The 72,089-nt window shown below is 39.3% G+C and overlaps 4 protein-coding genes across 4 annotated transcripts in view; 2 read left to right on the top strand and 2 right to left on the bottom strand.

The window, feature by feature from the left end:
- Nucleotides 1–259, top strand: part of LOC139713902 (GPI inositol-deacylase-like) — a 45,108-nt gene extending 44,849 nt beyond the window's left edge. The window contains exon 21 of the mRNA XM_071625624.1: nucleotides 1–259. This exon is cut by the window's left edge and continues 109 nt beyond it. Within this exon, the coding sequence (XP_071481725.1) occupies nucleotides 1–36 (36 nt within the window). The 3' untranslated portion in view covers nucleotides 37–259.
- A 10,691-nt stretch (nucleotides 260–10,950) lies between these two features.
- Nucleotides 10,951–13,219, bottom strand: LOC139713899 (pantetheinase-like). The gene is made up of 2 exons (XM_071625621.1): nucleotides 13,015–13,219; nucleotides 10,951–12,516 (listed from the first exon to the last, which is right to left on the bottom strand). The coding sequence occupies exons 1-2, from the start codon at nucleotides 13,210–13,212 to the stop codon at nucleotides 11,128–11,130; spliced, it is 1,587 nt and encodes a 528-aa protein (XP_071481722.1). The 5' UTR covers nucleotides 13,213–13,219; the 3' UTR covers nucleotides 10,951–11,127.
- A 5,471-nt stretch (nucleotides 13,220–18,690) lies between these two features.
- On the top strand, nucleotides 18,691–49,309 carry LOC139713900 (uncharacterized). Its single transcript, XM_071625622.1, has 19 exons — nucleotides 18,691–19,247; nucleotides 21,127–21,244; nucleotides 21,839–21,884; nucleotides 22,991–23,084; nucleotides 23,786–23,926; nucleotides 25,295–25,416; nucleotides 27,529–27,631; nucleotides 28,181–28,363; nucleotides 29,698–29,812; nucleotides 31,096–31,208; nucleotides 32,175–32,358; nucleotides 33,261–33,359; nucleotides 33,650–33,717; nucleotides 34,128–34,314; nucleotides 35,078–35,115; nucleotides 37,410–37,490; nucleotides 38,233–39,558; nucleotides 48,894–49,193; nucleotides 49,265–49,309. The coding sequence occupies exons 1-19, from the start codon at nucleotides 19,158–19,160 to the stop codon at nucleotides 49,307–49,309; spliced, it is 3,453 nt and encodes a 1,150-aa protein (XP_071481723.1). The 5' UTR covers nucleotides 18,691–19,157.
- A 14,505-nt stretch (nucleotides 49,310–63,814) lies between these two features.
- Nucleotides 63,815–72,089, bottom strand: part of LOC139713904 (E3 ubiquitin-protein ligase MGRN1-like) — a 16,126-nt gene continuing 7,851 nt past the window's right edge. Inside the window, exons 9-15 of the mRNA XM_071625626.1 lie at nucleotides 71,168–71,215; nucleotides 70,673–70,752; nucleotides 68,967–69,060; nucleotides 68,051–68,114; nucleotides 67,044–67,281; nucleotides 65,640–65,820; nucleotides 63,815–65,033 (exon numbers count right to left, since the gene is read on the bottom strand). Coding sequence (XP_071481727.1) covers nucleotides 64,768–65,033; nucleotides 65,640–65,820; nucleotides 67,044–67,281; nucleotides 68,051–68,114; nucleotides 68,967–69,060; nucleotides 70,673–70,752; nucleotides 71,168–71,215 — 971 coding nt within the window. The 3' untranslated portion in view covers nucleotides 63,815–64,767. The remainder of the gene's footprint in view (nucleotides 65,034–65,639; nucleotides 65,821–67,043; nucleotides 67,282–68,050; nucleotides 68,115–68,966; nucleotides 69,061–70,672; nucleotides 70,753–71,167; nucleotides 71,216–72,089) is intronic.

Below are 72,089 nucleotides of genomic sequence, written 5' to 3'. Positions count from 1 at the left end.
CTCCTGGTAGCCGTGAATCAGGTCTTCTCGTCTTGATGATGCCTTCTACGTACTACCTGCAAATAATTGGTGCCCCACCCATATTATGCATAAAAAAGGGATCTTGTGCCAGCTCAACTTCTGTCCAACCGTGGAGGCAGACTTGATTAATCATCTCGTGACCAGACAGCCAATTTTCCTTGTATGCTCCATATGCTTTCACTATGTGTCATTTCATACAAGGCAAAGAATACTATCTAGATCAAAGAAGGCAAATATAAAGCAGTCATCCCTTATATACTCAATCAAGTGTACATTGTAGTTCTCTTAGCAATTGAACCAACTGTGCTGAACTCACTATGGTAGCCTACAAACTAAAAAAAAAAAATGTTACATTATCCTAAAATAAATGGTCTACATACAACTATAAGTGCTGGTTTGTGATTGGTCATGATGCAATCACGTAACTAATGCAGCGAGGATTGAAATCATTATATTGCCTGCAGTGATGTCACATCAGGTAATGTAATTCCAGAATTTGACTGGCTGCTATTTGGCAGGTCTAAAACAAAATGATGCATATTTATATAGACCATATAATATGATAAATATTGCCTTGTCTAGCATTGTAATATAACGCTTGATAGTCCTATGGGAGATATATTTCCCTCAAGACAATATTTTCCCTCAGTGCTGAGCACTTTGGGGAAATTGTATTCTCTTGGGGAAATATAACTCCCAAAGGACAGCAAGTGTCAAATAAAACCTCAAAAAGGGCAATATTTGTATGATAGTCCTCACTGCCATGGCTAATCCAGTGTATAATTCTTGTACGTCTGGCATATCCCACAAGATATAGCTTCCAGTGTATGCTGTATACAACATATCAAATCTAATTCTTACAAAATACTTCAATGTCCCACTCTGATTATTTATATGTGCTTGAGTTGGCATATAGTTCTTATTTTCCAGAATCACATCAGTAGGGTTCTTTATCCACCGCCTATCATTTTCCTCTTAAATTTCCAGCTTTATAATAGATTGTCAAATTTCTGCCCTATGACTTTCTTTACTGACTGTCTGTGGTGACAGATTTTCTTTTTCTTATTAAAGTGATCAGTTCTTCATCACTATCATTGCTTTTTAGTAGTACCAGCACTTCTACTGCTTACAAGTGTGAATTAAGTGATATATACACATATTTGCCCAAACCTTTGCTTTCAGAACCAGTGCATGAGTTGAGTTATGCCAGATATTTGGTGAATATGGAATGATGTAGCCAAGGCAAAACACTTCTTGATTAGATTTCCCAGCTAATACTGGTTGTAATAGCTGCCATTTTTGCATAACAAACTGTCATTTTAGTTTTGTTCAACATTATTTGGTGATGTAGTCAATGACATATAATTGCTCTCAGTTTCCAACCTAATGGCTTCCATTTGTGTGTGGTTGTGTATTTGGTTTGCTGCCCTCTACTGTTCAATGATCAGCAAGGTTCAATGTCCCAAGGGTATCATAATGTATGAACAGTTCTGACATGTACCAGTTTACATGTTTGTCATTGTTCATCAAGCTGACTTGGCCAACTGTGCAAACGTTTGCCTTCATATAAATGTGTTTGTAGCATGGTTGGAAATTGACCATAACTTAAGCTGTTTGTTGCAACAGCCAACTAGTTTGTAGGTTTTAAGTGCTACTGCTGCAGTAGTTTGAAGTTGCTGTTTATATGTGGATATATTGTAGTGGTGTAGTGCAGGTACTAGTGGTTGAAAGCCAGAATTTCCTCCAAGTCTTCAGGTATCTTGATATGACATGAATCGTTAAGAATAACTTGTGTCAAATATGCCACTGTACACTCAGTTTATACTATTTGTCTGTGAGAAATGTAAAAGATATTCAATTTCCATCCATCATCCATATGATGGATGATTTCATGTAACTGTCATTATAAGGGTATAAGCCCCCCCCCCCCCCCCCCCCCTTTATATGCCAAACGTCATGCGGGGGGTCTCAATTTGACAGATTCTTTTTGTCGAGAGTTTGGCACCTTCTTTATATATTTATCTCCAAATATCACCCACAGAAAGAAATTTGGTGAAAATTTAGAAGGCGACTAGCTTCTTATTGTTTGAAGCTTTTTTGATTATCACTAATTTGCAAGTAATTTTGAATTTGTAACCTTGTTTCAAAAGCGTACACTTATTTTCAAAGGGAATCATTGTTGTGAATGTTAGTGATACATATATTTAGTCTGTTACCCTTCAAAATCGAATTGCCTTGATTCAAAATTTCCACCATATCGTGCATCATAGAGCGCATTCTTGCATTTTTTCCAGTGACTACCAGTATTCAGAAATGTAGCATTAGTATTTAAATTGTCCTTTTTTTTTAAATTAAGAAATTGATTCTGCCTTTTTCTTGACAGTTAGCATGAGAGCAATATATATTAAATGATGTATATCAATTTTTCGTAATTTCTTAGTGTAGATTAGATTCAAACCATGGGAGGTGGAATACTTATTATACATCGTGGAACATTGTGTATCAAGTCTAGCTATTTAGAATAATGCTACAAATATCCAATGTTTGTGTGTGTGTGCGTAGGTGTGTGAAATTGTAAGAATGTATATTTTGAAAATGATATTCAATATGTGTCATACATTTCCTATCAGCATTGATGGTTGGTTGATTTATTATTACTATTATTATTTCACAGTTTCTAACTGACTCATTTGTGGACATCATCATTTTTTGGTATGAAAATCTGAAACAAAAAGAAAAAAAAATCCAACTATGCATTTTTTGAAAGGTTTGCCGCCAAGAATTGAATTATGCTGGGGGTGGTGACGATGTTAAGAGTGCACTGAATTATAACCCTGTTATAAGCTTTCAATTTCAATTTCAATTTATTTTCATAACATTTCTCGATGAAAAAAAAATACATCAAATATAGCAAAATTAAATGAAATACATGATATCCAGCTAGGAGACATACATAGAATATTGCAAATATATAAAACATATAGTGGTCGATCTATGAAAGTTGGAATCTGAGAATGAATGCTAAAGAAATGTGATGTGATGCCGATGGAGTTGGACAGAAAGTGTGGCCAATATTACTATACTCTTCACTTTTTTTGTTGTGGCACAGATAGTACTGTAGCAGTTAAGTGTGCACAAGCAAAAAAACAAACAAATAAACAAACAAAAATAAAACAAATATGTTGTACTTCTGAAGTAAAGTATAAGTTACAATGATGTATAGTGTTTTATTCTCAGACCAAAGTATGAAACGTGAGTGTGCTATTACCACATAGTGCAAGTTTAATTTTGTCCTAGTCAAGACTTACTCTCCTGTTTGAGAGGATTTGACTCATAAATGATTAAAGATATGACCGAGTTGCAGTAGGAGATGAATTTCTGCATTCTAGAAAACAATGCAGTCAGCCATGTACTGTGTACCAAAGTATTTTGACAGTAGCATGTATGGCATTATGTGTTTGTTACTGTTAGATGAAGACATAATTTTGTTTTTACCATATTAAGTTTTGAAAATTTTTCTCAGGTATCTTAGAGAGTGAATTGATCTTTAATTTGTGATATGAACTTGACATAGCAGACAGTATGAAGAGCCAGGCTCTAAAGGTATACCGGTACATGAATTCAATATACAATGTATGTGTTCAGAGATTACCATTTCAAGCTCAAGGGTGGAGGCATTTCCGTTTGAACAGGGCTGCTACGGTTACAGTGCATATATCATAATATCAATGAAGTTAATGTTGATTCTGTCATCATAGACAAAGAAATATAAAGTAACCATCAAGCAGTGCTGTCTGCAAGACATAGTATGTGTACATAATCTGAGTTATTTGATTGATTGAATTTCAAGGTTTATGTAATATTAGACAATGTTTTCTGCCACGTTGCTGTCAATGGTGTATTCACAACTCGTCAGGTGAGAATGAGAAGGGCGTTAATTTGCCACTTACTTTACAAGCTGTTATTTTCGCGAGGGTTTAATTTTCACAAATTTTGTGAAGCACAGTTGGATCGCGAATTTAACAACACGCGAAATTGTCTTCATGCGCTGTGTTGATAGAGCATTATTGTAAGCGTCGGCGTCGATTCGCGAAAACAACATCTCGCGAAAATGTCTATGATCTCGTCATTCGCGAAAATAACAGCGTATACAGTAACCCAGTGTTCCAGACATATTAACACCCTTCTCATTCCCAGCCGACGGACTATTCTCTTCAGTGTAAAGGACAGATGTCAAGCTTTTCGTCATTCAATTAATAAGTAATTATAGATTCACCAAACTCACTCCTATGTCATCATTATGTCCAGTGTTATAGTTTGCATCAAAAGGAAAGTGTTCCATTTTCAGTGGAGTTTTCCCAATTTTTTTTAATGATTATATTAAATGCATTCCAATTTCTTGTAAGTAGTTTGGCAGATATACAGTACTGCTCTGGAGTCAAAGAATGCCATATTTGGACAGAAACTAGAAATAGTGTGTGTATTGTTGCTATTTTGATTATGATTGACAATGCCACTTTGATTGGTGCAATAAACTGATATGCATATTCTTAAAATATCTGCTGCTGATATGATGTGGCTTATTTCTATCTCGTATGAATGTTTTTTTTTTTTTTTCATGAATTCTGCTTGCAATGTGCTGACCCAATTACGGAAGAACGTGATAAATTAGCGGAAAGCGAGAAGTACTTGATTTTCTTTCCAGCGCCTAGAAACAGTATGATGGATGTTGTTTAAACAGAAAGTATGAAAGTCATTGTGAATGGAAATTATTATTGCCATCATTACGAATCAGTAGGTAGAGATAATTGTATATTCGTGTTTGCAACTTCACTGTATAACTATAAAGTTTAGGTGCAAAATTGAGTTAAAGTCGAATGATTATGCAAAAACTTAGCCCTTTCATGCTATATGCTTTGCCCTATGTCAATATTTGCATAACATGTATTCAGAGACTCCAACTCTCCCGTTTTCGACGGGAGATCTCCCGCCGAAAACCCATTTTTGCAAAATCTCCCGTTCTCCCGTTTGAGATTTAATTTCTCCCGCCCTGGCTCTTTGTCTCCCGTTGGAAAGGATTTCTTACATATTTCTATCGTATGTTGAAAAAATAAGCCTGAGATAGCACCAGAGAGCATCTAGAACCCTGGGAATTTCGCGCTTCGCACACATCAACTTTGAGTCTCCCGTTTGCTAGGGGTTTCAGGCGGGAGAATCTCCAGATCAGAAGGTGCTTGGGGTTGGAGTCTCTGTGTATTGAAATACTCAACATGGCTTTGAATTTAGGTTTTCATGTTAATCAATGTAGATAATCCTTTACTTCACAGCAGTAGACATGCTTTCATCATTGTGTGTCACATCTTAACTATATCATTTTTGTGTGAGGATGAGTAAAATGATGATTTTGGAAGTGCCTCGGAAGGGATGCATTACTCATTAACCCATAAATTTCCCCAAGACGATGTTTTGTGGTTTCATGTCTTGTTTTGTTTTTATTAGAGGTATTTTCTCTTCATCGTAAGCATTTTTAAAAAAGTAGAGTAAAACAGTGATCCTTCATTGGAGTCCTTTGTTATTCATATATTCCAGTAATTGTTTTTGTTACAGAAGTTTCAAAAGCCTATTTATTCCTAGATTTATTTTTTTTTTCATAATTCTCAAATTGGCAATGCATTTGAGAAGATCAATTTTCTCTTTCTTTCTAAGGCTGGCATGTCTTGGTAAATTTCTTTCTGATTCCATGGAGATCTGATGATTTTTATATTCAGTTTCATATGAAGTTTTTCAGTAAAGCTATACAGTAAAATTCAGAGCTGCCAATTTGATGATAACAAGAGGATCATTTCTGCAGAGAAATTTCCCCAGCCTATGACGGACTGAGAGTAGATGAAATTCGTTAGTAATGAGCTTGTGGAAGTGATCTGTTTGAAATATTTTGTATGCTCTTGATATTAATTATACCTGCAATATCATATTAATGTCAATTCAGTTATGGACTTCCTTGTAAAAATACATTAATATTTGTACATACCTCGCCTCAAATTTGTATAATTTTTGATACATTGTGTAAAGTGCAGGGATAACTTATTCTCTCCTGATTGACTGGTAGGCCTATATTGGACTATGGTGATGGTGGTGATGATTAAAAAAACAACAACAAAAAAAAACAACAACAAGAAGCAAACAAACATGGAAAGAGATGTTATACAAAATGCTTCTGATGACCAGTGACAAGCATATTTATAGTAGAATGGAGAAAAGCACTGCTCTAATTCTGGAGTGTTATCATTATGACATAATGTAGATCCAATCCATTATCCAGAGGTAGCCAGAATGGCTAGATGGCAGATTGGTAAGGAAATGAGTGTGTGAAGCCTGCTTGGGTTCCCCATAACTGAGGATATTCATATTGATGCAATGATTTTGCGTATGTTGAGGTAATGAGCAAAGGGTCAACCTTTGAATTAATACCAAAAACTCAAATTTTTTGCTGTACTTGAAAAGAAGAATCTGTGAGTAATCAAAGATACAGTCTAACAGGAAATAATGTATATCAATATTTAATGGCTGGGTCTGTATGGAGTAATGGTATGTATACAACCTATTAATAGTGATGTAAGGCTTTCTTAAGAATAGACCACCACATGTAATGATGCATCAGTAAAAAAGGACTGTGTGAAGAGACAATATGGCTTATAATTCAAGCTGCTGTATATAACCACTCAAACAGTTCTTACATGTCTAGTGGGAGAAATAAGTGAACAAGGCTTGATTGCAATGGTGGAGAGGTTCTTAAAGTCAAAGAAACCCTGTGTGCGACAAGGATGCATTTTTGTCAGCAAGACACTACGACTTTCTTAAAGGAATTGACATACCCTTTGTTTCTTGCTGCAATAAATGTGATTTTTTTTAAAGATCAATTACAGTCAAATTTGTGTTCTAGTTGTCTTGAATGTGAGAATACTTCAGTTTGCTCAAGGAGGTTTTATACATTGGAGTTCCAACTGGCTGTAATTATTCAAACAGTTGTCAGATTTCTATTGATGTACAAAAGAATTCCACAGGTGCACTTGTGCCTTTGATGATCGATGTTCCAAGCCGCCGTTTTGCTGAGCAATCTGAAGATTCATTTTGAACGTTATCAAATTGTTGGCCATATTTTGCTTATTTATTTATCAAATGAAATGAAACTTCACTTAATAATAAAACACGTAAAACAAAAGTCAATTCCGTTCAGAAATTTGCGCAAAAGTGTAAATCAGAGCTGTATTATGTGAAAATGTTTAAAACTGTACCATCCTGGAAAGCTGATTTTATCATTTTTCCACTTAATTTCCCCAAATGAAACTAATATGTAAGAATCTACAAGTATAATTCTTTATTGATAGATATATCAGATTAGTGCCCTGGTATGCCCAGTCGAGTAATTTTCATCTCCATTTCAGCATTTTTTCCTCAATTTCTGTTCGCGCATCCTCGTGTCTGTACCACCTACCTTTTATAAGAAGGGATAGCGAAAAGTAATTACCATCAAAAAGACATATCTTTCTTTGAAAGTGGCTGGTAATTATGCAATGAGACACGAGTCAATTGTCTTCGTATCGGCGCGGCAGATCCTGTTTGGCACATGCTTCAAATAGTTTTCAGCGGCGGCTTCGAACATCTAGTAAAGGAAATATGACAGTTGTGACTCCATTCTCTTGAACCTCCTTGGTTTGCTGAACTTCACAATTTTTAGTGTGAATAATATTTGTGTGTGTGTGTGTTTGTGTGTGTGTGTGTTTGTGTGTGTGTGTGTGTGTGTGTGTGTGTGTGTGTGTGTGTGTGTGTGTGTGTGTGTGTGTGTGTGTGTGTGTGTGTGTGTGTGTGTGAGTGAATGTAGCATTGAAAAAGGAAGAGTTGACCGCATGTATTATGAGGTGGTTTGGACTGCTTCATAATGTCATCACTATAAGAAAGCAAATCCTCAGGACGTATGCAATGAACTCTCAGTGGGAACATAGGAGGTATTTATCATACTCCCTTGATGTGAGTAAATCTACAGACCACAATGGTACTTTCGTATACAGTGTGGGTACATACATATCATTGATCTGCACACACACACACACACACACACACACACACACACACACACACATATACAAGCAAAGCAAGGGAGAGAAGGCTAGGCATCAACAAGAAACAGGTGTGCATACCAAGTAGTTTGCTAACATCTGTGACTATCACATAGCCATGTGTACTTTTTTTTTGCCATGTCGGTATTGTCAAAAAACAATTATGGGATGAAAAGTACATGACAACAATCCTGGGTATGTACATGAAAACAAATACCCTGTGAGGAGAGGTCAACAGATCAATATCACATGTTACTCTGATCAAAGTAAGGCTGGGAGTTTGTTGACTTGGCTTTTGTAAGAGAGGCTCTGTTACTTCCAGCCTGGTAAACAAGCTTCATGAAACATGTACACGTACGGGAGCTTAGACCTTTTTTTTAAATTTTATTTTCTTTATTTTTCTTTTAGTAGACACCCCCACTCCACTCATCTGTGAAATGTTATCAACACGCAATATTTGGTTTCTGAACTTCTAAATACAGAGGTGTTCCACCAAGTTTAACATCGTCTGACAAACATTAAATGAAAAAACATGGCAGTCTACCATACTTTCTGAGTTTAATTTTTACAAACTAGTGTAAAGAAGGAATGTAGAGGGAAACAAATTGAAGAAACTCACACCTGAACCTTCACCCCTCTGTTGTAGATTTGTGGATGCCATGGATGCAATTTGTTGCATCAATGACAGAGCCACCTGCATAGAAGCGAAGTGCTGTGAACACTTGAAGGCTAGGTGGAATTGCCTGGTTCCTTCGTGTTCGATGTTCTAGTCTCTCCGTTATACGGTCGATTATAGACAGGCATCCATGCCTGCTGAACCTGTACACCTTGAGCATTTGCTCGTCGGTGTACAGGTCCAGAGGATGCCTCCTATCTCGGAAAATCCACTCTCTTCTCATAGCACGGCGGTGCTCCAAGGCATACAATATGGCTGCCATGATGGAATGACATGGATACTGCAATTTTTGCTGACTTACCACACCCCTGAGAACTATGGTAAAGTTACCGCTGTTTTTGATAGTCTTACGGTCAAAAAATCAGCGGTAACTTTTTATGCAACGGAAAGTTACCGCTGATTTGTGACTTACCGCTGATTTGTGACTTACCTTTGAAATTTTAGACTTACCGCAGCGGTAACTTTTTTATGAAACGGGGCAAAGATCTTTCTTTCATTTAGTGTAAAGAAGATTGTAACATGGGGGTTATGCACATACATGTAGTAGACAGTACACATTCTGATGTAGGATATCAGGAATAAAGATAACTGTAATGGAGACAAGATATACAGTAAAAATATCAATCTAATCAAGATTTCTCAGAGTAATTCATAATCTCATTGGTACCAAGTAAAGTTTGGTTCCATTTCCCCCTCAAATGGTCTCAGACTGTGTGGCAAACAAATCAATTTGATACGACATGTAGAATTTACACTGTAATCCTATGTTGTCATTAAAACCTTTCTTGTTCACTTAAATCACGCACTGAGTGCATTCATTTGCTTACGAAACGGCTAAGAAAATATTGTGCATTGCACAGATGGACATACAGTCCACAACCAAAAACGCGTAGGACAAATTACTGAAACAATAGCGCAATATCAGCACAGCTTCCCCGTGCCCAAGCCCTCAGCTTTCTTCAACCCACCCATTGAACATGAGAAACAAAAACAGTTGATGTCAGGAATATGAAAAAAATATATATATATCACTGTATGAGTGTTTGTTATAAAGGGGGTTCACCAGTACAACTTCTTCTTCTACTTCTTCTTTTTAAATCACTAGTTTATACATGTACACGTATGAAGAAATGTGGTTCTCTGAACAGCCAAAAGACAATTTGCCAATGGTCTCTAAAACAAATTTCAACTGTGCCTAAAGCATACCACTTTCTATGAATGAACTTAGTCCTAACCATGTAGTACTGATTGTCAAAGGCGAAAAAGAGTGTTCTAATATATTTCAGTATCACTGCATATACATATATCCACATATCCTTAAATTGCATATTCACATGTATATCTATCAACTGCATCATACAGGATTTTCAAAAGCAATGCATTTATCATTGCCATTCAAAGTCCATTCTTCCCACTCTATGGGATTGGAGGGGTTAATTTCCTTCATAGCCTTTCTCCAAGATATTGCTCACTCTTAACCAGTTGAGGATGGGCAGATTTTGCTAAAACACGCATGTCCCATACACACCTGCCCAAGTACTGTATACGCCGAATATTTCGTGAGGTTTTATTTTCGCAAATTTTGCGAGTCAGGTTCTATTCGCGAAATTAAAGACACGCGAAAATATGGACTCTGATCCCAATGTGAATGTGACGTATGCCTGTACACTTCTCCGTTCAGTACAGGGCTCCACGATCGCGAATTTAACCACTCGTGAAATTGTCGGGAATTCCTGATTCACACAAATTTAGACATGCAAAATATATGGCGTATACAGTATACTGTGGGACTCGTCTTCAACAGGTTAAATGCAGAACATCAGACATTGTAGGTTTAATAAAATGCAGAGCTACAAACATATTGAAAGACAATGTAAACAAAATTAGTCAATTATGAGCTATTTCACAATATATTTAAAAAAAATCCACATTGCACTAATAGAATATCTTCAGGCCATGAATACACAGCAATTTTCTCATACAATTATTATACTATGCCATTGCAAAAATAAAACCAAGAATTTGGTTATGCTCGTTTGATGTTGTAAGAAGTTAATACTATGTATGACTTATCTTTGACAGCTGACATAAAACTACAAAAGGCACATCGTGCACGGTACATTCAGGTTATTTCTACTGCAATACACAATATGGGTCCTTGTATGTCATCATTTCATGAAAACTCATACATTATCATTACCTTTTACCTGAAACAAAAACATGACATGACTAGGTCTTCATTAAAACTTTTTTTTTTCTTCTAAATTCCCTTGAAGATCACTGGACAGGAACTGAACCTCTTACCAATACCCCTTAATCTCTTTCATACCACCTCCCAAATATATTCACTGCAATGATGGGATCTTTCACACCCTCCCCCATGCTCCAAACATGATCCCTCTCTTCGGAGAACGTCCATGCCTCCTTCACTGGAGGAAGCTGAACTTTAGTGGCCACCACCTCCGGGAAGAGCCTGGTCTTGGCCGACTGCCCCTCGATCCTGAGATCGAAATGGCCGAAGACTGTCGCAGCATCACTCACCTCCGCGCCACAGCGATATGGGTCACTGTCAGACCCGCACCGCACCAACGAGCAGCACTGGATGTAGTACTCGCCGTTCATGGTGTGCAGGCCATCGAAGACGCCCAGGGCGTAGAGCTCTGAGTCGGACTGTCGGCTAAAGTCAAGGGTGCAAGACACATTGTTGTTGCTGATGGACACCCTCCCTTGCTTACCAGTCAGGAGGGTCAAGTTATAAGGGTCATCGTTCAGCTTGGCGATGAAATATTTTGGGATGCCTTGGTCAGGCTCTGAACGGTCAAAGATGGTGGTTTTACTAGAGTTCCCTATGCCTCCATTGATGCCCTCAAGAAGACTAGATTTGATGCCACTTGTGATGCTGGACAAATCTTTGTCGTAAGTCAGGTGGATACCACTTGAAGATTTCATCTCATTAAGGATCTTTGATGGAGCACCAGTTTTCACTTCTCCCATGAGCATCTTCCCCAGTATGGACTCCATGTCATAGGTGTAGGTCACTGCACCACCATGTGGAGAGAAGATGCCACTACCGGTCATCTGTGCTATGGGGTAGTGCTGGTTGGCGGCTAGGAGGTTCACCCCATAGCTCAAACTCCAAGCCTGCTGGTACTCGGCGGCGCTCAGCAGCGGCAGCTCATTCATCCAGGCTGTTGGGAACACCATTGTGTCTACACCCAGTTTGTTGACCAGGGTCTCCGCAGGCTGCGCAAAGAGGATATCAAAACAAGTGAAGAGTCCAAAGTAGCCAAAGCTAGTCTGAAACGCTGCCACCTCGCCCTGTCCACGCCCTGGATTGAAGACTTTAGCTTCACCGGTGTACAGGTTCTCCTTGTGGTACCGCGCCACAAGTCGCCCGTTCTCTGCAAATGCCACATCCGTGTTATACTGGTAGCGTCCATCAGGAGGGCAGTCCGGATCAGTTTTTGGTGCGCACGGTTGTATGGTCATCAAGTTTGCAACAATTGTGATGTTGTGCTTCAGTGCCAGACAGCTGAGTCGGTGTTGGATTGTAATGTTGACAATGAATTTCTCGTGGCAGGGAATGTAAGCCTTTGATTTGGACGGAGTAGGAACTTCCTCGAGGTATGGGATGATATGATCACGCTCTTCATTGACGAAACCAGTAATACCGTACTCTGGAAACACAATGATGTCCGTTCCCTGAAGGATGAAAATAGCAATGACAAACTTTAGTGCCATGCCTCTTTCCTTGGCTGCATTTAACAAGCTACACATGGAAAGACTAATGCTGCATTCAGTCAACAATATAATTAGTCATTGTCCTTGTGTGAAAATTTGCCTTTAACAATTAGTTTCAAAACAATTCATACCCTAAACTTGTTCTTTTATTGGTTAAAAATTTAAGTAAATTGTGTACATTTGTATACAATGTATTGATTCCACTGTACTCGAAAATAAGTACTCGAAAATCTGGTCTCTTTTTTGCTTATTCAATTTGCTCAACATGTTGTAATAACATATGGACATGACACAAAGTGATGAATGTTGAATATTTCATTGTTTCTAGATGGTTGGTTGATAATTAATTCGTTTCTTGAAGCATTTCTAGAGATCAAATCATTAATCATTGACTAATAATCTGATTATTTGTTGTGATTGACTCATTATCTGCATGATTCTATGGGATTACATCAGTACCTTTGAGGCAGCAGCCAAAGCATAGTAATCATAAATGTCAAGGTTCAGGTTGATTATGGCCGTTGCTTGATCCCTGTTAACAAATGGCAGGAGCCAGGATATGGCCTTGTGCTCCACCACGGCAGCAGTGTAGTCTGCTGAGGTCTGCCTCATCAGTGTGATGAGAAAAACTGCTGCAGCTAGAAGGACGATTTGCATTGACTTGTGTGATGCCATTTTCTCTCTTTCAGGAATGTCCAGACAATTTCCTGCAGGTAGAAAAGAAGCACGGCAAAAATGTTGTTGTTGTTGTTGTTATTTTAAAGATCGAAAGAAGAGAGAGAAATGGGGCCCTATACAAATAATTTGCCCCAGACAGCACTTATAACATAAAACAAACATTATAGAGTTACAAAGAGATATACCGGTAAACAAGAATATTAAATGCATACCAAGTCTCCTCGAGGGAGCTCATATCGGCAAAAATGCAAACAAATGATTTTATCAAACACTGACAATTTAAAGTGACTCACATTAGGAATTTTCCTTGAATCAATATCCTTGCAAAATACCACCACCACCACCACCAAAAAAAAAACAAAAACAAACTTCTAAGCACACTTTTTGTTTAGAAGGTGCACACAATGTGTAATGTAATACCCCTCAAACTTTCCACAATTTTTCACACATGCAGAATCCAAACTGATTTTTTTCAAAGGTATTTGCCCTTGAGACTGAAGGAAAGATTTTTTTTTTAATGTTAATTCTCAAAAGAGAAAACGTGTGAGGGCTTTTGAGTTTGTCTGAATACCGATGCATACAAACATTAAACATTACATCCTCATGAAATGTACCTCTACATCCGTGACCCACAGTGGCGTATCTAGGGAAAACGGCGCCCGGGGCAAGCGCGAAAATTGCGCCCCTAATTTCTGAAAAACACTAGTGTTCAACTCCAACCCCATCCCGGTAGGGACTTTAAGCAAAGTCCACATGATATGCTTTTCAAGCCCTTAAAAGGGGTCTTTTGAGGGTGATTTAAATGTAATGAATTTTGATAAATTTTGGCGAGCGAGCGCAGCGAGCGAGCCGAAAATTTTTGTATTTCAGCTGACAAAGCATGGAATTCTTGTCATTTTTTGCTTATCAAATCTTACAATAAAATTAAGATAGTGACGGCCTTATAGATAACGATTTATCTATACCAACAAATTGAGTACTTTAAAAAATATTCTAAATCAGCAAGCATTTTGTCCGACAACTTGTCGGACAAAATTTGCTTTCAGCCAATCAGAAGCAAGGATTTCAGTAGCTTTTAACAGTTTGTCACACGAAATATCTGACAAATTGCTTCATGAAATGCCCACCATGGACGCGCGAGTGAGCCGAAATTTGTATATTTCCGCGTCATCATCACGTTTTGTTCTTATCTCCTTTTTGTTTTGACAAATTTTGGTGAGCGAGCGCAGCGAGCGAGCCGAAAATTTTTGTATTTCAGCTTGCAAAACATGGAACTCTTGTCATTTTTTGCTTATCAAATCTTACAATTCTAATCAAGATATAGTGACGGCCTTATAGATAACGATTTTTACCAACAAACTGAAGACTTGAAAAAATACTCTACATTAGTACGAGCGAGTGAGCCGAAATTTGTATATTTCCGCGTCATCATCACGTTTTGTTCTTATCTCCTTTTTGTTTTGATAAATTTTGGCGAGCGAGCGCAGCGAGCGGGCCGAAAATTTTTGTATTTCAGCTTACAAAACATGGAACTCTTGTCATTTTTTGCTTATCAAATCTTACAATTCTAATCAAGATATAGTGACGGCCTTATAGATAACGATTTTTACCAACAAACTGAAGGACTTGAAGAAATACTCTAAATTAGTACGGGCGAGTGAGCCGAAATGTGTATATTTCCACGTCATCAGTACGTTTTGTTCTTATCTTGTTTGATTTTTTTGGCGCCCCCCCCCCCCTTATGCTCGAAACCGTTGGCGCTTTCTTTTGATCCAATTGGCGATCGCTTCAGAACGAAAGAAATTGCAGCCGCTGCTCCATGAAACATTTTGCCTGCTAAATATAAAATGACACGTGTGAACACAATAGACATTGTCATTTTGTCCGCGTCATCATCACATTTTGTTCTTACCTTCTTCTTCTATATAAAACTTAGAGAGCGAGCGCAGCGAGCGAGCCGAAAATGTTATATTTCAGCTTACATAATATGGAATTCTTGTGTGAACACAATAAACATTGTCATTTTGTCCGAATCATCATTATGTTTTGTTTTCATCCTTTTTTTATTTCGTTTTCTGCCCCCCCCCCCCCCAACATTCTTCCCCCCCCCCCTTCCGGTGAGTTTCTTCTTCTTCTTCTTCTTTTCTTTTTTCTTTTTTTTTTCTTCTTCTTCGTTTTGTTTTTTTGCGCCCCCAAGGAGTGGCGCCCGGGGCACGTGCCCCCCTTGCCCCCCCCTAGATACGCCACTGGTGACCCATATCACATTGATTACTCATACTTGCAAGTCTAACTCATCAAAATAAGGAATGAATGTTTCCAATAAAACTTAGGCCTACATAATATTTGCATATGACAAGATCACCTGCCATAATATAGACTATGGCATAATTAATTAATGATAATTGTCACGATCTACTGAATGAATGTTTGTCCCCGCCGAACAAGTTCGATCAGGGGACTATGAATTGGGGCTCCGTACGTGAGTGTGTCCGTGTGTGCGTCCGTCCGTCTGTCTGTGCTAACGAGAGTATGCTTGTGTGGCTAGGAGAACAATAGTGCACAATAGATGGCCTTTATTCCGTCAGGCTTGTGTGGCTAAAATTTTTGCTTGTGTGTCTATTTTAACAAAAGGGAGAACAAAGGGGTAGACACACAAGTATATCACCGTGAGGTCGTGCGTGTGTGCGTCCGTGTGTGATCAAAATGTTCAATTTGCTACTTCTCTGTCATTTATGAGCGAATTTTGATTCCGCTTGCTTTATATGAGAGCACTACATGGGAGCTTTGAAACTTCTACACAGAATTTCAGTTGTAACCTTTGACCTTGACCTTATATTGTATATTTTGCTTCAAAATGCTACTCCTTCGCCATTTCTAACCCGATTTCGATTCCGTTTGCTTTATGTGATGGCACTAGGTGAGGGCTTCAAAACTTCGACACAGAATTTTGACCTTTGACTTCTTTGACCTTTGACCTTGATTTTGGACCTATATTGTACATTGGCTACAAAATGCTACTCCTTCACCATTTCTAACCCGATTTCGATTCTGTTTGCTTTATGTGATGGCACTAGGTGAGGGCTTCAAAACTTCTACACAGAATTTTGACCTTTGACTTCTTTGACCTTGATTTTTGACCTATATTGTACATTGGCTACAAAATGCTACTCCTCCGCCATTTCTGACCCGATTTCGATTCTGTTTGCTTTATGTGATGGCACTAGGTGAGGGCTTCAAAACTTCTACACAGAATTTTGACCTTTGACCTTGATTTTGGACCTATATTGTACATTTTGCTACAAAATGCTACTCCTTCGCCATTTCTAACCCGATTTCGATTCTGTTTGCTTTATGTGATGGCACTAGGTGAGGGCTTCAAAACTTCTACACAGTTTTGACCTTTGACGTCTTTGACCGTTGACCTTGATTTTTTTACCTGTATTGTACATTGGCTACAAAATGCTACTCCTTCGCCATTTCTATCCCCAATTTCACTTCCGTTTGCTTTATGTGATGCCACTAGGTGATCCAGGGCTTCAAAACTTCTACACAGAATTTTGACCTTTGACTTCTTTGACCTTTGACCTTGATTTTTTACCTATATTGTACATCGGCTACAAAATGCTACTCCTTCGCCATTAATCTAACCCAATTTCGATTCTGTTTGCTTTATGCGATGGCACTAGGTGAGGGCTTCAAAACTTCTACACAGTTTTGACCTTTGACTTCTTTGACCTTTGATCTTGATTTTTTTACCTGTATTGTACACTTTGCTACAAAATGCTACTCCTTCGCCATTTCTAACCCGAATTCGATTCCGTTTGCTTTATGTGATGGCACTAGGTGAGGGCTTCAAAACTTCTACACAGAATTTTGACCTTTGACTTCTTTGACCTTTGACCTTGATTTTTGACCTGTATTGTACATTTTGCTCCAAAATGCTACTCCTTCGTCATTTCTAACCCGATTTCGATTCTGTTTGCTTTATGTGATGGCACTAGGTGAGGGCTTCAAAACTTCTACATAGAATTTTGACCTTTGACCTTGATTTTTCATCTACATTGTACATTCAATTGGCTACAAAATGCTACTCCTTCGCCATTTCTAACCCGATTTCTATTCCGTTTGCTTTATGTGATGGCACTAGGTGAGGCCCGAGGGCTTCAAAATTTTGGTTAACTGTTACACAGAATTTTGACCTTTGACCTTGATTTTTTACCTATATTGTACACTTTGCTACTAAATGCTACTTCCGGCAGGGACATAGAGGTCTATATTACACACCGCGTAATTTCTACTTTTCCTTGTTAATTTATCATCGGCCACCCAAATTTTGCTTCAATTATCAAGAAGCTGTCTCATAACTAGTATTGCCTTTTTCATCGATATACTGCGGTATTCAAGCTATGCAGCATGCTGACATCATCAAAAGCATTTTGACTAGGCTAGATCTAACAACTGCAATGTTAGACCTCTGGCCCTAACGTTATAAGTATAACTAACCGTATGACTATAAACGTTAACATCCTAACGTTGGTTACACTGTTACCGCAGCAGCGACCCCATACGGACAAATACGGGCTGTTACTGTGTTACAGCGCCCCGCGACGGGGTTAGTTACACTGTACCTGCAAAGAAAGGCCAAAAACGAAAGAGCAATTTCACCAGGAGACGTCAGATTTCGAGGTTCATTAGACGCACAAAGGGAGGCAGGTAGATAGAAAGGGACACTGCTCCTTCTACAGAACTCAACCAGCGGCAATAGCTTTCATAGAGACATCAAAGGTAGAACCGAAAGCCATATTATATACGAGAAGTGGAGTCCAGCTAAACCAGCGCCTCGCGAGCCTCATTGACGTCTACATCATCAGCGCTTGAGATCGAGAACCCGGGAGTTGTCCCCGACATCGACACGGCGCAACAGCGGCGCCCGCAGCTCAGCTCATCAGTGGCGCTCTTGTGGGCTAGCTGGCCCCAGTATGCATGCATGCGATTATGCAGGGGACAGTTCGTCATGTACATGTCATGTGGTTCGGTCGGTCGAGTGTAAGCAATGTCACTGCGCATGCGCTGCCACGTGCTGATCGTCGATCGTGAATCGTCTTGTACACAAATCACAATCCCATCACCGAGTTCTAGCCCTACCTCGCGATGGGAAAATGCATGCAGCCGTGTACAACTACCGGAGCCGATACGAGATAGCTTGCACTGATGATCCAATGGTGTGCAAAATGTGATGGTATTCGACACGTCATCCTATCTGAAGTTGGGTGAAGTATTTCTTCTCCTTTGCATGAAGTTTCTCTCATTTATTGTAAACGGAGTGCGAGTGATTATTACCCATTCTTTCCCATAGTACTAGGTCCTAGGACAAGAGCAGGAGGCCGAGTTGTCATTCATTTGAGGTCATCTTGAGCCAGGAATACTTGGTTGATATAATGTGCTTGCCAAGCAGTTTCATAATAACGTTAGTTGCTTGGATTTTTGCCGCATCTTATACTCAGTAGGCCAAGATCGGCCAGATCTAACTCGTAAGAATGAACGATGTTTTAACTGAACATCCTCTGACTGTTTCCTTGATCATGCAGATTCCATCTGAAATGCTGACAGTGACACAAAGGACTGTCGTGGTGATGGAATAAAGTCTCACACTCGACATCTCTCCTAGTCATGCATTAGATTAGGATTGTGATTGTGGAAAGAGTGAAGGACCATTTTGTCAGTGGAAGACATTGTTTGACCCCGAGAAGGATTGGGAAGGAGGAGAAGAGAAGGAGGAGGAGGAGTAGGGGGGTGAAAGTGAGGGAGCTCGTAGCTCTGTCTGAGCTCTTGAAGCCATCTGGGAAGGGGTGGGCTAGCAACCGTCCACCATTGATCAAACCGACGTGCCCCCTTCCTTTGGTGTCGCTGATCACTTTCTCAAGATGGGGCAAACGCCGTGGTCAGCCGTCATCAACCTCAGCAACAGCATCATTGGCGTCAGCGTCCTTGCCATGCCATGGTGTTTCAAGGAGGTGAGTTTGAGTGGACGCTCCACTCCATGTTCTAGAATATTTTGGTATGTAACTGTAATAGTAAAATCGGGCTAATAAAAAGTAAAGGTTTCATTCTAGTCAGTAGTAGTCAGACAAAACTATAACAAATATTGTCTAGTAGAAATGATTTCCACAAATTTTCAGGAATATATATAATTCACAAACTTGCATTTTATTCAGAGTAGATGAGATAGCATTGTCGTATCAGTCTTCCCATTAGTTTTACAGATGAATGGCTACTTCATTGACTGTTTAAAATAAATTTAAAGAAAAACAGGATAAACTTACATCCTTATCACATCAAGAGTAAATAGAATGTCCAAGATTTTGCTAGCTTCTCCTTTTCTTGTCTTAACTCAATGCAACATCAACTGTTTTTCTTCAGTCTGCTTTTCAAGGTGAGCTTGACCATATTGTTGAGATATGGCACTAATTTAAAGTCGTGAATAGTAATTGATACAGTTTTGGGAAATAGGCCCAAATGACTTGGAGGAACCCCGGGCCCCGGTCGTGTGATAAGTGAACAAGTTATGTTCCTCTTGCATCATTGTACTCCTCTGTTATATTCAAGTAAATTCTTCACATCCCTTTTCCACAAAGGATTCTTGATAATCAACTATGCCGAAGATGAGATTTAGGTGTGACCACCATAATAGCCACTGATCTGCAAAGCTTCTCGACTGAATGCTGTAATCAAAATGCATCACATGATTATGTGACTGAATTTAATGTACAGGTATAACCAGCAAGAGCATGTAGCAGATAGCATGCCCTAATTGAGCAATATCTGTCATAATTCTAGCTTTTAAAGCATTGTAAGAATTAGCATAAGATCTGAAGTGATATATTTGACATGATGATTGTGATAATGATTATTGTTAAAATACTGTTATTGTGATTATCATTATTCTTATCATTATCATTGTCATTGTTTTAATCATTATCATTTTCTTGTTAAAAGAAGACAAAGAGAATGACTAACTTATTTTTATCAGAACTTTAAATCCATACTTCTCAAGGATGTGGGTTGACACCCCTTTTGTTTTGACCAGTTGCCAAAAAATAATCATATTTTGAACATTTTGAATATAATCTTCTAATCCACTGGCCCTCACTTGTCAGTAGAAAATCAAGGAAAAGTGTATTTCAGATCTCCAGCTGATTTGAATGATAAGAATAAGGGCAAATAAACAGATCAGAAGAAATTAAATTAAAATCAGATAAAATTATAAATGAGAAAGCTGGGGCCCCAGTTTTCTTGTTTTCTTCTTCTGCAAACAGTAATACTGGTTGCTATCACAAATGACTGTTACTTAAAACACATATCATAAAATCATAACTTTACCACTGGTTTGCACATTCATCAGTATTTTGGGATTAGGCAACTATTAACTCATATTATGAAAATTCAGCATTGATGAATAATTGCATGTTTAGAATTATGGGAATAGTTTTTGTGTGAATTATTTCAAAGAAAGTCTGAAGTCACCCTACAGCAAACTAATATTAATTTCAATAATAATACAGGGTGGTCTATGAGGGCTTTCAGCATGTTGCTGCAACATGCTCAAACTCCTGTGTAACATCCTCAAAAGCCAGCAACATGATGTGCAACATCCTGGAGAATTAGCAACAAGCCCCTAATAAAATGTATTCAGACATGTAAAAAACATACTATGTGCAAAACATGAGAAACATCAAAGTACCTAGTACTTAGATATTTGTGTGCAAAACATGATAACAATAATAACAAAACATGAAAACAATAATAACACAACATGAAAACAATAATGATAAAAATAAAATGATTGTACTGAAAGCTGACATTTGTACATTGCCTTTTATGATCATTATACAGTGTGGTATCATTTTGGCCATATTGCTGCTGCTTTTGACTGGAGCTATCAACAAATTCAGTGGAAATTTGCTCCTGAGGTCTGCCAAAGCAACTAGGAAGAATTCATATGAATTCCTGGGTAAGCTATATTTCTTATTTCTTTGTCTTTATTCTAAATCAGAGTTGAAGTACTAAAGATAGAAATATTGGAAGTGGTGGTGGTTAATTGTAGTGATTTGTTGTAACTTGCATATTGATCACACAACCATGACAAAAAAGAAAAGGAAAAAAAAAATGATTCCAGCTGTGTATTGTACATGTTTGGAAACTGCATGGGAAGCTTTTAGTTACTACAGGTGTTAGCCTAAAGAGCTGCCAATCTTACATCATGTGTATGAACTGTAGCTGGGACCTCAAGGTCAATGACCTGGCTTCTACCTGGACTAAAATGATTGGGTCATTGCTTAATGGACTCAATCTTTGTCTGTGCCAAAATACTTGGTTCATTATTTTGTCTTCATCCTACATGTACCCTGCTACATTTGTCTAGGGATATTCTTTGTTCTTTCTGTCATTACTTATCTATTTCTTTTTAGGATATTGAAAGAAATAAAGCTTTGTTAGCAGGTTGAAAGTTATTTTCTACAACTACAACCGTGTACCTGCAGTAAAATTTTAAATCATATGGCATACATCAAACAGAATCTTGTACATATTTTTTGTCTTATAACAGCAAACCACACATTGGGAGGTTTAGGAAAAATTACTGTGGAAGGAAGGTAAGTGAAAGATGTCTTCTTTCTTTCTTTTTTTTTTCAGGTATGCATGTTTTCTGTTTAAAAATCTCCTTGTTCGCAGTTTACTATATCAAGTGTGATTGTGCATTGTGATTTCAAAATGATTATTAGTAAATCTTTGTAAAAACCAAACAGGCCATTGCACGATATTGTCTGTCCTGAATATGCATATCTGCCATTTGTTCCTATTTAGTATAAGCACCCATATTTTGTTGCTGTTTTCGTGGAAAAAACGAGGCATTTTTCAATCAAGAGTTGAATTTTAATTTGATATCTTCAAATAGTGAAGCGTGGATGATTAATGAAATTCTTCATTCTGTGAAAATTTAATTTCCAGTGGAGTTTTTTGTTGTTGAGCTCTGGTTTGCAAGGAAGTGAATGTGTGCTGTAGCACTCTGAAAAACAGAGCATGCATATCACTTGACATTTTCATCGGTGGAGTGCAGGTAGTATATGATGTCAGTCGTGAGAATGATGATGTAATGTGAATATATAAGAGTGAAATATTATATGCTCACGAGAAGGGAATGTGTTTCATGAAGAGTCTAACAAATCAGGGCGCATCACGTCCTGTACCTGGTAAGCTATGTAAGCTTTAGCTGGAGGGTGCAGGAGTGTAATTAAAAATTGATATGTGGAAGTAACAAAGATGGAGATCCGTGAGTAGCTGTGAAATGAAATGCAAGATGAATAATGATTGATAATGGAATTCTAAGGCAGACTAAATGTATTGATGGCAACCGCTGCACAAAGTGATAGTGTACAAAAGATTGGCAATAACTTTTGATAGGTTTATTTGACTTTTTAATGTTTCAAATGATTTTACTCGTACAGGCAGTTTTAGCTGTGATTTGAACATTTTGTTGAACTTACACTAAACCATTTCAAAGCAGGGGGAATTTACTGTGTCCAAAATGTTGGCATATATATGAATGAATTAGTGCCCCCCCCCAAAAAAAAAAAAAAAAAACAACAACAAACAAAACAAACAAAACAAAACAAACAAACAAACAACAAACAAACAACAAATTATATTTTTTGTCTCATGAAAAACTGATAGCAAAATAATGGTTTTTCTTTCTCTTTAGTGTGATTTTACTGCTGTTCGCAACATGCATAGCATTTTTTGTCATCATCGGAGACCTTGGGCCGTCACTGGTGTCAAAATTTATGGATTGGGAAGTAAGTATCATGCATCACTTTTTTTTCTGTGTTTTTGAAAGTAGAGTTAAAGATTAGTGTCCATAATATGGTTACATTTCTAGAAAAAAAAATGGAAATTGTGAGTCAGAGTCACATGCAGGATGTAGCCTTTCATATGTTTGACATTTAAAAGGAATCTACGGTGCCAGTGTACCATTTGTATGCATTTGCCATCGTTGCTTAGGTGATATGGAAAAGAAACCATAACAGTAATTATCGCTAATGCTAGACATTTGTTTGAATGTGTCGCTTGTGTAACACTGATTGATTTCTTGTACATTTGATACTCATATAAGATTCTCTTGTTATATTTTTATAAGTGACTGACTGCTGCGTTGTAAAAACAATAAAAAATACATAACAGAATCAGTAAACTTTCTTCATGTTAGGGACATTGTGGTGGAAGAAATAGAGGTATCTATCCAATCTCACGAGGAATCCTGTAGATTGCAATATTTTGGTAGATTAACTGGTTGACAGTATAAATATATTTTGGTACAGAGTAGATAGATTTATTGATTGATTGGTAGATATGTCGGTATGTAGGTAGGTCTATAGATGGGTGGATGGGTAGAAAAATTGGCAGGCTTTTAGTCAGTCATGATTTTGCCATATTGTAGATCGTCAGCATGTTTCTTGACTTGCTTAATGACAATCCCTCTGAATACTCCTTGTTTTAGAACACAGAAAACCTGAGAAGGGGAATACTACTTGGGACTGCTGTCTTCATCATTCTACCATTGACACAGAAGAAAAACATCGAGAGCCTCAGTGGTCTGAGCACAGTATCAATCACTTTCTACCTATTTTTTGCAGCTTGTGTGAGTAATCTGTCTGTCTCTTAATCATGTGTTAAACCCTTTGTGTGCTTTTGAGTGCCAGTTTGGGCAGAAAACTCCGTAACATTATTACACACTGTCCAAAGTCCCTGGTAGAGAAAGGGTTAATGCAAGATGCAGTCACAATATAGGACCAATCCAAATGTAATATGTATTACTCTGCAGTGGTTATTGCTTTGAAATTTTAATCGTATCCCTGCTGATACAGAATTTACTAACGCCAAATGCTGCTGCATATAGGATATTGTGATCAGCAATGCTGGTTTGGGTGTCCACTCAATAATTAATAATAAGGAGCAGATTCTCTCCACATTCAAAACTTGTTGCTAGTATGGTTGAGACAAAATGTTCAACTTCCATGGTGAGCTGAAGCATTTATTGTAGCTTGATGGGTCCTTAGAATATCTGAATCTTTGATAAGTACAATGTACAATACTACCTGTATTTCATGTCAGAATAGTTTTCATTCCTGCTTTGATGATTGTTTAAAATGCGACCGCTAGGTCTAGCTCAAAACCCACAAAAAGTAGGCCAAAAAGAATTTCTACTTTTCTACATGATAGTTAAAAAGAATGAGAAAATTATATATTACTTGTTAAAATTAGTCTATCCTAGCCAAGAGAGAGTTGAGAGGTGCAGTTTTAGAGAAAATGGAGAAGAGGATCTAAAGCTGAGGGTCACTGTGGTGTGCTGTGCAGAAGTATCAATGAAAATATATTCCATTTCCTGGTGAAAGCAGTGCCTGCCTGAAAAAAAAAAAATATATGGTCCAGAAAATCTGCTGATATCTTCCTTTTGGTTTTGTGTTAATCTGCCAAATTTTGACAGCAGTTAGAGAAAAAGTTAATCTCCCAGTTAATACAAACTTTAAGAATTTGAGTTGGTTGACCCAAATTACATATCGTCACTGGGGTGACAAGACCTTGTATCTGCAATTTTGGTGAAAATGACTTTTTTGGATTAATGGTCAAATAATGTGTTAAGTGATGTCCTGTCCAAAATCCAACTGTCTTACTCCAAAAATGAAGCCACCACGGCATGTCAAGGGAAAGTCTATAACATTTGCCACAGTGCTTTGGCCGCCATGTTTTTTGGCTCTCCTGAACATTTGACATTTTGTAGATACCAGGTCTTGTTGCCCCAGCGACGATATATTTTGGTCCATTACACAGAATATGGGTTTTAAGCTGAGAGGTCACAAGTACTCGGTGTACTCTTCATTGCATACCTGTCAGCTGATGCACATCGTAACATCTTATCATCTTATAGAAGTTTTTTGAACAGCTGATTAAAAATGAAATGAAATAGGTAAGCCCAACTTACTAAAGTCTTTGTTTTCTGTCATTTCAGATATGTATCGGCAGTATACCCAAACTAAAGACACTTGACTGGGTGAACGAGGTGACCTTATGGAGACCCATAGGAGTGTTGAAGGGAATGTCCATCTTTGCCTTATCTATGTGCTGTCAGCCGTAAGTGTGCACGTCTCCCTGTGGTGCTTTTACTCTAGCCTTACTTCAAGGCAGTCTTATTTTTCTTTCTCTCTTAAACATGTACGAATGTTTGCATAGCCAATATCATACTTCAATCAGCTTGGAATTCATCCATATATTATATGGAACTGGTGCTTAAAGACCCCGTAATTAGGAAATTCGTGGAGTGGGAAGGCTGACCAAGTTTGGATATATTCAAGAATCCCCATAACAAATTGTTTTCAGCTTTATCACTGATCTCTCTGTAAGTACACATACAGCCCAGGAATCTTTACCAGAGGTGACCTTTAACAATGAGTGTGGACTTTGATGCACATATTGGCAGATACGTGGTTGACCGGCACTACTATTGATTTTGAAAGTACCCCTCTGGGCAGCGAGTAAAAATCAATTCAATCGGACTGCCCACGCTTCCCCACACTACCGAGTCTTTGAAAATTTATATTGTCAGTATTATATTATTCCTTTGCCCCTGAAGAGTGGAAACATTGTGCTGCCAGGTTGTCTATCTATCCGTCAGTCATTACCTTCAGTACACCCCATGTATTACTCCCACAATTTTAGGGGAAAACTTGATGGATTCTGTTCATTATTTGTGCCAGGTATGCTTCATGAAGTGTGCCTTGTTTTTCTTTTGCATAATGAACTCAAAGAAGGAAAACCAGAGGAAATGCAATATTTTTATGTCACATGTAGATATAAATTAAAGGAAACGAACATCCAAGACAGCAGCAGCAAAGCAGGGCATAATGTAATACTAGAGAGGGGCCGTCAAAGGCGGCAGACCCACGCCTTGTACAAAGTCGGGGTAAACATACTGTGCATTCGGTCATCTACCAGAATTCGGTCACTTAATTGCCAGTGTCCTTTATCACCAGCCAGTGCGTTCTACCAAAGATCGTACACTGAAGTGTACGATCTTTGGTTCTACAGTCACATCACACGCAAATCACATCATTTCACATACGGTAACACTCATTCACCACAGGAAAGTCCTTTAGTCTCCTCCAAAAATCCATCGAAAATCCCAAATTCCACCGTCAAAAGTGCAGATTCGGAACTTTTCCAAGCGCGCGCGAATTAAGTCCAGTTTTAAGAGTATTGTCTACGCGACGGGTCGCCGAAAAAGCGCTAAAAATCGAGAAATACGCCGTTTTCTTGCGGGATATTTTGCTTATAGCAAGCCGAGAGTGTGTTGATATCAAAGGTCGTATGAGTGTACGATCTTTGATGGTATCCACAAAAGCGCAAAAGAAAAACAAAATTTACGTACCCCCTAGCCAATTACCCCTATGATTAGTGTCTACGGGAATTATTCAATGCAAGGGTTAAATGCAAATGTCTACTGCACCAGTATTCGGTCACCAACGAGCGCCGCAACGTCTCCGATGCTATTTTGCACCAACAGGGTAGAGCGCGATGCATTTTCAGCGGCCTTGCACACGCATTGACATTGAGCGCGCATATCGTGCAGTGTGACTGGGACCGAGCAAATGCTCCTCCAACGAAAAAAACAATCAATTTTAATTTGAAAAATCATCAAAATACGGGCCAGTTTGTGACGACGGAGAACGAAATTTCATAAATCCAGAAGGACATAGTCCTTCAAATAGGCCTAAACGTAAATTTCGGAATTCTTACGAACATTTGAGCAGCGAAGTCCGATCGTTTGGGAGTTTATGTTTTCGTATGGTAGCGGAAAATCGCAAAGTGAGAAACGGGAAATTTTCGGAGTGGTCACTATACCATGGGGTCAAAACTTAAAGGTCGCACAGAATTTGCAAGGGTCAACCGATTATCACCAAAATCTAATCGATTCTTTCCTGTCATTATCCAGACATCCCCTGAACATTTCGTGCAAATCCGTTTACCCGTTCTCTTGTTATCTTGTACACAAACAAACAAACAAACAAACAAACAAACAAACAAACACACAAACAAACAAACAAACAAACAAACAAACAAACAAACAAACAAACATACGGAACCTTTACATAACCCCCTGCCGATTTTCATCGGCGTGGGTAATAAAGGCGTGTGTGTACCAAACCCAGCCCGATTTACATGTATTTTGCGTGCTCCTTCACACAGAACCCTGTTCCCTGTGTATAATTCTCTCCAAGAGAGAACCCCAAAACAGATGGAGGATGTGGTATCCAAGGGAGTCAACCTGGTTGCCGGGGTCTACATCACAGTGAGTGTTTATGTACATCTGTCACAATTTGGTCATCACACGTCCCTCACAGTTACATGTGGTTTTAAATATATTGCAATTATGACACTGTCCTGCCATTGATTTGTGTGTGTCTGTGCTGGGTCAGTTTCAGTGAACTTCACCACAATTTTGCATATGAGGGTATTTTTATTGTGTGTATGTATGCATTATTTGATGTCCCCAAAAAGTGGAGATTGGCTGTTGTGCAGATGAGGGCTTCAAATTATATCAAACAGACATGCTTCTCTGCCCACCTCATTCGATTGATTTATCATCATCTTCACCTTCCTCGCCATGGTCGTCATCTATATCAGTGGCGACAGCATCGTTTCCATCTTTCATTCTCTATGTGATTTTATGCATCTTCACCTTCTCTTTGCTTGCGTTTATTTTAGTCACTTACTCCAGATAGGTCACCAGAATTAAACAAGCCATACCAGTATCGAGACTGATACGGAATTCACAATTTTTACAAGACTAAAATAAAAATTCAATAAACATTTTTCATCCTTGTTCACCCCGATGCAGATTGGTCTCTTTGGCTACATCACCTACTACCAGGATGGGGTCAAGGGGGACGTCCTCCTCAACCAGGCCCCCTCCCTGCTCGCCGATGTCCTCAAGCTTCTCTTCGCCCTCTCCGTGGCCATCAGCTTCCCCCTCGTCGTCTTCCCCTGCCGGGCTAGCATCTACTCCCTCTGCTTTCCCAATGTAAGACATTACACTCACCCCACCTGCCCACCAGGTAGTGTCAACACTTCTTCCCCCCCCCCCCCCCCCCACTTAGATGTTTGCGTTGATTATGAGAAACAGAGTAAAATCAGACAGACAGAACTGTAGGAGCTCATTCAAAATTGAAAGTTAGATTAGAAAGTGAATAGATTTTTTTAAGTTGCACCTTTTTTAATTGCTGAAAATGTGATAAAAATTTGATTACTTTCATATTTTCATGAATATGGTTTTGACAAAACTGAACTCCCATCATGCTGTTAATTCTGTGTTAAATTGAGAAAAAAAAAAATAATTGTTTCACTGCGGCAACCAGGGACAGCCTGGTGGTAGTGTCGCTGCCCGGAAAGCAGTAGATGACAGGTTCGAGTCCCACTGGTTCCTTTTTTCCAACATGTTTGTTAATTAACAGATCAGCAGTTGCGATCTCAACAAATTTTATTTGTAGAGGGAGACAAAGTGAAGAAACTCGCATCTGAACCGTCACCCCTCTGAATAATTCTTTCTTTCAAAAAATAAAAAATTTTGCCATAATGAAACGTTGATGATTTCTGTCCATTTCTTTCATGAATGATGATTTGTTGGAATGGAGTGGAGGATTTTGAATTTGACACCCCTTCATATTTGGTATTATATTCCACATACTAAGAATCTTGCTATAGCTATAGAAAAGTCCGTTACACTCTATGATGATAGTCATTTTGTTTCGCTGATCTCTTAATCCACACAGTCCTATTAAACGCGTGATATAACTTACAATTTTGAGTACGCGTGAAATAAAAGTGCGTTGCGCTGTGGTCTATCATTTGACCCAGTTCAAGTGATGGACCACACTGCAACGCACTTTTATTTCGGTGCCATGTGCTGGGCGCAGAGAAAATTCGTTGTTTTGTCATCTACGTGCATACATCTAAAGTAAACTAGGTAGTCTAAGCCTGAGGATACCCTAAGACAGCTCTTATAACGGTTTCAGATGTGGAATAAAATGGGAATATCTAGGACCCTAGATGTGGAATATAAAGCAAATAATCAACTATTAGTTTCAGGCAATGAGACAAACTCTCACTTCCTTGGCGATCTGAATGTGTATGCTATCTTTCCTCAGCTGCGCTTCAGAAAGATAGCTACATGTACATACAGATTGCCTCGGAAGTGATAGTTTGTCCCATCACCTTCGACAACGTTGATTATTTGCTTGCTAGATATTGGGTAAACTTCCCCACTGCCAACAAAACTTGACATATTGGCTACATTCGTGATTGTGGACTGTCCTTGTGTCAAACTTTTCCATCACCGTTTGCTCCCCCCTCCTGCAGACAGCGGATAGCAACCCTATAGGGGGTGTCATGTACATCCCGCCCGTCATGTTCCGAGTCATCACGCTGTGCATCCTGGGGTTCACACTCTGCATCGCCATCCTCATTCCAAACGGTAATCATTGTGCTCTTTCTGTCTCTGAGTGTTAACTTTTGAAGTACTACACTTGTCTGAGTCACTAGGAGTATCATAAAGACTACTACTCCCAATTGCCCTAATGCCCCGCTTCTCAACCAGTGGACAGCAAAAGCTCTCGCAGGTGGGCCTCGATGTTGGCTAAAATGGAAAAGATTAATGTGTGACCTAATTGGGCCTCAAAAAAAAAAATTGTTGAAGCCAAAGAGGGCATCGGACTGAAAAGGGTTTAGAAGCACGGCGTCAGAGGGTATGCAGGCAAGGGTCCAATACTGTAAAGGCAGAAATTCTCATGAATGATTTTGGACGTTTGGCCAGGTGAGATGAATTTTGAGTGTTTTTAATGTCACATCAGTTAGGTGAGCACTTTAAATCACTCACTGCTGTCATGAAGGTTAGCAGCAAGTGTACTTCAGTAAAAGGTTACTGGTCTGCATTACCACAGCAAACTCACTCCCACTACGGCACCAGCAAAAGTGAAGAAAACTGCAAATAATGTAACAGTTATGATCCTACAATACACCTACCTCGAGGCCAAAGATGTATTATGATATGACATTATATAACAAGCAAAAACAATGTGCATTTTTTTTTCATCGAATTTCATGTCAAAATGTGCAAATATTTCCTCAACTCTTACAGTACTTAAAAGTATGTGCCCCTTTATATTACTTACATGACAGTGATGACTGACAGTTGCCCCTAGAGGGCAAGTGAGCTGGTAGCACTCAGGTATTTGCCTTGTAAATGCATTAGACATTTGTCCAAGTAGGCCAGAGGGAAACATGTTTCTTGCAATGCCCTGCCTTTTAGCCATGTCTTTGCTCCCTCAAATGCTGAGTGTATGTTTTCATTTATATACATGATATTTGTGTGTGTAGAAGGAATTCCTCATACACTTTGTTCTGTTCCAGATGACTGTGTAGTTGAATTTTGGTCTGCGTGTGATATTTGATTTATCTGATTGGTCACGAAAATGCAATGATGAAGAGAATGTGAATTACTAAAATAACAAAACAAAAATGTACTGGTGGCAGATGATCCGATCCACATTTGTAGACCTTTGAAGACAGATGAGATGAACGATTCTTAATCTGCTGAAAAATTATGAATTTGGACTCATGAAAAAAAAAAGAACTTAATTCTCAGGCCAAATGTTGAGTGGAGGCTCTGTTTGAGACCCATTTGGAGATGACTCATTGCTTGGCTTATGTGTTTCATAATTCCTTTGTCTTTGTTCATATTTCTTTGTTGTGCCTTAGTTGAGGTTGTACTGAGTCTGACAGGCTCCACCATGGGTTCAGTAGCTTGCTTCATCATGCCGGCACTTATCTATCAACACACTGTGGGTGTTCCTGCAAGGAACTTGCCTAAGGTAGGGCATTTTTTTTTTTTTTACTTTTTGTTTTGCTTGGGGCAATATTGTTGCCATCTTTGCTGCTTTTTCCCTCCTTTACCAGTTGTGAATCGAGGTTGAATCTGTCTTAGAACTTAGGTTAACGTCAAACCCTCTCCCCTAACATGCATGCTCTTCGTTTTTCTTGTTCCATTCCAGTTCTCCAGCCGCTGCAGAGATAATTTCATTGTAGTTCATTCTGTAGTAAAAATTTCTTGTTTTCCCCCTCACTCTGTCTCCTCCTTCTCTCTTTCCCCCTTATCTCCTTTCTCCTATTCATCTTCTTGTCTTTTTTCATTTTCTCTTTTATCATCATTCTCTTCTCTCTAAGATAGATGATGCTGAAACTGTATTTTTCAGTAGAAAAAGATCAACTCTTTATGTGTAATGTTCGCACACCTGACTCAGTCAACATCATGCCAAGTTCATTTTGCTCGAATGCACAAACCTGCCCAAACCAATTGATAAATCTCCAAATGCCGCAGTGCAGTGAAAACTTTACTCGCGATTCCATTCCTCTTAATGCAGCTTGCATTGTGTGGTGATAGAATTCGAGCAGTATTCCCTAATGGATTTTGGAGTAAATTCTAAGTTTCTTTATTTGTTTTGTGTGCAAAACTCATGCCCGTACAATAATGTAGCTACTGATCATGTGGAACGAAATGTTGTATTTACATCATAGCAAAGCTTGCAATTTTCTTTACAACTTTGTTCATCGCATGTCCAGCATAACAAAAATCTATAGTTACATGGATTTGAAAAACAGAATGTTTTCCCATAGCATACCTGCATTGCAAAGTCAGAATAATGTGGCACACAGGGGATTGATACTGTGGGGCATAAAGAGTTGAGGAAGATGAGAGAGCAAATATCTGGTTTTAAGTAACATCTTTGCAAAGAAATGCCAATGTGATTCCTGGAGCATTTGTCATCTTTTCTTCCTAGGTCCTTTTGATCTTGGGCGTGGCATTTCTCCTGTTCAGCACCTATGACAACCTTCACCCCAGCCCTGTGGACAACCCCATCCCCGCCCCCAAGCCTGTGGATCGCCTTGACAAATTGCAGCAAGGCGGCGAGCTGCCGGTCATAGGGAAAGAAGGCGCAGCAGACAGCCAAGAAAGAATACTGGGTAAGTTTACTGGTCTGAGCTTGTGCTATTGTATGTAATTCACATGCCCATGGCTTACCGCATGTTTTATTTCCGTATGTGGAATAAAGCATTTAAGTTGGTATTTCGCAGGCTAGGAGACGAGGTGGCGACCTTTTGGTGACTAGAGTCTCACTGGTCACGGAGACGTCTTTACAACATTCCTCGCAGACTAGCTAAGAGAGAAATAAAGTGATGGTATAGTATTGGTGGAGCCAAGGATTGGGCTTGTAACTTTTGCGATATACCAAGAAACCACTCATGTAATAGTACAGGGCATACCATTCTAAGAGGAATTCAAAGTTTATTTGATGAAATTCAGTTTTGGAATGGCTGAGACATCCAAAAACAAAGCAAACCAAAGCGAGAGTAAGAAAAGGCGGGTCCCACCTTTTATAAGGACTGCTCTGTTTTGGATATCTCAGCCATTTCAAAATAAATTTTCATCAAATAAATGTTGAATTTCTCTTAGAATTACATGCTCTTTCACATTTCATAAGAGGTTTCTTATTATCTCACCAAAATATGTTAGAAACCTGAAGTTAGGACTCAACCAAAGCTATTCAATCCTTGTTTGATTTTTCGGAGACAAGTAGTAGGCTTGTATATGCAACGCCCACATTGAATGTAAAAGCTGCACTGTGTGTTTTTGCTTGATGGTGATACTGCATAGATGAGAACATATTATTGTATAGACCTCTCAGGCAAATAGTTGAGGTAACCATATCAATTTGCAAACATTGCGTGTTGATACAGAAAGTATTAGATGGAATCTATCTAAAACAGTGAAAATCATTCCAAATAAAAATCCTGAGGATTGTTGTGTATGTGCATGTTGGCAATGTCGGTGATGCGACTTGATTTTTGCATATGTTAATTGACAGATGACAATGTCATCAAGGACCCAGGTGGAGGAGGTGGCGCTGATCCCGGGGACAAGGCAGAAGGGCAAGTGGAAGGGGAGCAGCGAAAACATCAAGAAAGTGAGTATGAGGCGTATGATAATCCTACGTTTTCATTAAATGCACTTAGTTTTTTGTGAAGGTGGCAGGCTTTATTTTGTGCAGCATCAGTTCATGACAGTGTTTTGATGCGGTTGCTGTAGATATTTCAGGAGTTATGTGACTCATCTCTGTTTTGTTCCTGATGCATGGAACAGCTGCAAAAAGAATGGAAGTGATGGGGAAACATTTCTTGACTGTTCCTGCGTGTTCTCTGTATTTTCTTCTTATTTTCCTTCCTTCTTTTTTCTCATCAATCAAACTATGTCTAGTTGAAGCTGCTGAAGACAAACGGCAAGAACCTCCTATTCCTCATGCCCCAGTGGATGTTCCCAACCAGGTAAGGTACCTTTGTAGTCATTCACAAGTCTCATGTGTGGCTAACATGAATGTTAGTCAGTCTCTATCAATACGTAGAGAGCATTGTGTTATATGGGTATCTCAAGATCTGCCCTAAAATTTGTGGTGTGCACAAATGTACCATAGCTAAGGAAGTGAACTCTCGGAGAATAAGATGCCATGCATGTAGGTACCATCAAGGAATGTCTTTATCAAATGTGTGAATGTGTGATAATAGAGTTTTGCGAATGTACAGTGTCATGTTACGTTGAAGAAGATAGTGAAAATCTTTCTTTTAGCTTCTCTTTTTTTTTCATCAAGGTTGTATCATATTTCTGAGAAGTAAGCATGGAAATTCTTTCAAATCAAGTTAGTATCTCCTTGCATACGGTGTTTTTTGCTTTCTTGCAGCAGGCGATAGTAAAGGAACCCGAAGAAAGAGAGAACAAGGAGGAGGCGGCAGAAGAAGAGAAAGAGAAGGAGCGATTGAAGGAGCAGGAGGATGTGGGGAAGGAACAAGGGGAAGCAGATGAAGGAAAGAAGAAGAGGAAAGAAGAAAAAGATACTGAAGAAAGAGAGGAGAGAGAAGTCGGAGAGGGTAAGCTGGCATTGACTGATGAAAATGTATTCAGAAGTTTTCATACTTAACCCTCCTTTGTGCCCTTACTACATCCTCTAACATAAAAAAAAAACCAGCAACAAAATACTCCCACTCTTCATGTTTTTTACACATGAGTTCACTGTCATTAAGCATTTTATTTCAAGACTTAAAGGACTCTATAGACATATTCAATTTTTAAACTCTGTAACTTATGTGGGCTATAACGAGGGGGGGGGGGGGGCTTCCAAAATGAGGACAGAATAGATCCCATGGATTATGCGATGGGTCAGCTGCATTGCTATGTCAGTGCATAAATCAACTGTCATTAGGCATACTGAAACCCCACAGTTATAGCTGAATAGTAATAAACATATGAAACAACACCCAAACTGAACAGGTCTGTGTGCTCCGTGAGGATTTTCTCATCAGATTTTTCTTTCCAGTTGACCCCTCAAGCACTGGCAAACGAGAACAGAGGTGATTGTTGCTGACTTAAAGTCATTTTGAATGAAAACAGGAACATTCGGGGAGATATCAAAAGGAAATGTTGGTAGAAAGTAAGTACAAGTGGTAGTAGAGCTGTGACTTGTTAGAGTGTCCAGGAAACCAGTAAAGGGAATAGGTGTCCTGGGTGAGTTTGAAGCTTGTCACCTTTGGTTGCAAATGTTATGGTATGTAGGCTGTATGATTGTTAAGTGATGTATTTTATACCTGTTTAAAACCACATGATCAACACAGAGATGTCCTTCTTCATCCACAGGGGCCGATGATGACGCTGCAAAGAAAGAATCCAAAGAGGTACACAAATTTAGTTTGTTGGTTTTTTTTTGGTATTTATATTTCATATTATCTTTGCTGTGAGAGGTGTGAGGAAGCTCAGCAGCTCAAATTACTCATTTTTGTTTCATATATTCAAGGACTGCACATGTACCGAAATCTGACTTGGTAGTATTTACGTTTGTGGAATGAGCACTGAATTCCAACTTCTCAGGAAAGGCAATGAAATACCATGTATGACAATGATTAAAGGAAGAGGAGAATGGGAGAACAGGAAAATGACCTGATATGAGGTATATGATATTCCATCCATTGATTTGACAATTAAGCTATTGGTCCACGATTTTATGATTCAAATTTATCATACATGTATGCAATGTTGACAATAGAGACTTATGCTTTTATCTCCAATCTGCCTTATATTCTCCTCATATTATATTCATATGAAGCACATAAAATGCCTGGGGTAAGACCTCTCACTGGCCAGTTTTCTATGTACTTGTCAAAATGGGAAATGTCTTTAATAGCTACTGCTCTTTACAGAAATTTAAGTTATAGAAGTTATTCTCTGTCTTTATAGAATATATATCAAAGTGTGACAGTGATGAAAATGTTGTTTCCCTTGTCCCGTTTCACATTGCAAGTAATTGATTTGTGTGATATGTGTATGAGGACAAGACCATCAGTCCTTTTTTTTCCCTTCCGGGAAAAAAAAAGGAGGGGTTAGGGGCTGTCAGTTTTATACGAAAAGCTAAGATGGCTTGCAGATTTGAAAGTACAGACTGTAGGCACATTCAAATTGACAAATACCATTTTTAGCTCACCTGAGCCAAAGGCTCAAGTGAGCTATTGCGATCGCCCTTCGTCCGGCGTCCGTCGTGCGTCGTGCGTTGTCCGTCGTCCGTCGTCCGTCGTCCGTCGTCCGTCGTCCGTCGTCCGTCGTGCGTAAACTTTTTACATTTTCATCTTCTTCTTGAAAACCCCAAGATCGATTTTCATCAAACTTGGCAGGTAGCATCCCTAGGGGGTTAGGAACTCAATTTGTTAAAATGGGCACCATGCCCCACCCAGGGGGCCCCCAGGGGGCCCAAACCCCCCCAAAATTAAGGAATCTGTAAAAATCTTCTTCTCTAGAACCAGAAGTGATAGAGCTAAGTTAGTAATATGAGTTGGTACATTGATGACTGTAGTTTCAAGTTTGTTCATGGCAGAATCAGGGATGCCCCCCTTGGGACCCAGGGGGAGGGGGGTGGGGAGGGGTTCTAATGGGGCCTAAATTGTACATTTTCATCTTCTTCTTGAAAACCCCATGACCCATTTTCACCAAACTTGGCAGGTAGCATCCCTAGGGGGTTAGGAACTCAGTTTGGGAAAATGGGCACCATGCCCCACCCAGGGGGGCCCCAAGGGGCCCAAATGCCCCCAAATTAAGGAATCTGTAAAAATCTTCTTCTCTAGAACCAGAAGTTATAGAGCTAAGTTAATACTATGAGTTTGTACATTGATGACTGCAGTTTCTAGTTTGTTCATGGCAGAATCAGGGGTGCCCCCCTTGGGACCCAGGGGAGGGGGGTGAGGCGGGGTCCTAATGGGACCTGAATTGTACATTTTTATCTTCTTCTTGAGAACTCCATGACCCGTTTTCACCAAACTTGGCAGGTAGCATCCCTAGGGGGTTAGGATCTCAATTTGTTAAAATGGGCACCATGCCCCACCCAGGGGGCCCCCAGGGGGCCCAAACCCTCAAAATGAAGGAATCTTTAAAAATCTTCTCTAGAATCAGAAGTTATAGAGCTAAGATAATACTATGAGTGAGTACATTAATGACTGTAGTGTCAAGTTTGTTCATAGGAGATCCAGGGGTGCCTCTCTTGGGGGCAGGAGGGGGGGGGGGGGATTGGTTGGGAAGGTCCAAATGGGGTGCCTGAATTGTACATTTTCATCTTCTTCCTGAAAACCTCATGATGTATTTTCGTCAAACTTGGCAGGTAGCATCCCTAGGGGGTCAGGATCTCAATTTATAAAAATGGGCACCATGCCCCACCCAGAGGGCCCCAGGGGGCCCCAATCCCCCCAAATTAAGGAATCTTAAAAAATTTGGGCCCTTATTGTACATTTTCATCTTCTACTTGAGAATGCCTGGTCAAATTTTGGTAGAGCTGTGAATAATTGAGATTAGTGACTGCGTGAAAGGTGAACTTGCGATACTCAGGTGAGCGCTAGACCCGCGGGTCTCTTGTTAAATGTCTGTTGTCAAAAATTCAGCTGTCGAGAGACAACTGGTTACAAGTCTTCTTGTCCCCGTTCCTTGTCAGAATGATGCAGAGGCAGAGGAGAAGTTCAAAGTTCAAGAACAGAAGCAGGAAGAGCAGGAGAAGAAACTGGAAGAGTTACAGGTAAACAAAAATGAAAACAAACCCCAAACCTAGCAAGTATCAAGTAACTGTAGGAGTTAAGGGTAAACAAAAACAAAAACAAACCCCAAACCCTAGCAAGTATCAAGAAACTGGAAGAGTTACAAGTAAACACAAGCAAAACCACAAAACCCTAGCAAGTGCTAAGAAACTGGAGGAGTTACAAATAAACAAGAACAGAAATAAGACCTCCCAACCCAAGCAAGTATCAAGAAACTGGATGAGTTGCAGGTAACAAAAACTAAAACAAACCCCCAACCTTAGCAATTATCAAGAAACTGGAGGAGTTTAAGGTAAACAAAAACAGAAACAAAACCCCCAAATCCTAGCAAGTATCAAGCTGTAGATATCTAGGGTGTGCTTTGGTCTAAGACCTAATGTCGATAATGTCAAAAACAAATAGGCAGAGTCATTTGCTGCCTTCATTTAGCAGTTATTTAGGGCCATGAAAAAGGACAAAGTTGGTCCCCATTTGCAGAGATGTGTGTTGTTGTACGTTACAGTATGCTCTTTTTTTTTTTGGCCAAAAAATATTGCAGGTTTTATGGAAAATACTATTTTCCTAAATTGTGTTACTACATATGTCTTTTGCGGAAGAGTTAGAAATACTGGTGAAAAAAAGAAAAGAAAAACCTTTTCAGCCCTGAGAATACTGTGGTGCTGTTGACAAGGTTGGCATTTCTGTATTTCTGCCTAATTCTCTCATCTGGTTTTGTTGCCACAGGCTCGCCAAGTGATCCAGGAGAAGTTGATCATCAAGCAAGCGGAGCAGCTGGACATCCTGAAGAAGGAGCATGAGGAAGAGAAGGTGAAGAAGGAGGTGGAGGAGAAACATAAGGAAGAGGACGCCCTCAAGGCCCTTCAGATGGCAGGGGCCCAGATGCAGGTAGCCGTGGCCCAGCCCGTAGCTGGGCAGGGACAGCCCCAGGTGCCTGCCCAGGGACAGTTGGGACAGCAGCAACCTCTAGGGCAGCTGGATCTGGGAATGCAGCAGCTGCCGCAGCAGCCTGTGGGGCAAGCCGTTGGTGTTCAACCCGTCATTGGTCAGCAGCCGGCCTTGGGGCAAGCACTTGGTCAGCAGCCAGCCCTGGGGCAAGCACTCGGTCAGCAGCCAGCCCTGGGACAAGCACTCGGACAACAGCAGGGCATTCCCGCCAACCTGCCAGTCGCCGGCCAGTTGGGGCAAGATGGTGGCCAGATGATGGCTGGGCAAGCCGCCCTCGGACAAGCTGTCGGGCAACAGCTTGGCGGTCCTGTTCCGGGACAACTCGGCGTTGGACAGGTTCCCCAGCAGGTCGCAGGTCAGCTTGATGCAGTGGGACAGGTGGGCGTCGGAGGCGGCCAACCGCTAATAAAGGTCGGTATGCAGGCCCCACAGATGATTAGCATGAATCCGCAGAGACCAGTTGGCATGGGAGCAAACTTAGGATTACAAGTGGGCCAGATTGGGGCCCAGAACAGAGATGGTATTGGGCTGCAGCATGTTGGCCCGGATGGAATCAACCAGCAACAGGGGGGTGTGATGGGTGGTTTGCCCCAGCTGCCACAGCAGCAACAACTGCAGGTGGGCTTGGGTCAGAATGCAGTGTTCGATGGCATGCAAGTCAGGGAGGGGGCAGGTGCCGCTCTGGGCCAGGGTGGACCAAACATTTTGCAGCAGCCGCAATTACAGGGAAATGTAGCTCAACAGCTTCCTCTTGCCTTGCAGCAGCAGCCTGTCGCCCAGCAACAGCCAGTCCTTCAGCAACAGCCCCTCGTGCAACAGCAACCCATTCTGCAACAACAGCCCGTCTTGCAGCAACAAGTGCCCATCCAACAGCAGCAACTGCCGCTCGTGCAGCAGCCCGTTGGACAACAGTTGCAGGTGGGCGACAAGCTACAAAACCAACCTCTCCTGCAAGTTGTTCCAGATGCCGGACAAGTTGGTGGCGTGGCAGCAGGATTGGCCAATGACGGAGGTGGCCTGGGCAATGATGGACTGGCCAATGCAATCCAACCCCTCGCGGCGGACGGTGCCGCGTTGCAACAGAACCAGCCACAGCAGCCACAGGTTAGTTGATGACTGTTGCTTACTCTTCTTTGCTTGTGGAAACTCTGGAGCCCATAATCACTGAACACACACGCAAGGATTCCCCGCGGCGTTGCGGTGAGCTGAATTCTTTGCAGACATGTGTGACAAGATTTGCAACTCTTACGCAGCATCGTGATTTGTCGCATCTAACATCATCATTCCATCTAAATTGCGAACTTCCTATTGCATTTCATGATCGTTTCAACTGTGTTACCATCAGTGTTGCTCTATTTCTTTCTCAACTCATCTCTGTTCAGCTCCACAACATGTTTCTCTACATTGCAACGGATTGACAAATTGCCCTACATCGACGTAAATAAGCACTGAATTGATCAGTGTTTTAGAAGTAGCCATGATAAAAAATCATGGGTGTACATACTCGATGGCTACTACTATCATGGCTTATGGCTTATGGCACGGTTTATCATGGCTACTACTAAAACACTGATCAATTCAGTGCTTATTTTAATACATTGATGTAGGGTAATTTGTCAATCAGTTGCAATGAAAACACCTCGACGGAAGAATTTCATGAATTTGAATGTTTTTCTACGTGCGAAAACTCTTGTCATTTGTTGGACAGAGACTCTTTGGACTCAACATTCTCACTGATGCACCTGTCTGACTTGCCTGTCCTTGCGTCAAATTGACTTGCCTTTCTGTTTAGTCAGTTGTAGTGTCACTGTTTAGTTTATTTTCTATTTTCTTCACAGAAGAAGTGATGTGGAGAGGTATGTGTTAAAACAACCTCCTTTGTTTTTTCTGTCAGCTCATAGAATATCCATGGTGAATACTGTATACGCTGAATATTTCACGAGGTTTTTATTTTCATGAATTTCGCGAAGCGGATGCTATTTGCAAGTTTAAAAACATGCCACAATATTAACTCTGATTCTGATGGGAATGTGACGTGCACGCATACATTTCTCCGTTCAGTACTGTACTCCACGATCACGAATTTAACCACTCTCGAAATTGTCCAGAAGTCCCGAGTCGCAAAAAATTAGACTCGCTTAATATATGGCCTATACAGCATCTTTTCAGGAAGAGATCATTTAAGACAGGGTGATCCGTGAGAGCTTTTAGGCATGATTGCAGCGACATCCTCCAAAACCTTGCAACATTCTGCAAAGCATCATGCCAAAACTTGATGGCATGCTAAAAAATGATGCTTGGACAACACCAAAGAGCATCTGTGGGCTGTTTCACTAAGCTTAGAGATCAATGCTAAGTTCAATTCAAATGATCTTACGGACAATTTGGATTCGATCAGTCCTCAAAAGTCAGGGACCATTTCATGAAGCCATTTACGAACAATACCTTGCACCCACCTTGACACGTTCTAGAATACATATTAAATGTCTCTGTATCATTCCCCTGACTAGATCTGATCTGAATCTGTCCCAAATTTTGGTTCATTGTTTGGCTCGATGTAGTTCCCATGTTATTGAAACAGGGCATGGGAACGCTAGAGATAGAGCTAGAGCTAGAGAACCCGGCCACAGGGCACTCAAAATTACAAAACTGAAGAGTGCTTCACAAACAAAACACTTGTGCACAATATCAAGGTACCGGTACTTTGCTTGTTTTTTCTATGCAACATGTTAAAAATCAGAAGTGGTGGACTATTCTAATAGAAACATGTTAAAAATCAGAAGTGGTGGACTATTCTAATAGAGTAGATATTTAAGACAGTGGGTTGCACTGTGAATCCAAGTGTCTGTAATGAATTTGCCGTAAGTCCAATTTTGTTTTCTTTTTTAGAGGATTAAACATCTTCCATTTCTTCATGAATCAAGAGACTACTGTGTGTTTACTGCAGGTTCCACTTTGAGTCATTTCCATGACAGAATAGGATATATGTCCTTGAAACTAAGAATGGCCATTCAATTTATTTTTTTCATTGCATAATATTTCTTGCTGTCATGCGTTACCATTTCTGGGGGGTTCTTCTTTTTTATTAGGAAATGATTAAATCACAGCCCCTCTTTCCTTTTATGGTATGATCAAGTCATTAACCTCTTTGTACTTTTTCTGGGTTTTTGAGAAACATGCATTCTGAACTATGTGTTTATTTCTGGAAACAGATGGTGTTCCTTAGTATAACTTCTTCCAATTTCTCTTGATATTAATGTTATTTCACTATTAAAAGAGGAGGAAAAATACTCTAATAAAACCAGAATGATTTAATTAATGGTGGGTTTGTGCTCAGTACTTCCTATGTTAGTGTTTCTTGGTTTGGTTTTATTATTTCTCATGAAATTAACAGTCACTTACCTTTCTTTGTCTATAGCTCTCTCACCCAAACCCCTTCTCTCTTTCCCTTTAGGAGTATGTAGGTGTTGTGCCTTCTCTACAAGTTAAGATTGCAAAGCCAAAGAACATATAAATCATAAACTCTCTTAATTCTGTAGAAGTCAAGTAAAGTGAACAAGTAAAGTTTTTCTGAATTTTCTCCGGAGAATCAAGAAATTAAAGAAAAAAGTCTTATCATTGTCAACCACTTGTGGTCAACTGTTTCGAAACCCATTTTTCTGGTGATGGTCATTCCGAGCTATTAAGCTTGAATGCAAACCTGTATTGAGTACTGAAAGTATTTTTCCATAATCTACATGATTGTACAAAGTTTTAAGATTCTTGTGCGTCTTCTTTGAAAGGCCTTGATTATGATTTCTGCAGTACGTTGTATATTAGAAGGAGCAGTGCGTTCAAATTCAGTGAAAATAGACTGTGACGTGCTATGTCACCACTATTTGTTTCATGCCATGCATAATTATGTGTGATCATGATGCTGTTGATTTCACTTTCACGAATGAGGATCAGCTTCGTACAGTACAGTTAACCTTGCATAAGTTGACCTTGCATTAGTCAAATAATCGCTGTATTCTATTGATTTTAATCCCTCGTAAGTCAAATTTTCTCTAAGTTGAAGCTATTTCTTCAGTCCAAATAGATTTGACTTAGGCAAGGTTGATTGTACATGTATGTTGTCAATGCTCAACAATAATCATGATAAGATTGGAATATATCCACCATGCAATATAAGTGGCATATTGCCCACCATCTTTGCTAAAGTGCAGTTATCATTGTATAATTCATTTTTGTAGAAGATGACCCTCTCATGATATCTAATCATGAACATGTTGCTACTCAACTTTGGCCCAGATGAGTAATGCTAACTAATGTTAAAGTCCTAACTTGCGAGGGCGTCCTTCATTCAACTGATATAACGAGGAAAGGGGGGGGGGGGGAAGGGGCTCTATCTGATTGTGTGAGAAGATTTCCTCATGATGTGTGTTGCAAAGGAGTGTGTAATTTATTCACAATGATTCCATGGACTGCAATCTCGATTCAAGCTTGTCATTTACTGTACATAGTTGTGAATAAAAATTTTCTACTGAAAGAAAGCAATTGATTACTGTATATCTATGGATTTCAAATAATTTGTCGTCTTTGAATTAGGATATAGACTGCATGCATATGATTTACCTGGCTCTGCTGTCATATTTTTTGTGGAAATGAAAGTAAACTTTACCAAAAGAAAAAACAAAAAGCCAACTATAATCAATGTGCAGATTTTAAATAGTTTGTTAGAGATATTTTATATTCCGTTTTCGATGCGATGGACAAGTTGACTCATTCAAATGCTTTGTGAAGCTTTGCCTGGCATAGCAGAAACTAATCTCTGCAATTTGGATTTTGAAGAATTGAAATATAAGCAGACCAGATTATCGCATTGCTTACCATAAGCTCCTATGGAAATAACATCTGTTTATTTGAATAAGTGCATAAATCTGCAAATTGAATAACTAATTAGCTGACCATAGAGGGTGTGACAAACAATGTATAAATGTGAAACCATTTATAGACTAGTAACAAATTTCTTGGGACCAGTGACATCACTTTGTTATATTGAAATTCGTTGCATAAAATCAGGTTTATCAAACCAATTTAATACATTAAAAGAAATTTGGAGGGGGCCCAAAAGAATAACTTTGTTAAAATGAGAGTAAGTTTTATCTTTTTTTTTTTTTTTTTTAACCAGAGTCCACTGTACTTTATTAAATTTGCCTTTTCAAAAGGATTATCCCTAAATATGATGACATCATGACAACCTAACTAAGCTGGTCATTAGCATTAATACATAGATAGGCATAGCCCTCGTACCAACAACAGTACACATTAAAATGATTTCAGTGTGGGAGACTGTACAATAGACTGCTTGATACATGGTATACAAGTGTTCAAATTTACCATGTGCCTTAATAATAGAAGTTTATGGTAACCAGAAGGCTACATTGTAGCCTCATTGCTTGGCCAACTTGTTGTATAATAAATTATGCATGCACAGAGACTCCAACTCTCCCGTTTTCGATGGGAGATCTCCCGCCGAAAACCCATTTTTGCAAAATCTCCCGTTCTCCCGCTTGAGATTTAATTCTCCCGCCCTGGCTCTGTGTCTTCCATTGGAAAGGATTTCTTACTTATTGCTATTGTATGTTGACAAGATTAAGCCTTCGATACCACCAGAGAGCATCTAGAACCCTTAGGCTAGGAACTTCGCACACATCAACGTGGAGTCTCCCGTTTGCTAGGGGTTTCAGGCAGGAGAATCTCCAGATCAGATGGTGCTTTAGGTTGGAGTCTCTGCATGCAAACTGGATCATTTCCATGAACCACTGAGTATGCAAGGTGGCTGGAAAACATTCGCAACTCTGTCCTTGGAGCCAAAAATAGAAATATGTCATGAATTGGAATGTACGTAAGTGAAGCAGCTAGTTGCTATTAACTACAATGCTATCAACAGAAACCGTGTGAAGACATGCATTGTGGATATGCAACATTTGCTACGTGTTCGCTACTGAAATCAACCTTGTACACCCAAAGACAAGCCATCAATAGACTAGTTTACAGTTGTCTACATACTCAAATTGTATGCATACTTTTATTTAATTGAAACTTTTCTTAACTAGAAAGCTTACCTGTGGCATGCCTGACATATCAACAACTGATCCATACAAAGTAGGCCTACATTTGGAGTATTGAAATACACTGAATACATGTACAAGGGAGTGGAATAAACTTGGTACTGTACTAAGTCCTTGAGGAAAGATATCCATAAAGTAGAATACACTGGTAAAGTGGCCATTTGCAAATCTATGTAACAGAAAGTGTGGTATGGGAGTTAATGCATGTTTAAAAGATCTTGCAGTGACTGCATGTCAATAGACCGCTTCTGTATTAGTAATCAAATTCTGTGCATGCTTTATTCACTAAAAATTGCCTTAACAACCACAAAGCTTGCCAGAGGCTTGCCCTACGTAGCAATCAAGAAGTGAATTCTTGCCTGTGTAACTTAACAGGAGGGAGCAAGTTCATGAAATACTTCACTACTAGGCTGTAGGAAAGAAAAGAAGCGTCCATAAATCATACAGATATATTACAGGAATGGTCTACTGTATAAGCTGTTATTTTCGCGAATTTTACGAATCACATTTGGATCGCGAATTTAACAACACGCGAAAATGTCTCCATGCGCCCTGTTAATAGCGCATTAATGTAAGCGTTTGCGTCAATTCGCGAAGGCAACATCTCGCGAAAATGTCTATGGCCTCGTCATTCGCGAAAATATCTGTACGCGAAAATAACAGCGTATACAGTATTGATGATAGCAAGGTATGACCTACAACTCTTTTTTTTAAAAGATGCAAGTTGACATGTCTCGTCAAATAATGCTGTCATTATGGAAATAATCTTCCACAACATTACACATGTGTTGTTGTTTTTTTTTTCCTCAAGATCTAGTTCAGGTGTGAGATATTTCTATCACATTATCATGCAGAGCTACCAAGTCTCACGCATTCTGCGTGAGACTCAAGCATTCAGGGGCCATCTCACGATCTCACGCATGGCACCCATTTTTCTCACGCATCGGGCGAAGTCTGCAACTTGGGCCTATAATAATGAGCATAGCTCAAAAGATTAAAGCGATAGTTGCAATTGAAGGTATATTTCCATTTTGTCTTTCAAAATAAGTAAAAAATAGTCACTTAAGTATGCACCTGATCGCTAAAAATTGAAAAAGCTCCCTACCGTGGGAGACCACAGGGGGGAAAACCCCCTTCCACACCCTTGCTCGCGCGCACATTCGCGCGCCGAGATGCTGAGTCATGAAAATCTCACTCATAAAAATTTTTTGAACTTGGCATCCTTGTATCATGTAGGAGAGTGGACCACATACTGATATATATCTTGATGTTTTGCATGACAGTGTGAGTGCTTGAAGTACAATGTCCCATGCAGCTCTGTCCCAAATCTAGCTCTTGGTGCATAGATATGCTTTCTGCTAATTTCCTAGCCCTATTGTGTGTGTGTGTGTGTGTGTGTGTGTGTGTGTGTGTGTGTGTGTGTGTGTGTGTGTTTTAAGTTTAGACTTCATAGACCGTCGTGATGTGATTGCTTTACTATTTTCCTCTTTGCTCTGTGTCCATGTCATTTTTCATACCTTCTCTTATTTTCCCTCTTCGCTGTATTTTACTATTTTTGGTTGGCGATCTATATGCTTGCTTCATTGCATACACTCAGGATGGTGCATTTGTAATGTGTTTAAAACAGCCTTTTATTTACATTGTGCCGGAAATGCTGGCTTGCAATTTCTGACCTTGCAGTGTGTAAATACCAGAAATACTTGATATTTGAACATAAACAAAACAAGGAATCTGAGAAATTTGCATATGAGTCATTCCTTTTTGACTCATTCAGAATTGCAAAACTGGCTTCGTATTGAACTAAAAATAAAACAATGATGCACTGAAACTCATTGAGTTGAAGAGGTTGCCGCTGATGTTGTTGTCAAGAACAAAGTCATCCATCCATGGTTGTATAGTGATTATGGGCTTCAAGAATTTCTACAATCTTTTTTTTTTTTTTTTGCTTGTTTTGCAGTGCTTCTTCAAACTAATATCCATCAATTGTGATTGAAAGCTATTTATGAAATACTAACGAAAAGCATTGTAAGTGATAATGACTGAATGACTACTTTATGCCTGAGCATTGTGCTTTTAGTCTATAGATGTTTTTTTTTTTTCTTAATGCTTGTCAGTGTGCCTAGATATTTAGGGAAAATGCATGAGTAAATATAGATGACTTTTTATTTCTCAAATGATTTGGCCCAGCTACTGGTGAGTCAACACACAGAGGACCATGACATGTTGATATCCTCACAAAAGAAGCACAAGAAATGAAAATTATAAATTCGGGTGTTCAATTTGGAGCTGATATCCAGTGAGACTACCTTCAAGAATACATGTGGTTTTTATTTGCAGTGATATAATGTAATTTCACATTTGAAAAAACAGAGAGAGAAATTTAGTGAAGATTTGCAGGGAATAATTTTCAAACTCAAATTTGATTAGCAATTTCAGCTGGTGGAAAATATCTTCAATGATATCCTGTACACTTCTATGTAAGAAAACTGCTACACAAAAGTTAGTTGGTGTAGCAGTGGTGTAAAAATGCATAGCAAATTGCAATGTGATACCAGGAAAATTATTCCCTGATTTGTATAAAGTGCAATGAGAGACTAGTGAGGTGATGTGCCAATTTAATTTTGTTCTTTGCAATGAAAATTTACTGATTTGTGAAAGGAAAAATAGAAGCTCTGGAAAATTCTGTGACTTTTAAATTTTTTGGTCCAAATCTGATGAAACCTGTTCCATTCAGTTCACCTGAGTTTATTCTGTTTACAAAAGCTGACTTAAATATTACGCAGACATGCACTTTCAACACTGATGTGCATGTTTCCTTCCCACAGAAAATACTTGGGGGTGGGGGGGGGGGGCAGGTTTACAGTTGAATAAGAAGAAAGCAGGTTAATTAGTGAGAGAAAACTTTTACAATGTGCATGTGCTCCTGCGAAGCAAATGTGTGTATATGTGCAGCATCTATATATATGCGTATGTTCACAAGCAAAAGCTTTTCTTTATGTGTTTCCTTTGCAGCTGTTGAATGTGTAGCAGGTTTGTCCAATTTCAAAACTTTTTCTTTGGCTTCGAGGACATGCAATTTATGATGCAGATTCTGTATGTTCGGGTCTTTCTTTTCATTTCCTATATTTATGCTTGGGCTGGGTTAAATGCTTGGTTTGATTTTTATTGTCTTTTCTCGTGGAATGTAGACTGATCATAGTTGTGATTAGACTTCTGTATCTCTAAAAGATAAAATCCTTTATTCTTATACGTTAAATTTTCATATATTAGTTGGGATGAGGGGTTTATTCTACTACCAAGGGTCTGTCTTTGCCACTTATGTTATATAAGTTAGACATTTGTATGTAATGTCAATTTTCCAATTCCCCTCTCTGTTGTTATATAGACATTTGTTTTAAGTAACATGGATATTTTCTATGTACATATGGAAACATTCATCAACACTTGTGGGCATTATTCTATAACACTTTGAAGTTAAGTTTGTCGCAAAATAATCTTTTGGTTCTTCAATCCTATGAAGTTTCTCTGCCATTGAAAAAAAAAATGGGACTCCATTATTGAGATTTCAAAGTTTTAAAAGGCTACGAGACAGAAATATTGCTGATGGGTAGTGTATTACTTTGGAATGAAAGTGTGATACCTGTCTGCATGATTGGAATTTTTTGCATGATATTACTTTATTCTGATTTTGAGGACAGATTAAACCATACTGTTGGTGTTTATACAAAGGTTTGAGTTTAGATCTTTTTTGTGCAGGTTAAATTCTAGCACCGTTTCAAATATCAGGTGTGTGAAGTGGGTGTCTCACAAACTCTTCACAAAGAAGAGTTGTATTTTAATCATTTGTCAACATACATGTACAGTTGTACATCCATCACCTATTGTGTTTAATACACACCAATCATCCACTATTTCCATCATTCATCTTAAACTCATTTGATTTTTTTATCTGAGGGTGTTACATTCTTCCTAATGCGGTGCAAGATACTAGACAATTTCAAAAGCTAAAAAAATAAACAGACCAGGTGGTTAGTCTGTTCCTGCGTGTGAATAAAATGTAGGAACTTGAACTTGAACATTTCTACTTTGACTGCAATAATTTTGACTGTAATACTTAATAGGTTCCCTTAAAAGACTTCTCATCACTTGTATATATTCAGACTTCCACAAAAGTAAGGCAAAACATTTTTGACCATTTTAATATACCCTTGGCAAAAATGTAAAGAAGGAGAAAATTATTGAAGATACACATCCCTGCATTCTACGGTTAATGATAGCCCTGAACATCTCCTCCCCATGTTGACACGCATACTACTTTGATTGCAGCCGGTGGATAGGCTCCTAAATGCAGGGGATAAAGATGCCCTCCTCAAACCCGATCTTGACCACGCCCTGGCCGGTGTCCAGCAGAGAGTCCTGAACCAGGCCCAAAACGAGGACCACCAAGAGAGCCCAGGGGATCGCCGGAGGGAGGAGAAGAAGAAAGGGCGAGGGGACGATGGAGGGAACTTGGATAGGGAGGAGGAGGGAGGGGAAGGAGAGGGGGAAGGGGCAGGGGCGGGGGACGGGAACAACGTGGAAGAGCAAGAAGATGGGAGGGGCATGGAGGTCAATGACCAGCTGGAGGTAGGGGACATTCAGGAAGAAGGTGGAGCAAGGAAAGCGGAAGATGAGCCGGGGGTGTTGGACATTGCCAGAGGAGAGGAGGAGGAGGAGGAGGAGGAGGAGAATGTAAAACGTGACAACGAAGGAGATCTTGCAGGGATTCCTGCCCCAGGTGACGAGGACATGAATTTAGAAGATGGGGAGGCACCTCAAGAGAATGACCCCTTTAAGGATGTTGTGGATGTTGTAGACGAGGGCGATACCATTGCCAGGGGAAAGGAGGAGGATGTTGCTGCTGGCAATGCCCCACCAGAGAAGGTGGAGAAGGAGCCGGAAGTTGCCATCGAGAAAAGAAATGTCAGGAGTAGAGAGGTGAGATAGATGTAGAAACTTCAGCGACAGATGGCCCAAGCCTATATGTCAGGTCCACCCAAAAGCTTAGATTTTTTTTTTAAAATCAAATTTCAAGACTAACCCATGGAAAGCTGTATTTTAACACTTCTCTACTTTCCAACATGTTTCACTATGATAATGGGTGCACCAAATTACTTGCTGTACTCTGAGAATCAAAATCCAGGTAAATTAATCCAAATCATAAATATTGGTGATACACACCCCAATTTTTAAGCCACAATTACAATAATGCATCCCTCAGGATGACATATTTTCAAAATCGTCAGGAAATGGTTTATAGGTTTGGATGACTTTTGACCCTGGTCATTCTTGGCTGCCACAGCACAGTCTGTGGATTGCCAGTATGAGCATTCTGTAATATGATCTTGCTACTATTACTAACCATAATCTAATCCAATATGCTGTTCATACTATTCCTGGCAAATTGCCCAAAAGTGCTAATCAAATTTCAGCCTGTGCAACAGTGATACAAATCCACACCAAGGGGATATATGTATTACGTATGAGGCTGAAAAGTGCTGTCAGCTGTGAAATCATCCTCCAGTAATTTTTACATATGGATACAAATCATGCATCTTTTTAAAAAACTTTCTTCTTCAATCACATGGTGATTTTTTGGCAGCCAGTACCGCCGGTAGGTTACGCCACGCTATTCACTTTAAAACATGTCACTGTCACCACGATCATGGTACATAACGAATGGGAATGCCATCACTTTATTTGTCATCTTCATCACTGCTCACATTTACACATTTTGCCTCATTTTGTCTCATATCTTATAGATTCAGCCGTTTTGATGCAGTTGTTTTTATTTGTTTTGTCTTTTTCCCTTGACATTAATGGTGAAGGGACTGAGCATGATGTTTCCATCTTTTTGTTTTTTCATCCCCTGCTATTTATTCATTTATTTGTATTCATTTTTGCGAGAAAACTTGTTTCTTGCGAGAAAGAAGTCTTCCGCTTTGTTCAGGTGGGGCTAATAGAGACCTGTCAAACAATTTTGATGCATGTCAAAAATAATTCTTCCCCACTAAGGTGCTTGAAAAAAAAAGAAGATGTATGAAGACATAAAAAAAAAAATCCAACAGCTCATCAGGTTAGCTTTAAGAATGAATAGTACATGCAAGCCTTGTTGATGCTTCCACGCCAAGTCTTCTCAAGTACTCTCAGTTACACACGGTACACACTGCCGTTATGATTTCATGCTCAGAAGAGTACAGGGCTAAAACGTGAACCAGTCAATTAGTCTATTGGATGGGGTGTGAAGGTCAGTTTCTTCATTCTGTGATTAGCCCTTTTTGTGTTAGAGACTTTTGACAATCTGAACAGTGCTATGTTTTTGTTTTTGTTTTTGTTTTTGTGTTAATCAGCACTCAAAGCACATAAAATCTTTAAAGAGCTATTACTTGCTTGAGTAGGTGATGCAGGGGCGGATCCAGGAATTCTGCAAAGGGGCGGGGGAGGGGGGAGGGGGGCACCTTTACAAAATTAAAGGCAGGGCACATTTGTTTTAGCAAAAAAATAAAGGGAGGCGCCCCCTGGATCTGCCACTGTGATGTAATTCCATCCTAAAGGACAGAATATGTAGGAGTAGCTGACTGCAGAGATATTGGCCAACATCTGCTATTAAAGTTGTCAATTTTGATACATGTACCTGTCAACGAAAAGTTGGGGTGCAGCATGGCAAACAAAGGCATGTTATGTGTAGATGATACTGTATAATGTCTATAATTTCTAGTTTCTTTTAGCATCATTTTACTAAGGAGCATGTGATATCTGAGATAGGTGGAGAACATACAGGATAGTTGGGACCTCTAAGCACATAGAGCAGGACAAAAAAAAAAAAAAAAAAAAAACACTCTTCCCTACCGCACCCCTGCCTCTCTTGAGACTCATCAATTCCAGACCATGCAATTGCAAAAGAAGCCTTCACCCATGCAGAGAATGCCTTACGAATGAGCACACGATGAAAGAAACTAGTGCTTTCTTACTTTTCCCGAAATATTTGGCATGACAACTTTCCAAAGGAGTAGTTTCAGAATGGGATCCTGGTCTCAGTAGGGTGGTGTGAGTAATATCAGAAAAGGGTATTTTTTGTGCCTTCTATCTGAAACACGCTGTTATGGGCCATAAATGTACATGCTGAGAGATAATGTGTATCTTTGGATGATCAACATCATTTGCCCTTATTTATATTGGATCATTGGAATAATCTAATAAAGAACCAAAAAAATGGTTAAACAAGATGAAGATTAGAACGATAAACTTTTTGAGAGTTTGCTTCCTTGGTTCTGTTGTAGTTGACAAAATGAAAGAGAATTGTCAACTTTCTCAGTCAAGTCAGTTATGTCACTAAAGTAATTATGTACAGTATTTGGATGGAGGAAACATTATACTTTGCCTAATGATTAATCCTACCAACCAAGGCACACCTATAAACCAGGCCCAAGACCACTGGGATAGGACCACAGGAAGTGCACAAGGAACCCCCATTTTTCATTCCCCCTCCCCCTGAAAAAGAAACGAAATATATTTGTTAAGTCTTTTGACTGAGTTCATAAATGCCTTATCAAAAGTCTTGTGTTTGTTTGTTTTTGCAGCATTTCTAACTTCTCAATATTACTCTTTACATTTCCAGGAGGTCTAGCTACTCCAGTTGAGAGGTGAAACATCTACCGGTAGTCACATCAGCATCGTTGACTTCTGGCCCCACCCCCTGTGGAGGGCAGGTTGTATGACTGGGGGAAGAGAGGGATGGGGAAAATCTATGGTCTGGCCCCCAGTTTGGGGAAGATGGGTGAATAGGAGCCACTGCAGAATGGGGGTGATGAAAAAGAAAAAAAAAAAGAGGATAGACTGTAAACGTCAATATTTTTGCATGATTAATTTTTCGTGCTGAGCGGCTCAAAAACATATTCGCGGGTTGTTGAATTCGCACTGCACAATATTGTCAACCCATTCGCAATGTGCAAAGAAAATTGTGAAGATGTTTTCGCAGTATTTTAGAATTCGCACCAGCCAGAAGTGGCGCGAAATATGCGGAAATTGATGTACCGCAAAAATTTCTGCGTTTTGCAGATGGAGGAGAGGGGAATCAACCTTGCAGCCTTGATTGTTATTGGTGCTCCTCGTTGGGAGATGGTGCAGACACTGAGAAAGGAAATGATGACTAAACTTATGTGGTGCTCTTTGTTTAGAAGAGAAGCTGCAAAGTCGGGGGTTTGAATTCAACTCGTATCAGGTATTAACCCCCGCTCTTTTGCAAAGCATGTTTTGAGATCCATCAACTTTGATCATCATCATTTTGTAAATTGGTGATTGGCATCTGGCAGTGCTCGGATGAGACGACCGCAGGATTTGACTGTTGAGAAACGAGAGATTTTGCCTGAATTGTGCCATCTTCAAAGTGAATTCTCAGAGTGCTATTCCATGCCATATTCACATTGATTTTAATGAATGACATAAAATTGCACAAACAGGATGGCAAGAGTTCCATTGAAATATGATGTAAGATAAGGGAGTTACGGAATTTGAAGAGTCAGATGTTTTTACTACATGTTCACTAGGAGATTAAAAGTAAATTTCAGCCAAAATGAGGATTATTGTGTTGGGAGGCATCCCACGATGCATTGCAAATGGCTGTTACAATCGCAACGCTGTCGTTATAATAGGTGACCTGTTTGTACGCTAATTCAGTGGAGTTTTAAAAAGGTGAGAGCAGAAAGGGTTAAATGTTGCATGCACCACATGAGGTGTGTCCTTCCATTCCAGAGTGGATTGAGTATTTCTTATTCTTGTGACGTCTGATTTTACGGATGAATGACAGTTTTGTGGGGCTCGTGTGTGCCTCACGTTCAGATTCGTTCTGGACGGAGAATTTTGACGGATTTGAACAATGAATGGAAACACCCCTTTTGTTGCTGGTGTTCTGAATGTACAAATGTGGCCTTGTTGATATTTGCAATTGTATGGAAACCTGCCAAATCTTACTTAGTCTTCTTCCAGCTGTCTCGGTGTATGTTATGCATGTCATTTGTATTGCAGGTCCTTTGTCTTGTCTGGGAAATCCATGGAAAATAATTTTTGGTGTTGACTCTAGATCTTTAGATATAACACATCTTCTCCATTTCAAGGACAACATTGCATAGGTTACCGTTTTGTGTGGAATAAAAGATTAACCTAAATGTCAGCATTTCAACAATTCATATAATTTTTGTTTATATTCTTAACTGCGTATGTATTTATTTTCTCTCTTTTTTGTGGGATGGGGGACAAGCACATCAAAGCAGTCACAAAAGTCTCAGGTACAGGTTGTCTATCTACATAGGCACGTAGTAACCTACTGTATTTACAGGTTTAGCAATTTTTTTGCCATTTTGATTTTGATCTCACTAGTTTAGATGGGTAAGAATGTATGGGAATCGCCGCATTGTCAAGATATTTAGAGCAAAGTTTAGCTCGTTTCTGCAGTAAGTAAATTTGTTGGTAGAAATGTACTTTGGCCTTGACATGATTTCACTTTGTCTGTGACAATGTGCGCTGCCCTAAATGTTATGGGCAATCGTGACATCAGGTAATACGTTGTAATACAATAATGTTTGAGTAAATTTGCAATGTGTCATAATTCATAAGCCGTTATAGGCTTGTAAGAATCATTAAGGAATAGCATACCAGAAATTCTTTTATCAGATGAGAGTATCTAAGAGAGATTTTAAATCCTTGTGTAAATATATTATGTATCTTTTCTCCTTTTATATTTGCTTTGTTTGTGTTATACATGTATGTCGTCTGTTTTGATGAAGATGTTGTCCCGCCTGTGCTGCGGTGTACAGTGATGCTTTGGCTGAAATCTTGTTGGCAATCTTACACTGCTGCAATATTGATGTCTTCATAGACGTATGGCATTTGACGGATGCCACAGATCACGAATGGACATATTACATCAGGTTCCATGTCACTACCTTCTACTCGATTTTGTCAAAGGCATTGTCACGCATGAGTGGCATCGCAACAAAGACATACCTACTTGTACTTAATATGGGATGCAGCCCCAAAGGTTGGAATATTGTGGTTAAGGTGGGAAAAACAGGTGCCCTTCCCTATTCATTCAATCCGGAAGGAGGTGGTGACAACTGATGAATTTCAGACAATACATGTCACACACTCTTCTTCACTTTGATGCAAAAAAGAAAAAGAAAAAAAAAAGATGTCAATATTTATTCAGTTCTTCATCTTCTTCTTTCTCTTCTTCACCCTCTCCTCTTCTCCATCTTTGTCCTCCCTTTTTTCTTCTTCATCTTTGTCATCTACAACCTTGAAGTGCTAACTGCACAACTGAGCAATCACCAGCACACATTCATTTTCTTCATTCACTTAAAGGTTGTTATTTTGTTTTTCTTGGTTGGCAAGATCTTCTTTAGTCATACAAAACTACTTTGACCTGTGACCTTTACTAGTCCTTGGTGCTAAAGTGTATGAAAATTTCCCTTGTATTCTTTATCTTCTAACTTTGGTGAATAGCCAACTAGATGAGTTAAAATAGCCACGTAAATGTGTAAATAAAACTATATGTCTGTATTTGAATGTACACCAGGCATTATGTGTGGCTCTGTTGTCAAATCATGCATTGTAAATATTGCGTCGTGGAGATCGGGCGCATTCCAAGATTGATGCATAGAATCCCAGTACTGGAATGAAATGGGATTTCGTTGCATCGACGTGAAATGAGGAAAAAAAGAAAAAAAAAGAGCACACACTCTGCAGGATATTACTGAAATTCTCATCTTATACAGGATGAAAAATTTACTTTGACATTTGGGAATCGTATTTTATCAATGAAACTCATAGCAGATGTCTGTGCTGTATGAATTATAGTAATTATCTGGTACATTGCTGTAATATCTTCATTCCATTATTTTGTGTGTCATTTTGAGCAATGACTGGCAATATGCATGTGTATGTTGTAATTGATATACGTGCCTTTGCATTCTTTATTTTCTGCTGTGTTACACTTCTTCAGTGCCTTTAGTGCATGTTGTATGTATTTCTATTCAGTGGTTTCTGCAATGCTCCACCTTTTAATTCCTCACAAAGTTATTTACACATTTCTTGACTTCTGTATCGCTGTTGTGCTGTGTCGGTGTTGTACAATGGAGTGAAAAACGTATTTGATCAATCTCTTGCATGTAAAGCTTACCGGTATTTCTATATAAGACCAGTTTCGGTAACATGGCGAATTGAGTTTTGATAATTCATGCGTGTGCTTTTTCTAATTATCGATGGCAACTCCGCGTGGATGCCCAAGCCTTTTGCCAGAGGCGTGACTCGCATGTCAGCAATCGAGGACTGAGCAAATATCAGTTGTGGAAACAAAAGCCAAAGAAGCGAGAGGAAATTGTGTATCAGCATATCCCAGGCACTATAGCTATAAATTTGAGCGATATCACATACACGGTTAAACTTGTTAGCTTGTCCACAGAGATTGTAGTAAATACCCCCACCCCACCCCTGTGACTGCCCTGCATAATGTTGCAAGTAGGTAGAGTATTCCTAGCAAACTCCAGTGCAGCCTTGGTATATTTCTCGTACTTTGCTGCTACGTGCTCATCCCTTTTTCTTCCCCCTATGGCGCAAGAAATTAAATTCAGCGCTTCGGTGCTGTTGTTAATGGTGGCAAAATGGATATGCAAAAGTCCATGGTGTGAATCTAAACCCAAGTTTGATTGGATGGGCACACATTTTGCTCATTTTAGGCATATTGGAAAATGATGATGAGACAAGCCTGCATTCATATTTTCATACATCGCGTATTGTTCATACAAAACTGGGAATTCCATCTCAATCCCTGTTACAGTACCAGGATCCATGGTTTATGTCATGAGAGAATTGAATACTATGGCAAGCTTTTAGTGAGCTCCCAGATAACATTTAGAATGGCCACTTCCTTGTAATGCGAAATAACGAAAAGTGTTTGGGAGGTTTATACCCTTGCTGCTCTTTCTTGAGCTCCTCTAATGTCTGCTCATGCGAGTACTACCAATTGTTGTGCCATGTTTAGGGTTTCAGTCTCAGTCTGAAATGACTTTGTTATCAGAGATTCCAACCCCAAGTATCCTTTAAACTGAAGATTCTCCAGGGACCTGCCTTAACCCCCTAGCAAACTGGAGACTCTGATAACGCAAACATGCCTAGATATTATGTTGCTGACATCAAAAGCGCAAAGCACATCATCCCCTGCACCCAAGGTCAGCTAAAGGGCTGTAGAGATGTTCTATAGTGCTCTCTTAGTCCTATTTTTCAGCATATATAAAAAAACTAAAGTTTGGTAAGAGAGAGAGCTAAATTTTAAGCAGGAGAAAATACATCTTAATGAGGAGATGCATGGCTACAGTGGAAGATTTTACGCAGGTATAATCAAAATAGGAGAATTCCCTCTAGTATAAGAGAGGTTATGGAGTCTCTGCTATGTGTAGCAGCTGCTTCTATCCTTGTTGCTTACCTAATTATACAACCCATGGAGCCATCTCTCGGTGGAGCCATTTGATTTATGTTCATACCATCCTTGCCAAGTTGCCAAGAACACTCAGTATCATAAAAAGATATCGCCCAGTCAAACGAGGGTGATGTGGAATGATAATAGTGGTGATGATATGGTGATATTGATGATAATGATTACAAAATAGAATAACTGCAATGAGAAGGTGACCATGACTTTTCTTGTGATTGTTCTCATTCACTAAGGTGTAATGCACTGATGATGATGATGATGATGATGATGGTGATGATGATGATGATTATGGTGATGGCGGTGATGATGATGTTGATGATAATTGATGATGACTGAGATAATGATGGTATTGATGATTATATTGGGGAGGTGGTATTGGTGGGAGGGATAGTAATGGGGGTAATGATGATTATCACAGTCACTATTATTACATTGTTTTCAAATTCAGTCTGATGTTAGTGACTTCCCATACATCATGCCGAAAAGACTTCACTGACACAAGTATAACAAGAAGTCGCTTCGTACTGTTGTTGCAGGAGGTTCATTATAGATCCTGTCGATTTCTTGTGATTGTTCTCGTTCGACGGGGAGTAATACATGTATGTACTGTAAATACAGAAACATTCGGGGCATGAAACTTTCCCGAATCGCCACTGGCATTCAGCACATTGTGTAGACAAACGCTTTCACATGCATCTTGCTTTCGCGGATCTTGGCTCCTCGCGAAATTCCCCAAAGTTTCATGCAAGGGAATATTACTGGTCTTACAGCATACTGGACACAAGTAGTGTGTAAGCTGACATGTCAGTGTGGAGCTAGTACAATCTAGTAGAAATTTGATGTTACGGGTCTACGTATCAGCTCTCTTCTGAAACCATACAGAGATTGCAAGTAGAGTACTCTTTGTAAGATTTTACTATGATATTGTAACATGCCGGTTAGAAATTGCAAATAAAGAAATTATCAGTTTGTAATATGAAAGGCATTATACCACTCAGTTGTAAAAATAAGTACACTCTTTCTACAAACATAGATGTCCTGTGTGTGCTCTTATTGTTGCCAATGTGAAGATAGTTTTAAATTCTGATCATGTAAACATGCATGTACATGTACTTCATCAGACTGGTCATGCGCCACCTTTCTTTTCAAAGTTTTTCATGCTTTAGTCAATGAACCAATCGTGTACAAAATGTGTCTTGCAACAAACTAACCTGTGTTTTGGTTTGGTTTTGTTGTTGTTGTCTTTTTTTTTTGGGGGGGGGGTTGGTTCTTCTTGTTGTTGTTTTCTTTGTAAAGAGCAATGTTTTGGTGAACACCTCAGCTATCACACAAAATGGGTTTGTGTCTGAGCTGGTTTCCAAGATTTGAGATCATGTACATGTATACTCAAAAACTGATATCCCTCTTATGGGAAGAAAGCTTATTATTGCTGGAATTAATTTTCATCTCTACTCTGCTTGAAGTGGAAAATGGGAAGCTTTTTTATAATCAAAAGAGAAACCCCATACTATACAGGGGAATACTGTAATGCATTTTTGTAATGCCAGTAGCATATTGGGAGAAATTGGAAATGTTGAGATGATTGTATTGTGATTACAGATTATATTCTATTTTACATTGTCTTGAATGTTAAAGGACAAGTTCACCTTCATAGACATGAGGGTTGAGTGAATGCAGCAATATTAGTAGAACACATCAGTGAGAGTTTGAGCAAAATCGGACAATCCGTTAAAAAGTTATGAATTTTTGAAGTTTCTGCTAAGTCACGGCTGGATGAAAAGACTACTATAGCTTGTGATGTCACATGAGTACAACGATATAAAGAAAGAATAAAGAAAATTCAACATATTTCCATTTTTCTCGCATAACTAAAGAACACTCGACTTCTCTCTTTCAGAAGGCAGGGGGAATAATATTACCCTTAACATACGTCAGTAGCAAGTCGAAGAAATGTGCACTTCATTCAAAAAGTAAAGTTTTGTGAAATTCTCTTTTTATTTTCCTTATATAGTTGTACGCATGTGACATCATGCACTGTAGTAGTCTTCTCTTCCAGCAGTGACTGCAGAGATACTTAAAATATTCGTAACTTTTGAACGGATTGTCCCATTTTCCTCAAACTTTCACTGATGTGTTCTACTAATATTGCTGCATTCTCTCAATCCTTATGTATATGAAGGTAGACTTGTCCTTTAAATGTTGATGATTGTATTGTGATTACAGAGTATATTCCCTTTGTCATCGTCTTGAGTATTACTAGAGTCTGCAGTAAGTTGATCTTCTGTGTGTCCCGTTCTACGTTTGTTAGTCTATTGTATAGTTCATAAATTGAAATTGTTTTACTGAAACTGCAGCTCGCCTTGTACAGTATGCATGGTTGTCAATTGTGTATACACATTGCTACATGTTTTATGGTTTGTATTGGCATTGCCAAATAAATTGTGTACCACTGTTATTACTCTGTTAAAACAATTTAAAAAAAAAAAGTTGATGTAATCTAAGGGACCAAATGTGGCAAGATTTATTGTGTCTTTAGTGTTCTAAATGTAGCAACATTGCCACTTTTAGGACTTGTTCCAGAAATAAAATCTACATTTTGTATTGAAACTGAAAGATGTGTTTTTGTGGTCAACTTCTTTCTGTTGTGGAATGCATACCAGTATACACCATCAGTTTCCTACTTTGTGTGAGAATGATTTTTGTCCCCGCCGAACGAGTTCGAGCAGGGGACTATGAAACGGGCTCCGTACGTGTGTGTGTCCGTGTGTCCGTGTGTCTGTCTGTCCGTGTGTGCGTCCATGTGTGATCAAAATCTTCAATTTGCTACTTCTCTGTCATTTATGAGCCAATTTTTATTCTGTTTGCTTTATATGATAGCACTACATGGGAGCTTTGAAACTTCTACACCAAATTTCAGTTGTGACCTTTGACCTTGACCTTTGACCTATATTGTACATTTTGCTACAAAATGCTACTTCTTCGCCATTTCTAACCCGATTTCGATTCCGTTTGCTTTATGTGATGGCACTAGGTGAGGACTTCAAAACTTCTACACAGAATTTTGACCTTTGATTTCTTTGACCTTGATTTTTGACCTGTATTGTACATTTTGCTACAAAATGCTACTCTGCCATTTCTAACCCGATTTCGATTCTGTTTGCTTTATGTGATGGTACTAGGTGAGGGCTTCAAAACTGCTACACAGAATTTCGACCTTTGACTTCTTTGACCTTTGACCTTGATTTTTGACCCATATTGTACATTAGCTACAAAATGCTACTCTGCCATTTCTAACCCGATTTCGATTCTGTTTGCTTTATGTGATGGTACTAGGTGAGGGCTTCAAAACTTCTACACAGAATTTTGACCTTTGACTTCTTTGACCTTGATTTTTGACCTGTATTGTACATTTTGCTACAAAATGCTACTCCTTCGCCATTTCTAACCCGATTTCGATTCCGTTTGCTTTATGTGATGGCACTAGGTGAGGGCTTCAAAACTTCTACACAGAATTTCGACCTTTGACTTCTTTGACCTTTGACCTTGATTTTTGACCCATATTGTACATTAGCTACAAAATGCTACTCCTTCGCCATTTCTAACCCGATTTCGATTCTGTTTGCTTTATGTGATGGTACTAGGTGAGGGCTTCAAAACTTCTACACAGAATTTTGACCTTTGACTTCTTTGACCTTGATTTTTTACCTGTATTGTACATTTTGCTACAAAATGCTACTCCTTCGCCATTTCTAACCCGATTTCGATTCCGTTTGCTTTATGTGATGGCACTAGGTGAGGGCTTCAAAACTTCTACGTAGAATTTTGACCTTTATCTTCTTTGACCTTTGACCTTGATTTTTGACCTACATTTTGTTGTACATTGGCTACAAAATGCTACTCCTTCGCCATTTCTAACCTGATTTCGATTCCGTTTGCTTTATGTGATGGCACTAGGTGAGGGCTTCAAAACTTCTACACAGAATTTTGACCTTTGACTTCTTTGACCTTTGACCTTGATTTTTTACCTATATTGTACATTTTGCTACAAAATGCTACTTCTGGCGGGGACATATATTACGCACCGCGTAATTTCTACTTTTCCTTGTTTTCTTGGGAGTTTGACCATCATACAATTTTGACCTTGCATCACAAAGCCAACAAAAAGTCGCACACCCTGATTTTACACGAGGACTAAAAATAGGTGGAATGAGTCAAACTACTGTAATCAGTTTTGTGTTTTTCATATTTTCTGAAAGAACAATTCTTCTACATTACTCGTGTGGGATCATAAAACGAATGGGAAATTGTGTTTTTAGCAGTTTTTCTAGAACACCTCTTTGCAGAGTATAGTGTGATAAGGTATGTCTTACATTCCTCAATTTCTTCAAAACTCTTCACACACTCTTCACTTTCAACTCTAATAATTTTGAAATGATGATCCTACTGCTTTGAAAGTTGGTATTAGTCATGGGTAGACTATGTTAATAGAGCTTGCTTAATATCAGCATAATCTGATAATCCCTTCATTGTTGTTGCTATGGAGTTTTACATCCTTTTTTTGTCCCATTCTAAACAGAGAGCATAGCTAAGACTTCAGAGCCCGTTTTCTCAGTATACATATTTCCAGGGTATGTGCTTTCTTTCTAACATTTAGACAGGTTAGGAGAGTCCACTTGAATTGAGTTATACATCATTTTAAAGCTTAAAGTCTGCTCTTTGAGAATCTGTCCTGAACTAAAAATCCATGTCTGGCGACTTATGTTGGTTTTGTGGTGCAGGGTCACAATTATGAAAATATCTCAATGCCATGCCACTAACATCAACAGGGAAAGTATCATTCAACATCCAATCTCCAATGCAAGAAATTACTCACCGCACAGACCTTTGTTTTTCCTTGGTATTGCAATTTATTTTGATAATCAGTATGTACAAGCTCTGAGGGTTATATACAGTAGATTTACCTGTTCGAAATGAGTTTGATGCTTGGCTTTGCACCCCGACAAAAAGCCGGAGGATATGCTCTCGCACCCGTCCACTCACTCAGAACACGGGTGCAATCAATAGAAATCATCATGGGTCATACATTTTTACAGCAGTACACACAGTCAAGTTTCATCTTGTGTCAATCAGAAACATCATACAATACACTATGTTGATAACTTATTATCGGTTATCTACAGTCATACACACATCCATGCAAATATTAGTTGTTGGGTTTTTTTTTCCAACTGGACTTGGCATGTTCTAATTAATGTCAATTATTTTCTGCAGAAAATCTATCCGAGTCAAGATTATAACATTGCAATAAGGTTAACGTAAAGGACAGATACATTTTGCTCACTTGTAAGAAATAACACTCTTGTTACGTACTTCCTATTAAACATGTAATGCCATTAAAGCTGGGCTAGTCCATTTTGTTTAGGGATTACACATCTCATCAGAGGGGGTTTCACACAAAAGGAAAAAAATACGAGCAACAACGTGCAAGAGAGCATCTGTTTAAACATAACCATCGTGGTACAATGTATATGGCTACTCCTGTCCAACTCCCTATTGACGTAAGTACATGAGTGGCCATCTGAACACTCAACACCACATAGTACTACTGTAAAAGTAGAAATTTTTGCGGTGTGGACATTTTCGCGCGACCAGAATCCAGCGCGAAAATAAAAACATGCAAATATTTTGCATGCTGTGTGTTCCACTAATAAATGTCTTGATTCCGCGGAATTAAAAGCAAGTAAAATTCATTTCACCCAGCCGAGCGCAAAAAAAAATTACTCGCGCAAAAATAACCACTTTTACAGTAATCTGCTTCCAGGTATATTCATTATCCTAAAACATCAAAAGATGCGATACTTCTGTCAGGGTTGAATACTGTAGTTTTGAAAGGGTACACAGATAAGAATCTTTATTTTCTTCAGTCAGTGGACCAGAGCACTGACAATTTTGCAAGTCAGAGGAAAGTCTTGACAATTTCATGGCAACAATTTTTCACCAGCCCCTGCTCTGGTCACTTGGCAGCACAACTGAATGCTGCCTCCAAAAGAAGTTTGTATGAACATTGCGGCATGTCACACAAAAGATCTGTAAAATCAGAAATATTTGCGGCGTGACACTTTCTTGAATTGGAGCCTGCGGCACTTCACAGTGTGAAATTTTTGTAAATTGCCTATGACATTCAATGCATATATGTAGCGTAGACAAGAAGTTTTGCGTGCATTTTAAATTTGCGAATCTTGGCTCCTTGCAAAATTCACAAAATTTCAAGTATAAGAATACTTCTGTTTTACAGTAACACTGCCTACTATGATAGAAAAATGCATTATACGTACACCTTGCTATATCTCATCCATCTTTACGTAGATCTTTGGTGAACTTCATGAATTGATGATTCTTGGCTGAAAAGCACTACAGTCTCACTGCAGTACTGTCCAGTCAACCACTAAATGTAACTTTAATCTCGCAAACATTTAACATTTTCTATAACTTTGCTGAGTATAGAAGTCTGCTTTCAAGTAGTCGAACTGCTTTGAAAAGCACAAAAATATATTACTTTCTAATGCTGCGTGCATGAATAACATGACAACTACACTCAACTTCAGATATCAGGTTCAGGCAGTCTGAATGTACATCACTACATGAATGAAAATCTGATGTGTACTATTCACACTTTGCGATGCCATGTGACAATCACAAGAATGTAATGCAGTGTGTCACTGCCCTATGGTGCCTTAACATGCAGGATAGATGAAAATGACAGGATATGATCTGACAATTAGGATAAGGATGAATTCGCAACGCTCTCTATAAGCACAGAAGCCACTATCTACAAAACGCCTTCATGTGACTTGTACAAATGTTTGTGATTGATGCTAGGAATTACACAGGACAAGCATGCATACATTACAAACGGATATAATGACATTCTAGCTAAGGATATACGGTACACAGTTGTCAGTATTTCCCATCCTAATAGCCCGAGATATTGCTAGAATTCGTCGGCTGCCAATTCCGTCCCTTTGGAAAATATCTCTGCGCATAGGAGGTCGCTTCTTGTTTCGTAATGAGGAGAAGTAATGTTCACATTCAACATGCCGAATACACTTGGCTTCCATTAGTACCAGTGGATGATGGGGTCTATACACACATGCTACAGGTCATCACTAATTCACTGCAAGACTAGAGTGATGGAGAGAGAAAAATACTTTGAAAACTTTTACTTGGTATCATCAGGATGAAATGACTTTTTTCATTCACAACGACTCTTGAGTTGGAGCGGCTCTGTCTGTTCCAAAAACCACTCAAAAAATCCTTCTCTCTACAATAAATGAGTTGATCTAGAAGGAAAACGTGAAGGTAACTGTAAGAATATTTGACTGATGAATAAAAAAGCATTGGACATTAACCTTACACGTGATGATAAATCTTCGTCAAGAAAGATTTCCAATCCAACATGAGATGTGGGAATATGCATCATCCAGATAAATTTTGAGGTTTCCAAGATGACTTCCCGAAGGACAGAAATCCCTGTGCGGATGAATGAAAAGAATATATGAAGTCCACACTCATCTGGAGGTACCACGGTGTCATTTCATAAGGGTTGAAATTTCCAAGTTCTATGATCACCATGTCCCGGCAGGGGTGGGGGGAGGGGAGGGGAGGGAAGGGGGTCTAGACAATGGGATCCTTTGCACAGTCCTCCAGTTGAATTGTACTTGGCGTCGACAGCAGTGGCCTCCCACTGTTGGCGCTGCTGGCCCCGCTGTTGTTTCGCGGGGTACTGGACTGCGTGGTAGCCTCACTGATGGGGGTACCAGGCAGGTCCATGTCGACGCCAAGTAGGGAGGAGCCGCTGAACTGGGAGACGCCGTCGATCCCGTTGGCCTCGGATTCCACAAAGACAGCGCTGGGTGCGTCCAACTGGTCAAGTTCTTTGGCTGTACGAAGGAGAAAAAAATGAAGGGAGGGATGAATACTTTGATGGTCACGCAGCTTTTTCAAGCAAAACTATGATATAAGTATATCAACACTAGCCCCTGCAAGAGACACAACATATGCAGTAAAATGATAGGTATATAACACCTTTATATTTTATTCAAATAACCAAGAGGGCCTAATTTCTTCTTTCCCAGGAATGTAGATGATATCTAAACAAAGTTATTATTCATATCAAACTAATTACATGGAAACACGAGTCTAAGACACTACGAGTTGCTGCGTTTTCTAGTCCCCAGCAAAACCCCCAAATTACCTTACACACGGCTGAAGAAGAATACTGGGAATGATGCAACACAGACATCCAATCTCTTGAGAGAGAATTAAATAATGTTTCTGCATAACAGAAACGGACATACTTTAAAAATTAATAATAGTAATTAATCTGTGAGCACATTACAAACAAGCATTCATCCAACTGTCTCATGTTTATGTGTGATAAACATGGTCACTCAGACTTGATTTTCTGTGAAAAAAAATAATGATAATAATTTTCTATGAAGTGGTTAGGAAAAGGGGAATAGTGATGAAGCACTGGCTGAACTGACCATCATGCTGATCCATGTCCACTCTATACGTGCCCGGCTTGGGCTCTGACTCAAGGGTCAACACCTCCACTGGGCTGCGGTCATCCACGGTGGTCAACGGGTCTGGGGCGGTCTCCACTGGGGCCGGAGCGGTCACCTGGTTATTCCCGGCGTTGGCTTCAAGTGCAAGCGCTGCACTTCCCTGTGAGTGGTCGATACCAAGAAAATCTGGACTCAGCAACAGTGCTGAAGACTGAACTACTTCAACATCGAAAGTCTACTGGAATTGGTCTGTGATTAGATTTTGTTCCCAAAAGATGTTTCCTCTTCACTGTCCACAAAAAAAAAATTATATACATACACTTGTCCTGACATGATTAATCCTCAAAATCAGTTCTGTTATCCTATGCTGTGCATATGTTGAGATTAAGTGCCCACATTATCATATTCATCATAACCTTCATCACCATCATTAACATCATATCATCATCATCATCATCACCATCACTACCATCGTCGTCATCATCATCAACATCCTCTCCTCCTCATCACTATCATCATTATCATCATCACAATCATTACCATCATCATCATCATCATCATCATCACCCTCTTCTTCTCCTCCTTCTCCCCCTCCTCCTCCTCCTCCTTCTCATCAGATCATCATCATTATCATCATCATCATCATCCTCACCGTCATCCCCATCATCTTCATTCTCATCACCATCATCATCATCATCACCAACCATGTCAATCCATGGAAGCAACCATCCAAACCAACAATCAACTTTTGAAATGCTGCATCTTGGTCAAATTTGCACTAGAGCTTTTTTAAGACCCGCGAGCATGAGGAGAAAATTGGCCCGATTGAAACGAACTTATTTGCTGCCCACCGCGGTACATTCAAGACTGACTAGTACAGGCCCTGCCAGAATAGAATTGCCCGCCAGCGAATATGTGCACAGAAGCGCACACTCGTCAGTAACATTCAACTCCAGTCATGATTATTCAGTTGCATGTGTGCTGCGTACTGCTTACGATCAATCTTTTCAAGGTCGAGAAAAAGCTGATTTCGCAAACATGCATCCAGCATCGTTGAAAAATGATTAACCCCCATTGTAGCGAGCTGTGCAGCATACGTGATTTTGCATTTATGCTTCCTCAGTAAACATAAGAGAGAATCAGTGATCGTAAACAAGCCTTTTTGTGCGGTTTGAATTGGTGCTTTGAAATGCTGTCTATGTCAAAGTGATTCAGGATTCAACTATATTTTGCAATCACCGCATTTCAATATGACGATGATGCCCCCCCCCCCAAAAAAAAAAAAAAAAAAATAGATAAATAGATAAATGAATAAAAAAATAAGTAAATAAATAAATAGGCATAAATGCACCAAAAGAGGAGGACACAAACATGTAATCTCACCAGGTTCTCGATGGACACGGGAGCGGTGGTCTTCTGCGGGGTCTGGAGGTTGGTGCTCCTGATAACCGGGATGCCATCCTCTTCCTCCCCCTTGCCCTTCTTCCCACTGACATCTACCCGCAGCTCATTCTTCTCGTTCACCTCCTGGTACGAGTTGGCCTGCTCGACGGCAGAGGCGGGCACGGCTGCCCCGCCGCCACGACTCCGCAGGGACGCCAGTGAGTTGTTGCGGCTCTTCCTGCAGAAAAGATGATGGCATATGACCACAATAAACCTTGATGTTTTGTCATTTTTTTTGTTTTGATCTTGCTACTTCAAATCGAACCAAATAGGTCCTGGAATTGTTTGAGATAGTTATAGCTTATCATTTGTGCCACAACTAAAAGGGATTGCCAAAGGAGGCCATTTTTGCAGCATGGTTGAAAACATTCACTCAGTTTAACACAGGGGATTACAATAGCGTCAAAAGTTTCCACTTTCACTGTTCTTTGCATCAAACCATGGAGGCTGTTCTCTGTAAGAGGTGGGTGATTAATCTGCTGGTACCATTTATCTCATTTCAGCTGTTACCTACATTGTATCACTTAGTCTAAACTCTCCTCATTTCGAATGAGAAAGGAGTAAGCTCTGTACATTTCAGGCATGTAAATTAAGGCAACCACGGGAAGTCACTGTATCTAGGTGGCTCAAACTACTAGTATTGTTCACCTCCATCTGGTATACATGTATATTCTACTTGAACGTGTGAACTTGAACGTACATGACGTCCTACCAATATTGTAAAATGACTGCTCTGCAAAATCAACAAACAAGGAGCTTGATATCATAGACAGAGAGAGGAATATTTCTTGCCAATATTTGATGTGGTAATTGTGACATGTATATTTTTACTTAAATACCTAAAAAAAAAAATATTCCTCTTTTTCTATATGCGACAATCTGAAGGAATATTTCATCACCCATCACATATGAAAGGAAAAAAAAGAAAGACAAAAAAATGGCCATACTTTTTCCTCCTCCGACCTTCAGCTGTTCCAGAGCGTGACAAAGATTCCCCACCAGTGGCACCACCTACAAGACAACAAGAAAATGTCAAGAGAAAGATGGTGTTACCTTCTGAGTGCCCTTGCAAACATGTTGGCCACCATTTGCATTCTTAGACTTTTCCTTAGAATTTTGTTGCATATATTGCACAGTTATGTGTCTTATTTTACAACCTCAAAATGACATAATCAGATTATGTCTGCATCGGGTTCAGGTTGTGCGTGAAGGTTAGCTTCAGTTTGCTTACAGTCTTGTGAGAATATCCTTGGAATATACCACATTTGATTTAATTTTCATATTTGCATGTGTTATTTTCTTTAAATTTTTGTTATAAACTTAGCTCATCGCCTTTTTTTTTTTACAGCAATGCCAAAAGATGTTTTTTAATGCATTACATTTTACTCTAGCATAAGTAAATTCAAGTATCAAGTTTCTGTGAATTGGAGGGGGAAGACATATAAACTAGAAAAGCACTCAGAGAGCACAGACCTCCGCCACACCAGCTAACCTTCCATCCTTGCACGCATGCAATCTATTTCCCAAAGATAAAAATAGAAGCCTCTTGTTTACATCATTGCACACCACCGGAGCAAAGCATTCGCTTTAGTGCACGTATGTAAACCTCCCGTATGCACAGCTTGAACCCCAAGTTCGTTGACCTTATATGTCAAAAGAGGAAAAATCCTACAAAAATCCATTAAAATTCCCAGATCGCTACCACAATGAGGCGTTCCTTGTGTCAATATTGACTTTTCATGCAAGTTTCATTTTAGTCCGTACGCAACTTTTTGAGTTATTTTGCAAGCAGACAAACCAACGCCAATGATCGCTGAACCTCCTCCTTCCTTGGCGGAGGTAAAAGACAAGAAAGAAACATACCCTCTGCTCCCTGGACGTTGGTCTTGCTGGGACCATTGAGGGCCTCTCCCAGGGGGATAGCCTCGTAGCCTGGTGGAACGTTCTCCTGACTCATCTGTGGTGAGAAATTTACAAAACAAAACAGACGAAAAAACAGGGTGATACAATGCCTATGGCAGGGCTCCACACTAACTTTTATTTTTGGTGGCCCAAAGGCAAACATCCAACCGTTTTTGGTGGCCCGATCAGGCCACCAAATTCTTTATTTCTGAAATTTTAGTGGCCCTACGTGTGTTTTTGGTGGCCCTGGGCCACCGGGCCACCGTTAGTGTCGAGCCCTGCCTATGGTTTGATTAACCGATCTGTGAGCAACCTATATGATACATGACTTACACATGAATCTTATTCTCTCTACACCCCACTCCAGTTGGTCAAATCAAATATTCCTAGAACACCTGTCATCCCATAACCATGAATCACAATTCAATTTAAAGGACAAGTTCACCTTCATAAACATAAGGATTGAGAAAATGCAACAATATTAGTAGAACACATCAGTGAAAGTTTGAGGAAAATTGGACAATCGATGCAAAAGTTATGAATTTTTTAAAGTTTTGTGTTGGAACCGCTGGATGAGGAGACTACTACAGTTTGTGAGTTATATGCGTACAACAGTATAAAGAAAATGTAAAAGAAAATTCAACATATTTTCACTTTTTTCGCATAATTAAAGAGCACTTGACTTGCCTCTTTCTAAAGGCAGGGGGAATAATATTACCCATAACATTTGTCGGTAACAAGTCAGGGGAATGTGTACTTTTTTCAAAAAATGGAATTTTGTGAAATTCTCTTTATATTTTCCTTATATTGTTGTACGCATGTGACATCTAAGTTATTCATACACTGCAGTAGTCTTCTCATCCAGCGGGTACTGCACAAAAACTTCAAAAATTCATAACTTTTGAACGGATTGTCCGATTTTCCTCAAACTTTCAATGATGTGTTCTACTAATATTGCTACATTCTCTCAATCCTTATGTTTATGAAGGTGAACTTGTCCTTTAACGTTCAGGATTCATTTGATCAAAACAAAGTACAAGTAGATTTTGAAAAAAAATGGTAGAAGTTTCATCTGAATCAAACATTTTTTTTTTTTTTTTAGTCAAGGGATTAAAAAATATATATATCTTCAACCAATAGGGCTATTGTTTGCAACCATTTGGTGATAAATGCACATCTGTATACCGACTGTCAAATCCTCTTATCACCAACAACTCTAATCAGGCGCCAAGATAATCATCCTCAATCTCTTCACCCTGTTTGTTCTATCTTACAAAGGAAGCACAGGAGATTAATCGGGCTTCCTTGATTGGGCTGCGTTCTCAGCCATATACAAACGTCAGAAACTTATCACACGCTCTGTCTACTGGTATGGGAAATCAGTTACTACATGAACAGACACGCTTCCACTTGCACACAGAAAGTCGTAATTCTTGATGATACAATTTCATCCGCAAATTTTAAGCCCACTTCAGCCTTCATGATTGTCACCAAATTTTATCTGTAAACAGAACTCAATATCTAGGGCGCAAGCAGATCATACATCAGTTAGATAATCTATCAGATATCTCTTCCCACCTCCCTGGTCAGCCTTATACTTTAGTGCCCAGCACACAGATACCAAGAAAAAAAACATTTGTGAGAGGAGATTTGAACGAATGGCTTACAGAATTGTCATCATCCTCTTGTGGAGCAGGGTTTCCCGTCACTTTGCGGAGAGCACGGATCTGAAGCAACGCCCTGAATGCTGTGGACAAATGACAATGTGGGAAAACCTCACTATGACTTCAAGTGCGCCTAGATTGAAGAACAAGGATTGTGCATTACTTTCGTTTTTCTTCACACATGCATTTGGCCATTCTACTTGAGGGATGCATTTCATTTACTCCTTTTGGGGGGGCTCAAATGCATGGTCATCCTCATAAAGTATTCAAGCTTGGCATTCATATCTCTCTTTTAACTACTTTCCAATCAATCACCTAACTTTGGTATGACAATGAAATTTAAACACAATCACTCCAAGAAATGGGTGAGAATTATAACAATAGCAGGCATACTATCATGTTAAACATTTGGAAGACAGAGAGACACAAACATCCAAAGCTGCCATGCGAAGCACTTTAAAAATTTCAGCAAAGCTGTGAATGGGAGCGTTAACTTACGTGCTCTGCAAATGGGACAGCAACTTGCCTGGTACCTCAGAGAATCAGCTGGATGGAAAGAAAACATACTGAATGCTCTTAAAAAAAATGTTCAGGTCATGGACAAAAAAACAGAGTGATGAGGTTTGTGATGTACAGCCCACTACAAATGAACCATTCAACCTTTCACCATGACCTGTCACGCCACTGCAATATTTTCTTCAGAGCCCTTTCAGATAACACTGACTCTGTGAATACTAATGAAAACTGAATTTACCACAAAACTTTCAGTAACAGCAGCTGACTCATCTCAAATAGCAAGGAATAATGAATCTCATCTTTACAAGAGCATCTATTTACTCCACCAGTCACCAAAGTGTGTAATCAATTAATATTAAACAAGCACATATATCCCAGGGCTGCACATTAACCATTTTTTTTTCTACTGGTCCGACCTGTCTGTCGGACCAGTAGGTTCCCAGTTTTTCCATGTATTATTGGTCCATTCCTGAAAAAGTTACTGGTCTGATAGTGATTTTTACTGGTTAGGGACTGTCAGACCAGTGCCAGTGTGCAACGTTGTAAATCCTTTGAAAATTAGGGTCTGAGATAAAATGTGATCTGCAATAGTGGAGAGTTATTGATAGTCTCTTACACTGAAAGTCATATACATAAACACAAAATAAGTTTCATATTTTTGCACAGTGCAGGTGTCAGTACTCTGAGTAGGACATTTTCTTTTTTCCAATACTACTATAGCAAATCTGAAACATAAAAACAAACTACCAATAAATATGCTGTAAAGCTAGCCTCCATTAAATAGAGTAAAACATGTGTATCATCACAAATAATATTACTTTGATTAACAGGATGCTCATGTAAATTCATATATTCTGAGAGCTCTGCAGGACACCATCATCCAGTACTATCATTTCTGTGTTGT

Source organism: Diadema antillarum, unplaced genomic scaffold (genome assembly GCF_040938485.1).
Source record: "Diadema antillarum isolate AM-2024a unplaced genomic scaffold, OU_Dant_1.0 seq00002093_RagTag, whole genome shotgun sequence".
NCBI classification, from domain to species: Eukaryota; Metazoa; Echinodermata; class Echinoidea; order Diadematoida; family Diadematidae; genus Diadema; species Diadema antillarum.
Note: the sequence above shows the minus strand (reverse complement) of the source record. Positions and strands in the feature narration are given on the sequence as shown.

Excerpts from the sequence above, each read along its gene's own strand:
- LOC139713900 (XM_071625622.1), top strand. The coding sequence starts at position 19,158 with ATGGGGCAAACGCCGTGGTCAGCCGTCATCAACCTCAGCAACAGCATC. Across the intron at positions 21,245-21,838 it reads GAATTCATATGAATTCCTGG|CAAACCACACATTGGGAGGT; the intron begins GTAAGCTATATT and ends GTCTTATAACAG. Across the intron at positions 39,559-48,893 it reads ACCAGCCACAGCAGCCACAG|CCGGTGGATAGGCTCCTAAA; the intron begins GTTAGTTGATGA and ends CTTTGATTGCAG.
- LOC139713899 (XM_071625621.1), bottom strand. The coding sequence starts at position 13,212 with ATGCAAATCGTCCTTCTAGCTGCAGCAGTTTTTCTCATCACACTGATG. Across the intron at positions 12,517-13,014 it reads CTTTGGCTGCTGCCTCAAAG|GGAACGGACATCATTGTGTT; the intron begins GTACTGATGTAA and ends TTCATCCTTCAG.